Consider the following 72,089-nt stretch of genomic DNA (forward strand, 5'->3'; position numbering starts at 1 on the left):
CTGTGCCTCATGGGAACAGTCCAGCCCGAACTGCCAAGCCATGTCGTCCCTGGACCGGAATCAAGCATCCTAGGACCGGTTTCTGGCTATCAGCCCTCATCAGCCAGGATAGCTTGACTCCAGTGGTGTGGAGAGCACGGGACTCACGTCTGAGCATACCTGTCCCACTCTGCGTGACAAATGCAAAAACAACAGTTGATGGACAGAATGCAGAACAATGTCATGCATTCACCCCAGTACAGAGATCTGGGCCTAAATCCATCATTTCTTGCACTCCACACCACCCCAGTTCAGACATGGCCATATGCAAATCAGCTTTGACCCTGTGCCTCATGGGAACAGTCCAGCCCGAACTGCCAAGCCATGTCTTCCCTGGACCGGAATCAAGCATCCTAGGACCGGTTTCTGGCTATCAGCCGTCATCAGCCAGGATAGATTGACTCCAATGGTGTGGAGAGCACGGGACTCACGTCTGAGCATACCCGTCCCACTCGGGGTGACAAATGCAAAAACAACAGTTGATGAACAGAATGCAGAACAATGTCATACATTCACCCCATAACAGAGATCCAGGCCTAAATCCATCGTTTTTTTGCACTCCACACCACTCCAGTTCAGACATCGCCATCTGCAAATCAGCCTTGACCCTGTGCCTCATGGCAACAGTCCAGCCCGTACTGCCAAGCCATGTCTTCCCTGGACCGGAATCAAGCATTGTCTGAACTGGGGTGGTGTGCAGTGCAAAAAAACGATGGATTTAGGCCCAGATCTCTGTACTGGGGTGAATGTATGACATTGTTCTGCATTCTGTCCATCATCTGTTGCTTTTCATACAGTAAATATGACGCATCATTAGTGTTGCAAGGAGGGAGCAATGAAAAGTGACGCATCGCTCTTTTCTCGCAGCGATGTGTCACTTTTCATGAATGAGGCCCTGAACTTGCTCTATTTTTCCCCCAGCTTGATGGTATTTTATCATCTTCTTTTTAGCACCACCCTTCGCCATGATAAATATTTTAGCTTTATTTACATGTAAGTCCAATACGGTCATTGAGTCTCAATATTGTGCAATGCGGTTTTTGAGGGCAAGAGGAGTCCTTGCCAGCAAAACTGCATCATCTGCGTAAATAAGAGTAGGTTGTGAAGACGTCAGAACTTGGGGGGGGTATCTTACGAATTGTTAATCAGGACATCATTTAATTTATTTGTGTAAAGAACAAACAAAAACAGTGCCAAGACACACCCTTGTCCAACGCCCATTTCAATTTAAAATGGGTTTGTACATTCGCCTTGCCTCCCAAAGTGAACCGTAGCAGTAGTGCCCATATATAGCTCCCATATAAAATTAGTTCTTGCATCATCCATTCCCATTTACTTCAGAATGTGCCAGATTTTGCTGTGAACTGTCAAAGGCCTAAGACAGGTCCACAAAGGCAATATATATATGGGCCTTTTTTGGCCAAAGTATACTTTCCTATTATTAGTGTCAGGTTGAGGCAGTAATCAATGTTTCCCCTTCCCTGTCTAAACCCATACTGTAATCCGGCAAGGATCTTTTTCCCCCAACCAAAATTCCAATTTGTTCAACAATAACCTTCCCATAAGTTTGGCAGTACTATCAAGCAATGAAATTGGAAGTTAATTAGCAGGGGTTAGTAGCGTCCCCTGTTTTGTAGATCGGAAATGTCACAGATTCTTTCCAGGACGGCAGAGGTCTGGTCTTGGCTATTGAGTTGAAAACCACAGTTAATAAAGGGGACCAAAAAAGAATATGATACCATTACATATTTTCAAATTATGCCAGTGTAAGGCACAATAAAGCATAGCATGATGGCTAAATAATTTAAATTTGATCTTCATCTTAGTGATGCATGTTCTGCCGCTATCAGTAGAAATTATATAATCGATAGTGTACGACATTCAGCTCTCTGAAAGGTGGGAGGAAATTGCCTCGTAGGTAGGTCTATTTCATTACGGAGCTCAAATTGCCATTTCATCAGTATGCTGTTTATAGCGTTCCCCAGGAGGTCATGATTCGGTGAATTGGGGCTTCTCTGTTATCTACAATCCCACATCAATCCTTTCTTGGGCATGCCCTTAAGTTAAAGTCTCCCAACCAAATAAATTGTATCAGGTTTGGGTGAGACACCACTAGGTCATCTATGGAGTTGTCTATATGTTGAGCTATAACCTCAAGATTTGAGAAGTTATTGTTAAAACAATTCACTAGCACTAGGTTCCAGGTGTCATAACCTTTAATTACTAGAATATGGAAATAGGGTGAGTTATTTGTGAACCGTAGGATATTAAGTGCAACCGTATTGGATATCCGTGTGAGTAGGTCCCAATAGCTCTGCCACTTTTGAAGGTGATGCCAGTGTTTGAAAAGATCGGTATCCATTAATAAAGATTGGCGCTGTCTCCCAGGTTTCTTGCACAAAGATAACATGGAAATCAACCATGGAATTAAGCCACTCCTCATTATTCCACTTACTACTATAGCCTGCTGCATTCTAGGACAGGAGGGCATATGTTAGGTCATTTGCACCAAGGATTGGTTCCTTAACAACCTTATGGGATAAATCTAAGGGGTGGGAAGCATTGCAACTCCACTGTTCTATCTGCCCCTGGGATGTCCATAGTGCACTATTTGCCTCACCCTCATTACCCTCTATTTGGAGTGGTGTCTGGGATCTCTGGTTGTTAAGCATGAGTCAATCATAACAATCCAGGCCTGATATTGGGGCGAACATGTGAAATGTGTAGAAATTCATACAATTGTTCTCAGTGTTGTCCTATCATCTACAAGGCGGTCCAAGATGATGTTTAGTACGTTTTCACTTTGTAGACTCTGGTTTATAAAAAAATGCCAGGGGTACAGGGAACATCTTGGTTGATGCCTTAAGAGTTAATGGGTGTTTAAAAAGTAAAACTCCTAGGATCTGTGGACTATCAAAATTTAAAACAATACAATCGCACTCGTAGGCCTTTAGGGCTGGTCCTACCCACGGAATTGTCCTAGCCAATATAAGACTTTTCTGAACTGATGCCCTGATCTGGTGTAGATAGGGAGCCAATGTTGAGTTTTGCCCATGAGTTGAATGGTGGATTCTCTTTGTGTTGATCTAAGTGCTGGAGCGCTTACCAGGACTAAAACTTAAGGGCAAGCAGCGGTCGGGAGGTTGTTGGTTTGATGATTAGATTCCGTCTGGTACTGAGTAGGTTCACTGTGTGTTAAGTTAGTGAAAGTTTTGTTAGAGTTGACAAAACACTCCAGCGAGCTGCTTGAGACTGGCTTATCCTCACACATCATCAAAGGTGAAATGCCTGAAGATATTTCAGCAGTGGTGTTATATCCTTGTCATGAGTTTTACTGTTGTTTAATCTTTTACTCCTGCTCCTTTAAATGCATGTGACATGTTATGTTTCTCAATGCATTCTATGTTCTTAACAGAGCTTTGCTCATGTAGCATTCTGTATTGCCTGTCAGTTGTCATCCTCTTGTTGCTGTACAAGGACCTTATGCTGTGCTGATAATAAACCTTTTTGAAACTACCTTTTTCCTGGATAATTACAAGTCGGCCTTACTGATAAATTAGAATCTCACCCGCTTGATTGTGCTGTGCGGTTGTTTGATTGTGCCATGGCGGTGCAGGGTACCTTTTCCAGAGCAAGCCCTGTTTTGCTGGCATTTGTACCCATGCCAACCTGGGAGTGTGGAGTTATAGCAATTGGGGGGTTATTCAAATATGAGTAGGATAAATGTTAGAAGCTGTATTTTCTATTGGGGCTGTGCTAATTTTTAGTAACTCTTGGAGTTTCAGTTCAATAGAATCCAAACGAAAGAGGATTGGGTGTAACATGGAAGATAACTTAGCGCAAAAGTCCTCAGAATTGTCTTTTCCAGGCTCTGTGCTGATCTGCTATGGCGTCTACTTCCTTAGTTTCTTTGGTTTTGAGTGGGGTTTCTGTAGTGAAGTAAAATGATGATCAGGTCACGTAGGTTCTTGTAGAAGTAGGTATTTATTAAGTAAGATAGTATAAGGTGGTAATTCATATATATATTAAAATAATAGGAATATGATTAAGATCAAGAAAAACCCCACCAGGAGCTGTCACCAGTCAGCTCAGTCCCAAGCTCCCAACTGACTATAGCTGAGAACCCAACATTTTGATCTGTCATCATGAATGAAAACACTCCAAATGATGACAGCAGTGAATAAACTACACATCTTCCCCTTTTATACATTTTGCAATTGCAAACAAAAACTAAGATGTGACCAAAGCAATTACAAATAATAACCATGTACATAATTAAGAGGTGGTAATAATTTATACCTATTGCATATATCAATCATGTAATAAAGAAAAGCATGTAGGAACACACAACAGGTTTTGAATCATAAAATGGAATATAATAAAGCAAAAAACCATGAATAATTAACGTAATTAATAAATAGTAAATATACCTGCAGCAACCTAAAATCATTATGAATATAAAATTATAAAACACATAAAATATTATTTGACCATCATAAGACCATTAATGTTTTGGATAAGGATTTGGTCCACCCCAGAATTGCTAGATTACAGGAATGGCCTTCGAGAGTTATTGAATCTGGACTCTTTTAACTCTATCCTATGGTTTGGGCATATTAGAAAATGGCTCACAATGCTGGGCTTGTATCCGTTGTGGGAAAATCCAGAGAATTTACCACCTTACGCCAAGTCCATAGTAAAGAGAGCCTTTTGGTCTTATATGACTAATAGGCTTGCACATGAAAGTAAAACTGGGACCCTAATACAAGATTTCTTATCCTCTAAAGATGAACCTTGTTTCGAATCCTTTTTGGACGAAATAGAGCCCCCTGTTGCGAAGTCTCTTTTTCTGAAATTCAGGTATGGGAATCTTATGTTGAACTCTAACATAGAACGTTGGTCAAAGAAAAAATTGGAATGTCTGAACAGCAAAAGTGGGAGATGTCCAATGTGCTCAGTTTTTTGTATGGAGAACGAGGTCCACATGTTGTTTACATGTAAAGCGTATTCGAAAGCCCGAAAAAGATGGCTAAAACCCATGTGTGCGCTCCTAGGAACTAGATCTTGTCTCACAGCATATAGGATCTTAAAAACTAATACTGCCCAGTTTATTGTATTTAGTATCAGTAGGTTCCTCTACTCTGTCTATATTGTTCGCAGGAAATCTGGTCAGATGCTTTGAGTAGGACTCCTTTACAAGCTTATATTTCTGCTGCTAAATGAAACATGTTTTAAAGAGGCTGGAGAAAAATTAATTTTGTATTGTATTTTAAAAATTCAATTGTTTTTAAAAGTATTGATGTACGTATATTGCTATGATCCTCCGTTTTATGTATGTATATATGTGTGTCTTTTATGGCCAACTGGCCGAAATAAATAAATAAATAAATAAATAAATAAATAAAATGATGATCAGGTCACGTAGGTTCTTGTAGAAGTAGGTATTTATTAAGTAAGATAGTATAAGGTGGTAATTCATATATATATATTGAAATAATAGGAATATGATTAAGATCAAGAAAAACCCCACCAGGAGCTGTCACCAGTCAGCTCAGTCCCAAGCTCCCAACTGACTATAGCTGAGAACCCAACATTTTGATCTGTCATCATGAATGAAAACACTCCAAATGATGACAGCAGTGAATAAACTACACATCTTCCCCTTTTATACATTTTGCAATTGCAAACAAAAACTAAGATGTGACCAAAGCAATTACAAATAATAACCATGTACATAATTAAGAGGTGGTAATAATTTATACCTATTGCATATATCAATCATGTAATAAAGAAAAGCATGTAGGAACACACAACAGGTTTTGAATCATAAAATGGAATATAATAAAGCAAAAAACCATGAATAATTAACGTAATTAATAAATAGTAAATATACCTGCAGCAACCTAAAATCATTATGAATATAAAATTATAAAACACATAAAATATAATGCACACCATTAACATTAATTCATAATAGAGCGTACAAAACATCAAATATACTTATCATAAATTGGTAAGTGAATTTAGACCAAATATGTAATAATTGAATAGGAAAAACAAATAACTAAAATAAGTAAAGTTGTCACAGTTGTCAATTGTTAGGAGCAAATATTAAGCTAAAATAATTGAAGTTGTCATCGCTGACAATGTACTGAAAATAATAAACTAAAATAAATAAAGTTGTCACCGCTGTCAATATGCTTTGAGATTAATTAAAAAATGTAAAAGGCTGTGCGAATCAGCGCAGGGGATTCACACTCAAAACCACAGCACAATAACATTTGTCAATAAAATTGAAATGGAAACATTGTGCTGTAACTTAATAAAAATACAGAACTTGCTGTATTATAAATAAATAAATGGTGTGCATGTCACTGAATATATGAACATGGTTGGTGTAGTTGATCCCAATTTGATAAACTAAGAATAATTTGAAACAGTACCTGTGTACTCCGATTGTACACTCACTTTAGAATACATGGAATGTGATGAACACTGAAATAAGAGTCTCTTCAATAACTTGGAGATTCAGACATATTAAAACGTTCCCACAAGAAAATCGGAAGATCTGAAGAAAAACGGAGTAACTGCGTGATGAAGAAAACTTTACTGAAACAGCACACAAAAACGTGGCTGGCTTAAGGTGGTTGGCAGAAATGTGGAATTCATCAAAATGGCGACACATTTTATACGTTGTGCAGGCTGGTTAGCGGCAAGTAAATGCACCAAGAAACCAAAACAGAGGTTTACTGACGTTGAAGGAGCGTCATTGCAGAGGAACAAACAATAGAGAAACGTTGCGCCTATGTAAGGCTGGACGCGCTGGATTAACGCGCAGTGCATCAACACGAGCCAATTTTGAATCGACTGCTGGCAGTTTAACTGCCCTAAAGGTGAGGTGTGTGTGTTGTAGGTCTAGTTGTATACAGTTCGCTCTCGAGCCATTGGCCACATGGCTCGCGCAGCTGTTAGCTGACAGTGTGTATAAAAGTGACATCAGTGCCTCAGCCGGCACTGACAGCTTCGCCCTTCTTTCCTGTCGGTCACCTGTTCCTCCCCGCAAGTTCCTTTATTATAAGAAATTCTTTATTTAACGACAGTTCGTTTATTTGTGATTATTACACATTGTCACTACATAATAATAATAATAATAAAGAAATAAAAATAACATTGAAACATCGCCATAACTCCATTTGATATGAAAACTAAGTGATAATCCTAAACATTTGAATGAGGGGTCAATAATGCTGTTAAGGATTGAAGCACTCCAGAGCAACGCCGCATTGAATAAATCGTGAATCATAAGACTGAAGAACAGTTGAAAGGAAAGAAATGCTTGTTTCATGGTAGCAGAATGGAATACAGCAGGCATATGTGAAGTAAAACGCTGCAGGCAAGTAAATCAATTGTTGCTGTAGATTGAAGGACTTAGAAAGCAGGGACTGGCAGATCAGGATGAGGGCGACCAGAAGAGTGGATTGGTCACTGGTGAGGTTTTTTAGCGTGCCAGTATGCTTAAGCATATTAGAATAATCACAAAATGTTTTACCCTAAAGTTCAAAAGTCCATTTGAGTATAAATCTGGAGTGCCCTAAACGTCGCCCAACATGTAGTGAAGTAAAATGATGATCAAGTCACGTAGGTTCTTGTAGAAGTAGGTATTTATTAAGTAAGATGGTACAAGGTGGTAATTTTTATATATATATATATTAAAATAATAGGAATAAGATTAAGATCAAGAAAAACCCCACCAGGAGCTGTCACCAGTCAGCTCAGTCCCAAGCTCCCAACTGACTATAGCTGAGAATCAAACATTCTGATCTGTCATCATGAATGAAAACATTCCAAATGATGACAGCAGTGAATAAACTAGAAAGCCAACACTACAGTTTCCTTATAAGTGCCTTTTTTTTCCTGGTGCCACTTGAAGTCGTAGTAGGAACATTGGGAAATGAGAAGAAGTTGGAGTGTCCAAGGAAGTTGCCTGTACAGCTGTTGGAAACTGATAATCTCTAAAATCCCCTAAACTACAACATTAATATTTGGCCCAGTGGCAGAGAGCATCCCTTCGTTACAAACAAGAGTGCTTTATACCAGGAAGTGTCTTCTCTCTGCCATGATGATCTCCTTGGAAATTGCGTTAGTAGCTTTAGTTAGGAAAGATTCAAGATGTATATAGTTACCCCTGTGGTGGCCCTGGGGATTATCTTCTTCTTTCCCATCAAAATCCTGATTTCAGTTACAGCAAAGAACAAATGGCAGAATGCCGGGCGTTAGAGGGGTGGGACAGCCCAGCCTCCTCTGGGCTCCAATGGGCAGGGACGAGCCTGCCATTGGCTGCAGTGCACTAATAAGTGCGAGGCCAGGAAACTGCAGGGGGAGGTAATGGGAGTTGTAGTCCCTCCCCAGCGGTGCTGGTTTCATGATGCATGGCTCTCCTCCAAGAGAAGTATCACAGGCAAGTACTTCATTATTTTCCTGGTATACAAAGTAAAACCTGTCCTCAACAGGATATAGGGGCTACTCATTTGCCAATGTGTATTTAAAATACAGTGTTAAAATGCTGCATTCTGTGTCCACTTCACCTAAACATTTGTTTAAATGCTGTGGCCCAAATGTACAGACACTTTATAGCATCACGAAGTGATCCATACTCACACAAACCAATACATTACTATTGAAGTTCTGGCTCAAAAGGTAGTTTGTGCAGAAAAAGGTGCCCTTTTTCAATGCAAAGGGCCCTTTAGAATGCTTTGTATCACTTTGGATTGCTTTAATGCAAGGCGGCATTTCTAGGGCATTACATACAAACACACACAGTTTTTGAAGTAAAGCATGATCTACTAAGATAACAGGACCGGGCTTTGCATAAAAAACAAACGCATCCTTGACGCAAGCATTAACAAAGAACCCAGCCCTTGTATGTGTGCTGATGTTCAATGCACATATGCAGTACATGGTATCATTCCATGATTGTCTAGACATGGAAATGTATATTGGAAGTGTATGCTTTTCAATGGAAATCCTTAGCCAAACAGCACACACTCACAGTTGTGAGGTTGTTTGTTGTGTAAGGCAGCATTTGCGAGCACCAGTGCAGGCAAAGACAGCTGGAGCAGGTCAACCTGTACAGATATGGCTCTGCTCTGTTATTTTTCCCTTGAGCAATGCAGAATAGCAAATTTGGTTGCTGTTGAACTGAGTTGCATTAAACAATTAGGCAATCTACCCTATTATGCCTCAGTATCATTTGAAATAATTAGGGGTGCAATTTTCCAAGTGTATTAATCAATATTGCTCACTTCTACCTCAAGTGGGTCTTTTTCAATGCATTGGAATTCAGGTGTCAAATTATCATTCAAAAATGAACCTTAAATGTATTATGGAAATATAATAATTATTTTACCAAACACCAGCTTACCATATTTTAGCATACTCACATGCTGGTAACAAGTATTAGATTTTTATTCTCACTAGATAATCTAATTGTTTCTCAAAACGGTTTGATACTTCTGAAAATGCAATCCTATACCCAGACACCAATGATTCTTGGTACCTGTACATAACAGGTTCCCCATGCAGAAGATACCTATTACTTGTAAATAAACCTCAGACATAAACTACTATGCCATAGACACATTTGGTCTTTTAGGTGCTCATATGTGCTTAAAACCTACAGAGGAAAAGTCTATCTCACATACATGTTTAAGTCCATTATATTTTAGTATTGCTAACCAAGAAACAAGAAAAAATACCAGATATTAAGTATTTTCTGTTAAGCTTGGGTTGATGCTAATATGTCAAGGTTTGATACCATATGCTAGGGGTATTATCTCAGGCCTATTATTATGCGTATAAAGATTCCATGTTTTAGGTGTGACCTTCATTATGTCAGGACCATTACTGGACTTCCTATGGGAGACCTAGTTAGGGTGTTGTTTCCATACCTAACTATAACATCACTTTATACTTTTTTATTTTTAGTAAATCTTGGGGACTTTTTGATCATATTCAGCCAACTCTCCACTTTACACAGCCTACAGCCATGAGCAGTGGAGGGGGCCTGGCTGTAGGGCATAGCATCTAGCTAGGCCTTGCATACAGCCTACCCATGGGTGGCTAACACTCAGCTGTGCAAATGTTCAATGAAAGCAGTCTGTATCTATGGATAATCTGTGGTTGTGGGTGAACTGAGCAGGGACACAAAGCTAACCGCAGAGGGCAATTCAATATGGGCAGGAGCAGTACAAGGGACAATAGATTGCAGAAGGATGGAGGCAAGGGCAGAGGCACCACGTTGACCATACTGAGCAGGCCAATAGATGTAGGAGGAACATTTTGAGCAAAGAGGACTGGTGGGAGGGGCACACCATTGGAGAGTTACAACATGGGGAAAAGGGAAGGAGCATGGTCAGCAAACTGAGCTGAAAAAGAAAGCACCATGAACAGTAGGAGCACAAAGTATCACAGAGGACAGGAGGTAGGGGCAGGTGTATGCACACCCCCTCTTTATTTAGTCCCCCAGACCATTCACATTCCAAGAGAGGATTGTTTAACTATTGGAAACATGGGTAATACTCACAATATCTTGCATATATACTGTAGTAACATCTCGCCTGGGATATTAGAGGTCTTGGGAACAATTCTCGGCCTAGACACAACATATCTAAGAAAAACAGGGGAGCCCCCTATATATGTCCTCGGGTCCATCTGGGAGACGCTCTAACTTATGTTGTCCAATTTTTTGAAACACTTGTCATAAATCAGTAGCACTGTCATCAATGCACATTGCAAATAAAACAAGAAAATAAAACTTGAGTAACATTCCCTCACCTCACCCTCCCTGCCCCCTGCATCATGGACTCTAAACTGCCCACCCCTCCAACATTGCAGAGCTCCTGTATACCCCAACCCTCATAACTAAATGCAGGGGAGCATGTCACAGCCAAACCATCCAACCGGCACCCCCCCAAGTAAAGATTTTCCCATTCTGCATTTGTTTAATCGGGTCGCTACCAAGGCCCACGTTATATCAGCATCTTTTTGCAAAGTCAACAACCATGGGATGGGGGAATGAAGCCCTACTAGGCCTTTGAATTCCCAGTAGTTCCATTGTAGGGGAGCTAGGTAGACCTGCATAGGCCTAAAACTCAATCTCGGCCCGGTCACTGTAAGTTTAGCAAGGCGCATACAAGCCCTGGCACCTGCCAGAGCCCAGCAAGTCCAGACAGGAGTTCCCTACAGTGGTACATCATCAGAAGTTCCCTCCAAAGTACCCTCTGTCACCTGACCTTGTTGTAACTCCTGTTGTAATCTCTCCTTGCTGCTCTTCTGACTCTAGTTACTCGGTCGTTCGTTTATAGGGTGTCACCAGCTATTTACCCAGTTCCAGGCTTCCTCAGGTGAGTAAAAAAAACACATCTTTCCCTCTGCTTCTACCCTGAGTTTGGCCCGGAACAACTTGATTGTAAAGTCCGGGAAAACTTTAACAGTGGAATTTTCATATTTGAGTGGAGGGGCAGAGTGAGATGTCTGCAATACATCATATCTTTCTCTATAGTTGAAAATCATTGCCACTATATGACGCAGGGTCACGCCTGGTCATGTTAGGCCCCCCGGGGCTCGATGGGCTTGCATCATCGAGAAATAGTTCAAGAGACAATGCAGCTGCAGCTGTTTCACAATGAATTCCTCAATGAAGAGGTCCGCGGCTGGTCCCTGCACTATTTCTGGCACACCCAGGGTTCTAACATTATTCCTGTGAGAGCGCCCTTCAAAATCTTTAAGTTTCACCTCCCAAGATGCTGAAGAAGTGTGAAGCTACTTTACATGAACCTCAAGTGTTTTAGTGGTGATTTGGAGTTCAGCTATAGAGTCCTCAGTGATTCTGATGCAGGTGCCTAAATTCCAGAGATCTGCGTGCATCAGGGTAACTTCTGTAAAGACCGTCAAATGTATTCTCTAGGGCCGAGCATACCCCCCTGAATTGCTGCCAATTTATCTTGCAGAGTGAGGGCTTCTTCCTCCGCAACTGGCTGTTGCCATTGCTCATCCCCTCCCTCCAATTTGGGGTCAGCTCTTAGCTGTTCAAATTTATCTAACTTCCTTTGATGCGTCACACGTGACCCTTTGTGACCCACAGCACACCACTGGAGACCTAGACTAGTTCTCAGATCCACCCGGCGGCATCAATCGGCCCACTCTACCATTGCTCTATTACCTAGTCCCAGATAGTAGCTCAGAAGCATCACTTAGAGTGGCTGTCCCAGACTGGAGAATAGAGCACCAGTTCAGTGCCCCACCCAGGCGGTTCCTCGAATCCAGGCTGGGCCCCCACAGACAGTCTCAAGTAATTCGTAGGTAATATGCCTCCGATCCCCATCTCAAACCAGTCCAGTGGCCTTCATTGGCTTCACCTCTCCCCTTGTGACCGAGGCAGAAGCATCATTCATACGTTTGCCCCCTCTGTGGAAGGTGAGGAAGAAGTGTCTTCAGGACATTGAAGCCTACCTTTATTCCACAAGGTGGGGCCCTTGGCCTGGTCGCCCCCACACCCCCCGCCTGCTCCTCCTTAGCTGCTGCCTGAGCCTCGCACTGCACGACGCCCCAGCCACCGCAGGGCCGCCGCAGAGCCACCCCAACGTCGCCCCAGCCACCGCAGGGCCGCCGCCGAGCCCCCAGGCTTTTCCCGCCGGTTTCCCACGAGACCCCGCCCCCCCGCCCGCCTATTGGTTCCCGCGCTCCCTGCCTCCCCGCAGACCCTCCCTCCCGGCTCCCCTCTTATGACACCCCCAGAGCGACCGCGCAGCAGACGCGCGCAGCGGGAGCACCGATTGAGCGCCGAAGGTGCGCCAAAGGTAAGCCCGTCTACGCCCGTCCGCGCCAGGACCGCGCCCAGTGCCAGGACCCCTGGCCCCCGCAGACCCCAGCCCACCCGCCGGACGTACGACGCCGCCACCCTCAACGCACTCAACACCGGCCGAGCCCCGGGATGCTACCGAGCCACCCCGAGACGCACCCACGGACCCTTCACCTGCCAGTCCTGCAAGTCCACCTGCATCCGGACCTGCACTGCACCAGCACCCACCAAGCCGAACACCAGCAGCAACCACCTCAAGTGCATCCTGCTCAACACCCGCTCCGTCCACAGACACGCCGTCCAACTCTGGAACCTCCTCGACACCACAGCTCCTGACGTCGCCTTCCTCACGGAAACCTGGATGAACGAATCATCAGCGCCCAACATCGCCATCGCCATCCCAGAGGGCTACAAGATCATCCGGAGAGACCGCGACAAACAGACTGGAGGAGGTATCGCCATCATCCACAGGAACAGCATCCGCATCTCGACCAACACCGACGACACCCTGACAACCGCGGAACACCTGCACTTCCAGATCCACACCGACCCCAAGACCACCCTCAGGGGCACCCTGATCTACCGACCCCCGGGACCACGCACTCAATTCAGCGAAGACATCGCCGACTTCATCAGCCCGCACGCCCTCCCCTCCGCCGACTACATCCTCCTCGGGGACATCAACTTCCACCTGGAGAACAACAACGACCGCAACACCACCACCCTGCTTGACAACCTCGCCACCCTGGGACTCAAGCAGCTGGTGACCACCCCCACCCACCTCGCCGGACACACACTCGACGCCGTCTTCTCGTCCAGCAAACACATCACCTTCAGCCACGCCACTGGACTCCACTGGACGGACCACAGCTGCATCCACTTCACCTTCAGAAGAACCACGGTCCACCACCACCAGCAACAGGCTGCACGAAGAAGCTGGAACAAGATCACAGCCGACCAACTCGCCGCATCCCTGAGCCAGCACCCTCCCGCCAGCTCAGCGAACCCCAGCCAAGCCGCCGACAACCTCACGAAATGGATCTGCACCTGCGCAGACAAACTCGCCCCTCTGAGGACCCCGCCCAGCAGACCCGGAAGCAAGAAGGCCCCGTGGTTCACCGACGAACTCAAGAGCTCCAAGAAGAACTGCCGTGCCCTCGAGAAAGCCTGGAGAAGAGACCCAACACCGGACAACATGACCACCCTCAAGCTCGCCACCCGAAAGCACCATCAATTGATCCACGCCACCAAGCAAACAGCATTCAAGGACCGGCTGGACAACAACGCACACAACAGCAAGGAACTCTTCAACATCGTGAGAGAGCTCTCCAACCCCAACGCCGGAATCAACGACATCACCCCGTCGCAAGACCTCTGCAACTCCCTCGCCTCCTACTTCCACAACAAGATCGCTGACATACACAACAGCTTCAGCACACAAACAACGCTCCCCACGACCGCACCAACGCCCCCCACCACCACCCTCAACGCCTGGACACCGATCAACCTCGAAGACACCATCCGCACGATGAACTCCATCCACTCCGGATCTCCAACCGACCCCTGCCCTCACCACGTCTTCAACAAGGCCGACGCTGTCATCGCACCCCACCTGCGGGACATCATCAACACCTCCTTCGACACCGCCACCTTCCCTGAGAGCTGGAAGCACGCCGAACTCAGCGCTCTACTAAAGAAACCAACGGCGGACCCCACCGAACTCAAGAACTACCGCCCCATCTCGCTCCTCCCGTTTCCAGCCAAAGTCATCGAGAAGACCGTCAACAAGCAACTGGCAGCCTTCCTCGAGACGACTGGATCCCTCGACCCATCTCAGTCAGGCTTCCGGGCCAACCACAGCACCGAGACCGCCCTCATCGCTGCCACCGACGACATCCGAACCCTGCTGGACAACGGAGAAACAGCGGCCCTCATCCTCCTGGACCTCTCCGCGGCATTCGACACTGTCTGCCACCGCACCCTAGTGCAGCGCCTCAGCAACGTCGGAATCGAGGAGAAAGCACTGGAATGGATCACCTCCTTCCTCGCCGGAAGGACACAGAGAGTCCGCCTGCCCTCATTCAGATCAGAAGCCACGGAAGTCATCTGCGGCGTCCCCCAAGGCTCCTCGCTCAGCCCCACCCTCTTCAACGTCTACATGAGCCCCCTTGCAGCCATCGCACGCCAACACAACCTGAACATCATCTCCTACGCCGATGACACCCAGCTGATCCTCTCCCTGACCAACGACCCCGCCACCGCCAGAGCCAACCTACACGAAGGGATGAAAGACGTGGCCGAGTGGATGACGACCAGCCGCCTGAAACTGAACACAGACAAGACGGAAGTCCTCATCCTGGGCTCCTCACCCTCCGCCTGGGACGACTCCTGGTGGCCCCCCACCCTGGGCAACGCACCCAAACCGACAGACCACGCACGCAACCTGGGCTTCATCCTGGACTCCTCCCTCTCCATGACCAGACAAGTCAACGCCACCTCCTCGTCCTGTTTCAACATCCTGCGCATGCTACGTAAGATCTTCCGGTGGATCCCCACCGAGACCAGGAAGACGGTCACCCAGGCCCTCGTCACCAGCCGACTGGACTACGGCAACGCCCTCTACGCCGGAACCACCGCCAAGCTCCAGAAGAGACTCCAGCGGATCCAGAACGCCTCGGCGAGACTCATCCTCGACGTCCCCAGACGAAGCCACATCTCCAGACACCTGAGAGACCTGCCCTGGCTCCCGATCAACAAAAGAATCACCTTCCGGCTCCTCACCCACGCACACAAAGCCCTACACAACCAAGGGCCGCCCTACCTCAACAGCCGCCTCAACTTCTACGCTCCCAAACGCCATCTCCGCTCGACCAATCATGCCCTCGCAGCCGTCCCCCGCATCCGCAGAGAGACTACAGGAGGAAGGTCCTTCTCCCACCTGGCCGCCAAGACTTGGAACTCCCTCCCGACCGACCTACGCCTGACCCAAGACCACCTCTCCTTCAGGAAGAAGCTCAAGACTTGGCTGTTCGAGCAGTAGCGGACCCCCCCCCCCCAAAGCGCCTTGAGACCCTCCGGGTGAGTAGTGCGCGGTATAAATGCCTATGATTGATTGATTGATTGATTGACAGTGGGGTCAACTCCCATTTCAGCCTCTCCAGCACAATCTTTTATCGGGCCTCGGATCCACCAGAGCCCCATGCAACATAGGCTCCTCCGTGTGTTGGGTGCATCAAGTAGTAGCGGCCTCGCAGCAGCCCCAGACCACCGTTGCTCAGTCATTGTTTGATGAGAAATGTAGGGACCCACTTCTTGGATCGTGGTCCCAGGCGACAGATGCCTCCATCTGCAGGTGAGCCAGTACTCCACCGCCAACCAGGTTACAGTTTGCCTCACACACATACACACAGCGCCCCTCTCCACCTCGGAGGATAGAGCAGCACTGTTGCTCCTTCATCAGCTTTGGACGTATCCTCACTCTCAGGGCTACCTTCCTATCACCGCTATGGACGCTGACCACACAGCACATCAAAACCTTGCTGCGCACTGCTGCAAAACAATCCAATTCGGAGATCGCGTGGGACGTCAACCTCTCTGGGGCATCGACGGGGCTTCCTTATACCACCAGGCAGCATGGTAATCAGATATTTTAAGAGATATGTGGGGGATTTAGACAGCGGGCCAAAGGAGCTCGCTCAAGGTGCGGCCATCACACCAGACTGGTGGACCCTCCACTCCCCCATATTTTACATATTTAAAAATAAATTAAGTGATTAATTCACAATGAATAACAAATCGTAACTAATTATTACCTTATTATCTCCTAAACCCCTACACCTGTAAACCTAGCAGACAGCAACTAAAATATCTGTAAAATAAATAAGTACTTCATAAATTACACAAGTAAAAATAAATTAAATAATTAATTACTGGTAATTAATTATTACTTCATTAATTTCCCAGCCCTACAAACTAATATTTCGCAAATAATGTAACAAAAATAAGTATTTCTTACATAAATTACATAATTAATATCAACCATATAATTAAATAAAATGTATTAAATAATTCTTCATTAATTACTACCTAAGTGACTTCCTACCCCAACCACTACATACCCACCAACCCATTACTACACTGTTAATTATTAATAAAAATGATTAGAGAACTCCAAATCACTTAAAATTACAAGCTATATTTTAAAAACAATTAATAACATTTACATAAACAATAGTAATGTATAAAGTTAATATATATGAACTAAAACCCATTAAAATAATTTACAACCAATATTTTGAACCACTATATGACTGAAAACGATATTAAAACAGCAATACCACTTACAAAAGTATTATTTACCTAAAAAAAGATGTTCGCTCCAACGATATTTGTGCATCAAGATGTTGGTTAATTTCCAATATTCCTTCCTGCCGATATTTTTAAATCAATATTTTGCTCAAACACCTTTCAGCGCCAAATGTAGAAGTACTGGCCATGAGGCAGAGAATTGTGTAAAGCTGCAGTGATGGCAAAACCTTTCCCTCCTCAAAGTAGTGGGGGTCAAGGGAACTTGTTGACGCAGAAGAGGAGCTGTTAATCAGACTTGGTTTGTAGGTAAACTGGTTTATTTCTGTCTGATAAAATGATGAACATCACTCTAAAAACTAACCTCAGGTAAATAAACCCCTGTTGGGGAGGAAAGGCAAGCAGATGTTGTTAATGAGGATTCAGAGAGAGTTGAACGCAATGAGAGAGCTTAACAAGGTTCTTCTGATAAGGCAATCTTGTTTCCCAGATAGGATTGCCACCTTATTATTTGACCTCAATAGAAAAACAGAGCCCAAGCCTGTAAATACCTGCTTAGGTTGCAACCCTACTTCCACACTTGATATTGATTTGGCTGACCAATAACAGCAAACAGTTTCCAAGGCTACTAGGGGGGAGTATTTAAAAGCAAAAACTAGTTTGAGAGGAAGGGAATTAAATTATCACTGTCGAGGGATCTTCCCTAATTTCCAGCAGAGGTGCAGCCAATGAAACATCCAAGGTGCAACTTGACCCACATTATGAACTGCAGCTAAAAGATATTGATATGAATGGCAGGTTGTATGCTAATGCAAAGATATGTTCTACCTTAAGCCAACAAATATAAGACACAGCTTCATCTGATACTGTTAATGCCATTAATTACCAGGAAAATGTATATACAGTTTCCTCAAAATACTCTTGTGATGAGGCAGACTATGGGCCCCATTATGAGTTTGGCAGTCTTAAAGCGGACACCCACGCCAGTGTCCCGCTCCAAGATGGGTCATTTTGTGGTCTGGCGGGTGGGCGGGTGGGAGTCTGCAGTTCAAAGCCTCACATATGCGACTTTGAACTGCAGTGCCGAGTGAGCACCAAAGCAAGTTGCCGTCCCTGCTGTGCAGGAACTGGCATTTATGCAGTCAGAGCTCCCACCCTGCATGCACCATGTGCCTCGCATGCACCATGTGCCTCCCATGCACCAGGGATTCCTTTATAGTTATTTTTCACTCTGCCTATCTCACTATATAAAATGGTCTATACTCAGTAATCAGTGCAAGTCCATTGCACAGCACTTTTCAGTTGTTGGCTGTGGCTTCCTAGGGTTCTAAGACAGCCTACAGACCCTATATATTCCCTCAACCCAAATGATCTAGTGGATATATTGGTATATTGTTTATGTAAATTGGTCATCGTCACACAAAGTTGCAGATGAAAACGTCAGAAATGCATGTTTTGTCAAGCTCTTTTTTCCATATTTCTTTATTTCAGGAGCTAATTTCCTAGGGGAAAACATTGAGGGATCTAACCATATGATTCCTTGCTGAATTCAGAATGTTATCTACGTAGCTTTTCTGGATCATCCATGAGTTTCACACTAGTTTCCATCACAAACTAGAAGGAGGTTGAGAGGACACAAAGTAGGGAAAATTGCCTCTCTTAGAAAGGCCCAGCCGTTAAGGGGTGAATTCTTTATCTCGTTTTTCTTTTTTTGCTACCTTTCCATAAACCAGTAGAGCCGACTTAATTGTTACAAGATCTGTTTATACATGCAGTGTAGGCAAACAGCATTTTTGTATGAGTCTATATACTTGCATCAGCACATTAAAATCTTTACTATTGGCTTTGCTAATGGTTCAGGTACAGCATAGACCATGGGTACTCGCAAAAATTTTTCCAATGGCAATCAACTCTGGTCTGTTATGAGACTGAGGGCAGCATCAATGCCAGCAGGGTGGCGATCCAAGGTTGGGGGGGATCCATGTGCAGTTTTGGTACAAGATAGCTTTGAAAGTAAAGGTGTTACTAAAGTTAAGTGGTGCAGGACAACCTAGTCTCTTCCTTTCTTTAACCTCAATTAACCTTTAAATAAAAGCTTGACTGTATATTTGTCATCTTTTTCATGTTAGTGCTCAATTGAGTCAAGAGCAACCCAGTGCTGCTGTTGATCTGGGGGCCCCATGTAAAGATCAGGATCAGGGCAGGACTGGGAACCAAAACCAACCCTGCGAAACTGCTCAGCTGCCCCCCCCCCCCTGGGTTGAGGGGGGGTGCAGCCGAGCAGGATGTGATGGCTGGTTTCTGGCAATTTTGTTACATGGGGAAACAAAAACGGCCCACAGGGGTCCAAAACCGGCCCCCACCCTAGCGGCCCACCGGGGAAATGCCCGAGCCAGATCGGCCCTGGTCAGGAGGGCCATATGCAGCTCCAGGGCCATACATTATGAACCACTTTGCTGTTGGCTGAGTTATATTTGATGTTTCCTCCTGCTAACTGCAGACGGCATTCTCTTTTTTTTTCAAAGTCTCATGATTTGCGAGCTATCAATTTTTCTCTTTTAGAAATCTAACCAAGCATCATGGTTTAAAGTCACTTTTTCATTAGCAACATTTCCCCTGCATTATGAGGTAATTTTCATCATAAAGCAGGACCATTTCATTTTCATCAAACGCATTCAAGCTTCACAATATAGAGGGACGCTAGGTGGCGCACCAGTGGAATGGCTGCCATGGAGTGAGGCTCCCACGGACCGACTGTCAAAATCTGGGATTTATCCGCCTATCCACTCACACTTAGTACTTCAAAGTGTGGAATGTTATCCTGAACTCTGGGCACTGCTACGGGGCTTGAAAGTTGCCGAGAGCAGGAGCATAGCTGCCAAGCTTTCAGATTGCTATGTGTGACATTTTCTAAATTTCAGTGTAATTATGAGTGACATTTCAACGACTATGAGTGACATTTTCTCGCGAGCAAAATCTAGCAATGAAGACAAGAGAAATATATACATTTCAGAAATTAAACCCATTTGAGCAACAAGGACGAGTCACATCATAATCCACAAGTTGTATTATTAAGCAGTGCGCCATGGTCCTGCATGCCGCCCACTACCTGGCAAACCCTTTTGGTGGCACCATCACCCCACTCACAGTTTGTCACACAGAGATACCCTACAGGCTCTTCTGACTCCGTGATGCTTGGTTCACTGAGAAGTTACGTTGGCAAGCACCAGTGGCTCTCACAATCACCTGACTCAAGTGCGAGCAACTACTAGCACAGCTTACAGTCAGTGGGAAGACAGACTGCTATGTGATGTACAGTCAGTTCTCAGCTGTAACAGGGCAGACGGTGGCAGCTCAGAAGAAAATCATGGCTATGGTACAAGAAAATAAGCATTGGCATAACCAATAGGTCTCGTTTTTTGGACCCTAAAAGTATTTAGTTATGCAGCAGAATATCCTTGGTGAAACACTTATAAGGTCCCAAATGCGAGACCTATTGGCAATGCCAATGCTTGTTCCCTTTTGACATGCAGAAAACAGTGGTCACTTATCATGCATTATCAAATTTGGACTATTATAATTCCCTTTATGTTGGTGCTCAACAGGGCATCTTAAAAAACTTCAGAGACTGAAAAATGCCACAGTCAGAGCTGTTAAAAATATTAAGACATATGAACCAATCTCTAAAGCCATAGAAGAACTACACTGGCTCCCCATGAAAAAAAGAAAAGAGTAGCTTTCAAAGCGCTCTGCATGGCACACAAAACGCTTAATAACTCTGGCGCTGCTTTTCTTAAAAATAAAATATTCAGGTACACTCTAATAAATCGCTTCGATCAGCCAATCTAGGAACGTGTCCGTTCTGTTAATTCACAAAGCCTCCTGGGGTGGCACAAGTTTCACCATGCTACTTCCCGTCTCTGGAATCAAATGTTATGGAATCTGAGAAATCAGCCTAACTTTCTTATTTTCAGAAAACTCTTTAAAACCTGGCTGTTTACTCTACCCTTGTAGGTCAGACTATTGGCAGACTTTAGGCACCTCTCTTACCTTCAAGCAGATGGCAGCGCCAAGAAACCCACGGGCAGAAGCTGCGCTCTACAAAACCCAAATCAACTCTTTACCCACTTACCCACGTTTAAAGGAAACCCTCGCAGCTGGACCTCAGGGCGGCACCAGGCTATTACCTCACTGTATCTGAGAACTACCGGACGGACGCAGGGATCAAGAATGGCAGGAAAAGAATGAGGAAGGAAGAAAGTCATACAATTGCAAAGAAGCTGGCATGACAGGAGGAATGCTGTATCACTGAGAAGAGGGTGACACACCTGGAAACGAGTTAGCAAAGTTTGGAATTTGTTTATTTTTGCCGTTTTATCCAGCACAAGCAACGGAACGTGAATATTTGTGCAATGTCGAAGACACAGGAAGATCAACAGCTGCAATTAAGGCCTGGCTATACAATACTATGATGAGTTGTAGCTAAGCGATGACGTTTGCACCGCTAGGGCACTCCATGTCAATGACACCAAAATAATATTGATTATCACGCCAATTATTAAAAGTAAAAAACAATAACATTCTTTTAACTATTTTAGTGAACAGTGACATATTATGCAAATAAAAGCAAGGGACCGTCTTCTGCTCACTCTCCCCTTGGAGTGCCAATGAAGCTCGCACCAACGAATTACCCATTCATCAGTTTAATCCATGAACACCATAACTTCCATCTTGCCTATTGGGTTTGCAGTGTGAAGGGGTCACAAGACAACCTCCATCCCTCCACCAGATACCTACATCAATTAATAATAAAATAGGAGAAAGGATATCCAGCTCTGTTTCCCCAACCAACGTGCAAGCTTGCACTGAGGAAGAAACCTTAACAGAACTATTCACTTTGGTAGTAAAATACGGAGACAGCCAAAGCCTTTATCAGCATATTTACATTTCGTGCAGCAGTGCATTGCTTTTGTGTGTCGGAGACTTTAGATTTTGAATGGCGGCCAATGCATTTATTTATTGTCAACAGTTAAAAAATATCAGTGCAGGCCATGACTCGGAGCAAAACCTATGTTATACGTCCATTTCTTTGCACGGCGCATACATACATTTTATTTCAAGGGAGCATACACCACGGAGTAAGGGGCGATGCGGGGGTCCTGATAAACAGTGCAGTGGGCAGAGCATAACATTTCTGTACTGAAAGACGTTAAACAAATTACATAGTTTGATAGGCTTTTGAAGTTCAAGCATTACAAAGCAAGGGAAGCGGGAGCATAACATTCACTCATTACCCAAACGAGGCACTGCTTAGGAACTTTGCGACGCGATTATTCATACCTTGCCTAACGACTTCTAAAGAGATACGGCTATCACCGACCTGCGGCTGCATAACCCATCCAGCGCTGCAGTGCAGACCTCTCTCGCTCTCTCGCCCTGTGGGCAGCAGACCTTACTCACCCACCGGGGCAGCCGATCTCACCCGCGCAGCAAATCGAATCATGCTGCGGCCGGACCCCCTGCGGCCGCGGCGGGCGGCCTCCTGCCATTCTGGCATAAGAGAAGCTGTGAGCAACAGGCAGCCTGCACTCTGAGATTTACCCGCCGCTTTTACTAACTTCCTTTTCCGGGCGGACGTGAAGCACTCTTTTCGATACATTTGTAGCGCTCTCAGAGCTGAGAGCTGCAGCAGTAGTCTAGTACTGTGGGACACGACGGAAGCAGGCGCACCTCTCTCGGAGCAGCAGAGAGAGCCACGGGCACAGTGACAGGCGCCACTGGTGGCTCGCCTGGCAGCAGGTGGCAAAATGCGTGACCTTCCATTTCAGTCAGTGCGGTGATGCAGATCACCGCACTGAAATGCGTGAGCGTCACACCTGTTGCTTGACGCTTGACAGGACTGTGTATGTGCTACATGTGTATGCGAATGCATAATTTGTGCCGGTGCTTTCCGGTGCTTAGCACCGGCACTTAATTGCCAGGGCCGGGTCTACGCATTTGCTGCGCACGCCCACATTAATATTTTTTAAAATGTACCTTTTTGTACTCGGTGCAGCCACGCAGTGTATTTTACACGTATGTATCCCGCCGAGTGTGAGTCACGGTGGCGTTTAGTGTTTTTGCGACTCACTCCCAGCTCTTAATCACTTAGCCTGCAGCAGCCAGCAGGCAGCCTGCCTCGGAAGTTCGGAATCGGGACATTCTAAGTATTTGGGCGCCTTTGGCGGGAGCGCGCGCAGATTTCTTTCACTTTGCCTCCACCAGTTGCCACGCCCCAGCATAATCACTGCAGGCCAGCACCACAAGGCCGGCGCCGGCGCAGCCGCCAAATTAATTGTAGTAACGTTCGTACCTACTAAGCAAAGGCACAAGGCAGTTTGCAGTGGAGCCAGCAGTGTGTGTAGACTGTGTCCCCCGGCCCACCACGAGTAACGGTAAGATTAGAATCAAGTGAAGCACTTTTAAGTTAGGCGAAATCTCAAATCTATTGGTTTTAGCCAGTGCTTGTGTTTTTTTTGTTTCCGTTCCCTTTGGTTTCTCGCCCTCTGGCTGCCCTTTCGCAGCTCCTGACAGGGCGGCTGTGTGGGGGGAGGCACTGCAGCTTGGCGCAGACTGACGGACATCTTGCTGCACAACAACAGACCTGGAGATGAGGGTGTCCGGGGAGGGCTTGACGCTTGAGCGACTCTTTAGGGGTGAAAACACTTAAAAAGGAGATGTGAACATTGTCACTTACTTGGGTTGGGCCCTTAAAGACAAAATCTGCTGGTAGATTAGCAGTCACTGCTGCCAGGCGCCAGGAAGCCCTGGCTGTCTCCCTGATAAAATGGTGAAAGAGGACTTAACAGAAAGGTTTGAAATGTTACGATTACTCATTGACACACCCCAGACACATGTCCACCGTGAACAATTAAACGGCTGTGATGTCATGTTAAATTGCGACATCAAGCAATTGAAATGGATGTATGTTTGATAAATGCAACTTGTCTAGGGTTTCGGACTGACTATGTTGGCTGTGATATCGTACTTTTCTGTGTTGTAAACTGTGAGCAAATATCTCTGAACTGATCTAATGATTTGTTTTTACTTAACCATTGTGAAAGCCTAATAAACAGAAACCAGGGTATTTGCGACGTTCCTAGTATTTTCAATATAATTATTGCATCTCCTCGTATAATATATTTCCAATTAAAATGCTAACATTTTTGTAATGCAATAGCTATTGAATGTTACCTCTACAAGGTGTGTAATCTTCACTCCTTCTTTAATAACGTTGTATGTACAGAACGTCAAAACACACACACATCACCCCCCCCCCCTAACGAGGAGAGCGGAGGAGTGCGGCCCCTGACCCCCCTCCCACGTAACTCTGTTGAATTCAGCAAAGTAAAATCACTTGACTTTCCCCCACCCCTAATTTCTCACTCTAAGGAGAGTAAATGTCATGTCACCATAGATAGAATATCTATACAAGAGATGGGTGTTGCAGAAGAATGATAACAATGGCATAGGTGAGACGGACAAAGATGGAAATATTGTCACTTTGAACAAGTCAGACTTTATGGGTGAAATCCCAAGGCTGTTACAGGAGGGAAGCTGTTAAGAAAAACTGAACGGTAACACTATGCCATCTATTACCACATCCATTAATGCTAAACTCACTCAGTGGAAGGAATGTGGTTTAACATCAGATTATGAATACTCTTTTCTGAAGGTTCATTGTCGCCGTTATGTTACCTATGTATTTATATATTTCCCAAAATGCACATGATGGGTTCTTCCCCACCTGGTAGGCCCATTATTTAGGGTAATGCATCAGCCATAGAGGACTTGGCACAATATGTAAATATGTATTTGCAGACTTTGGTATGGAATCCCACCGGGCTGCATACATGTATAGCACTTGAGACTGGTATGGAAGCTCTAGAACAATTTTTGTACTAACAGAGTGATAGTTATTTGGAAATTCTCAGATTTGTTGGAAATGGCTAACATCATACTTCCAAACAATCTTTTTCTGCATGCTGGAATTTGGTATTTACAAAAGCAGGGGATTGTGATGAGTTCCAGGTTAGCGCCTTCAACCCGCCCCCCCCCCCGTGCATCACGCAGAGGGTCGGTGCACGGTGCGCTCAGCTAGCATCATGGTTCGCCACAGCTGGCGTCGAGGCGAGACTGGGCGTGAGCCGAGGGGGCCAGGGTGCTGTGTGTGTGCGTTCTGCCGGGCTCCGGATCCCTTTATATAGGGCACAGGGGGCATAAGGTGCGGAACCGGGAGTTGTCACTGGAGGGAAAGGGGAGCTACAGAGGGAGGGGAGGCTCATAGAGGAAGGAGATGAGTGCTGGCAGCGAGGAGGAGTACGGAAAGGGGGGACAGCGCCCATCCCGTGCAAAGAGGGGGGCATCCTGTATCTGCATGTAGCCCCGACTCGAGCACTGGGTACTTGCAAAACAACAACGCCATGTAATCTTCGTGCACTACAGCTGCACAATTTAAGTCGGGCAGATGCCAGATGACAATGTCCACATCGGTCAGATGACAGCCTCCACTTCCTGTGTTCTGTGGTACCAAGCCAAATAGACCACAGAGAATAGCACAGTCCAAGCCAATGCATACAGGGCCAAAGCCAGAATGCTGATTGCCAATTCTAGTCAGGAGGCTTGAAGAAAGGAAAACGATGATTGAATGTCACCAACAGTTCCTGTTGCTGTGAAGTAGTTACAAATCCAAAAAGGGAAACGCAGCTTCGAAGGTAATCAGTTACAAGAGATGATCTAGTTCATCTTCAGCGAAGAGGACTGCCATCCAATTCAGCAGTATGAACGAGGTTGCAAGGTGCATCCCATCGCAACCTGTGAGTGGTTCAATGTAGGCATTGCACAGGAGCCATTGCGCAAATGAACAGGTGCAGCTATTAGTCTGTCCGACACTTTGAATGGCATCCCATAAACGTGTCTCACCAAAGCAGTCTTGCACGTGGACAACCAAAGGAGTCACCCAAAGCTCATGATCCAGGTCAGCAAGGGCTGTGTTTGAAAGGTAGACATCCAAGGCCCACCCGAACAGACATCTTCTGCATGAGAAGATGGGTTGCACGCAGGTGAAATATGCATGGCGGAACATCAGCCCATAACTGATACCCAGCTCAGCTAGTGGGACACATCCATAGAGAAGCTGCATGCGTACACGGTACAGTTGCACCTGACCAGGCTCGGCCTAGCCCACTGGATGGTCAGACATGGTGTGAGAGCAATCATAGAAACAGCTCTGAGCTGTACAGCCAAACTTATGATCAGAAAGCGCAAAATGCAGTGTGATAATTGGAGGACGGACACCCGGTGGTACCCCTGGAAAAGCATGTAAAGAAGGGACAAGCCAGAGCCCACAAGTCTGATAAAAAGTGTGCAACACCCTTCAGTATCAGATGCTATCAAAACTCTGTGACTCCGTTCACCACGAAAATAGTGGGTGAGCCGTGTTCAACACTGGGTGAATTGCGCGGGCCGGTCAAGACACCTGGTATCTGAAGGTCTTCGGCTGGTGTGGGAGCAACTACTTGTCTAAACAGGGGCCCATTGTGCATGCATTCACTGTGGGAATGTGAGGCCACTATTGACTATCCACAATCACGTATGGGGGAGTTAGCAGAACATTGGTACAGAAAGGACATGCTATGCAACTGTTACCATATACGTAATACCTGGCCTGTGCATGCAGGAGGGGCCCTGTAGGCTCTCCTCACCTTAACAGACCAGGGAGTATGCATCAGAGGGTTCAGCTTCTGGGCGGGGGGCTGCTGGGTTCGTCCATGGCACGGTCACCTGCTGTTGCTATCGACTCACCTTTTGGAGTTAGGTCACTTTTGACAGCATGTTCTGCACACAGCACAACTCAGATATTCATGTTTGCCACATTTGAATTGAGGAGACATGACTTTTGCCTTGGCTTTACTAGACATTCATGAAAAGTACCTCATCAGTTGCACATGGTGTGTATCTACATACAGGTCTTCCAGTGGGCTTGTTCTCACCGGTGCTGTGCACGTCCCTTTTTCTGAGTGGGCCTCGGTACGGGTCTCTTTCATGCTCTGTTTTGTGCCCTGCCACAGGTATTCCAATCTTCCTGCTGTAATGCACAGCCAGCAGGCACATTGGTGTGCGCATGGTCACACTCCTCACTTCTCACTGGTAGAGTAGTTACGGCATGATTTCATGCCAGGTGAGCGTTGTGGGGAAGTGAAATTCTTTGTGGATTCATTTTTTCTCGGGAAATCACTCCTTTGGAGACTCATAAGCAGCAGCAATATTGTGGGGGTCATTTGGCTCCATGCTGTTTGTGAGGGGAAACAGAGGGCCATGTGGGAGTTGTGGTGTTGTAGTCAGGACTCAATATCCCCATCCCCAGTGAGATGGTTAGCTACCTGTTGGGAGGCACAGTCAACCGTGTTAGCTACCACTTGGCTGTGGGGTATGGAGGGTGAGCCATGCTGGTCGGAAGGGAGGCCAGGCTGCATGAGCTGATGACCTACCTGTGAGGTTGAACTGATTAAGGAAATGCTGTTCTTGTGACTCATTCATATTGTAAGCGTGCATTCCACAGCAGTTGTATGTGGTCGGGCGATGGGGGCTCACTGGTTGTGCACAATGATGTATTGTAGTGTGATGTGATCATTTTGTTGGGACTTACCAGCTTCCAGGCCCCCTGATTCATGTGAGACTCTCTGGATGCATTATGGCAGGCACCTTCTCATCCCAGTTGGTGAAGGTTGGAGGTGGAATGAGAGGTCCGCCACCAGTACTTTGGGCCGCCGCATGTTTCATCTGCGCTGGGTTCTTATCCCGGCCCTTGCGGTCACCCCCCTATTTCCTGATATTATGCACAGTGCATGATATCATGCAGGGTGGTCCCTATGGCATTGACTTTGCTGTGCATTCTTGCCCACATCTTATTCTTGTGAGCAAGTAGGGTGTGTTGGACCAGGTCCCCAAACAAATGTGGTTCTGCCCTGATTGTCTTGTCCGGCATCACTGTCAACTCTGAGCCAGTGATGTTGCGCATTTTCTAGGGGCATGGTACAAATGAATGAGGGGTGCAGGGTGCAATGCAATGGTGGAGGGATGTGATCTGTACGTTTGTAAGTGGTGTTGTGTGGAGATAGGTGGGTGTGATGTTGTGCAGTGTGAGTCAATGGTGTCCTGTCTCTGTCTCGGCTTGTGGTCTTCAAATGCTGCTACTCCTGGTACGGGCTGTTTTTCATCTGTGTTGAGTGGGTGTGTCCATATGGGTGATGACCTTCAGATGTCTCTTTCATGCTGTGCATGGCTTTCCCTACCAGGAGCAAGTTGGGGTGTGTCATTGTAGCGTGCGTGTTGTGATTGAGGGTGGCAGGGAGTACAGGCACACTTCAGCGTTATTGTGGGGTTGGTTCCACCCACCATTCATTTGGCCTGTGTGTATGTGCGAGGGGGCTGCATGGCAGTGCTCGGTCAGCCAGCTCAGCCTTCTTTTCGTAATTGGCCGTGCGGTCATGCCACGCCAGGAGTGGCCTTTTTGAGCCGTTGTCCACCGCAATCCGATTTTGCTTACATTACATCATAATTTGACTGACGGAAATGCCGAGGGTCATGCATGGGGATTTTTCCCGATTTCATGGCGCGAGGAGGGCTTTTCCGTCCGTCATCGTAATAGACCCCTTTGATTGGACCACCTCTTAGCCATGGTGCTTATTGGAGGTAACTGGTGGGCTAGTTGCCCCCCAGGGTACCTCAGGAGGCAAGGGGACTTCATCCCCCAACCAAGAGTGCACCAGGAGGCGAGTTTATAAATGGTGGGGAAAGGGGGTGTGGCCTGTGTCCACTCTCAGCAATCTGACTATCTGGGGCGTACTGGAGGTATCAGGTAGGCTAGTCAGCCCCTAATGACCCCCAGCAGTGAAGAGGAGTTCAATTCCCATCTAAGAGTGGAAGGGAGCGTGTTTGCAGACTGGTGGACAAAGGGGGCATGGCATGCTTTGAGAACTTGTCACAAAGTCAAACAGAACCTGTTTGAGGCTTTGAGAACTTACCATTGCTGCTAAATGGGACCCACTGGATGGATAGGAGGGTTAGTTGGCCCCTAAGGTTGTCCATGGGGGCCAACTACCCCTCCAATTACCTCCAGTAAGTCCCACACAGTGGTATTGCTAAGAGGTCTTCGGTGGCCATGCCCCCTTTCCCCAGTACTCTGCAAATGTGCCTCCTGATACACTACAGGTTGGGGTATGATGTCCACTTTACTCCTGAGGGACTTTAGGGTCTAAGACACCCTCCTGGTACCTCCCGTAAGTCCTTCGCAGTGAAATTTCTGAGACGTCGGAGGCTTACCCCCTTTCTCTACCGCTCAGCAAATCTGACTAGAAGTTAAAGAAGCATTTGTAATGTAATAGGTTTCACATTTGTGAGAGATAGAGCTATTGGAGTTATAAATGTAAAAGATTTTTACTAATGTTTTTTGGAGTGAAGTGAATTTTAGTTGTGTGTAGTGGAGTTATGTGGTATGTTGCGCAGTGAAATTATGTGGATAGAAAGTATGTGGTATGTAGTGTATAGGAATTATGTAGAGTGGTATTATGTGTTAAAGTGAGTAATTATGTGGTATGGTAGTCTGTGTTGGGGAGTGGTAAGCTCAGGTTTAGTCTTCCTCATTTCTATAGAAGTTAAACTATAAACTTAATGAGACAAAAAAAGAAGGAACCAGTGAGTAGCACTTCTGGACCTACTCAGAGGTATTAGCAAGGCCACTGGAATTATGTGACTGCTTGGCCGCACTAATTTCCGCATAATTATCCATTTTACACTTTTGCCGCATACTCCATCATCTGCTGTATAATCTGAAGACTCAAACAAAAAAATCTTGTTTCTAGCTCAAAGAGCTCAAATGTTACAAAATTGCAGCAATAAGTGTTACAGCATGGTGGAAGGTCCTTTGCAAAGCAGGAATGGTCAACTGTTACTTTTTGCTAAATGTGGGTGTTAAATTGGTACTAATGGTGTGCAAACCATTCTTGCTTCCTTCTGCACTTCTCTTGCCTCTTTCTGCACTTCTCTTGCCTCTGTCTGCACCTCACTTCCCTCTGTCTGTACCTCTCATACCTCTTTCTGCACCTTACGTGCCTCTTTCTGTACTTCTCTTGACTCTTTGTGCACCTCGCTTGCTTCTTTCTGCATCTCCTTTGCATCTTTTGTACCTCTCTTGCCTCTTTTTGCATGTTGCTTGCCTCTTTCTGTACATTTCTTACCTCTTTCCACACCCCACTTGCCTCTTTCTGTACTTCTCTTGCCTCCTTCTGTACTTCTCTTCCCTCTTTCTGCACTTAATTTACTTTTTCTGCACTTCTCTTGCTTCTTTCTGCACTTCTATTGCCTCTTCCTGCACTTTTCTTGTGTCTTTCTGCAGTTCTCTTTCTTCTGTCTGCACTTCTCTTGGCTCTTTCTATGCACTTCTATTTCCTCTTTCTACACTTCTGTTCCTTCTTTTGGCACTTCTCTTGCCTTTTTGTGCTCATCTCTTGCATGTTTATGCACATTCCTTACTCTTTCTGCGCTTCTCTTGATTTTTTCTGCACTCCTCTTGCCTCTTTCTGTACTTTTCTTGCCTCTTTGTGCACCTCACTTGCCTCTTTCTGCAGTTTTCTTGCCTCTATCTGCACCTCTCTTGCCTCTTTCTGCACTTCTCTTGCCACTTTCTTCACTCCTCTTCCATCTTACTGTGCTTCTTTTGCCTCTTTTTGCTCTTCTATTGCTTCCGTCTGCACCTCTCTTGCCTCTTTCTGCGCCTTATGTGTCTCTTTCTTTACCTCGCTTGCCTCTTTCTCTACCTCACTTGCCTCTCTCTGCACTTCTTTAGCCTCTTTTTGTACTTTTCTTGCTTCTTACTGCACTTCTCTTGCCTCTTCCTGTAACTCTTCTGCCTCTTTCTGCAACTCACTCTGCAGTTCTCTTGCTCCTCTCTGCACCTCACTCTCTTCTTTCTGCACTTTCTTGCCTTTTTCTGCACTTCTCTTTCTAATTTCTCTACCATACGCTCTTCTTTCTGCACCCCTCTTGCCTCTTTCTGTACTTCTCTTGCCTCTTTCTGCACTTCTCTTCCTTCTTTCTGCACCTATCTTGCCTCTTTCCTTACTTCTCTTGCCTCTTTCCACACTTCTCTACCTTCTTTCTCTGCGTCATTTGCTCTTTTTGAACTTCCCTTACTTCTGCTTGCACCTTTCTTGCTTCTTCCTGCACCATACTTGCCTCTTTCTCTACCTCTATTGCCTCATTCTGCACCTCACTTGCCTTGCTCTGCACTTCTTTTGCCTCTTTCTGTACTTCTCTTGCCTCTTTCTGCACTGCTCTTGCTTCTTTCTGCACCCCACTTTCCTCTTTCTGTATCTCATTGCATCTTTCTGCACCTCACTTGCCTCTTCATGCACTTCTCTTGCTTCTTTCTGTACTTCTCTTGCCTCTTTCTGCACCTCACTTGCCTGATTCTGCACTTCTCTTGCTTCTTTCTGCACTTCATTTGCCTCTTTCTACTGTACTCTTACCTCTTTCTGCACTTCTCTTGTTTCTTTCTGCATTTCTCTTGGCTCTTTCCGCACTTCTATAGACTCTTTCTGCACTTCCCTTCCATCTTTCTGCACTTCTCTTGCCTCTTTATATATGACTGTTGCCAATGTATGCAGTTCTCTTGCCTCTTTTTGCACTTCTATTCCCTCTTTCTGCACTTCTCTTGCTTCTTTCTGCAATTCTCTTGCCTCTTTCTATACTTCTCTTGCCTCTTTCTGTACTAATGTTGCCAATTTCTGCACTTTTCTTGCCTCTTTCGGTACTACTATTGCCAATTTCTGTACTTTTCTTGCCTCTTTTTATACCCCTCTTGCCTCTTTCTGTACTTCACTTGTCTCTTTCTTCATTTCTTTTGCCTCTTTCTGCACTTCTCTTTGCTCTTTCTGCACTTCTCTTGCTTCTTTATGCATCTCTCTTGCCTCTTTCTGCACTTCCCTCCCTTATTTCTGCACTTCTCTTGCCTCTTTCCATACGACTGTTGCCAATGTATGCAGTTCTCTTGCCTCTTTCTGTACTTCTATTCCCTCTTTCTGCACTTCTCTTGCTTCTTTCGGCAAATCTCTTGCCTCTTTCTGCACTTCTCTTGCCTCTCTCTGTACTACTGTTGCCAATTTATGCACTTTTCTTGCCTCTTTCTGTACTTCTCTTGCCTCTTTCAGCACTGTTCTTCCTTCTTTCATCAATTCACTTGCTTCATTCTGCACTTCTCCTGCTTCTTTCTGTGCTTCTCTTGCCTATTTGGCTCTTCTCTTGGTGTCTCTGCACTTCTTTTGCTTCTTTCTGCACTTCTCTTGGCTCTTTCTGCAGTTCTCTTGCCTCTTTCTACACATTTCTTACTCTTTCTGCACTTCCCATGTTTTTTTCTGCACTTCTCTTGCCTCTTTCTGTACCTCATTTGCCACTTTCTGTAGTTTTAATGACTCAATCTGCAACTCACTCTCTTCTTTCCGCACCTCTCTTGCCTCTTTCTGCATTCATATTTCTTTTTTCTGCGCTTTTCATTCTTCTTTCTGCACCTCTTTTGCCTCCTCGTTCTGCACTTCTCTCCCTTCTTTCTATGCTTATTTTGCTTCTTTTTGCACTTCTCTTGCGTCTATCTGCACATCTCTTGCCTCATTCTGTACCTTACTTGCCTCTTTCTCTATCTCTCTTGCCTCTTTCTGCACTTCACGTCCCTCTCTCTGTACTTATTTTGCCTCTTTCTGCACTTCTCTTGCCTCTTTCTGCACTTCTGTTGCCTCTTCCTATAACTCTTGTCCATTTTTTGCACCTCTCTTGCCTATTTCTGCGAGTCTCTTACCTCTATCTGTACCTCAATCTCTTCTTTCTGCATCTCTCTTGCCTCTTTCTGCACTTCTCATTCTCTTTCTTACACCTCACTCTCTTCTTTCTGTACCACTTCTCTTTCCTCTTTCTGCACTTCTCTTGCCTCTTTCTGCACTTCTCTTCCTTCTTTCTGCACATCTCTTGCCTCTTTTTGCACTTCTCTTGCTTTTTTCCACAACTCTCCTGCCTATTTCTGTACCTTATTTGCCTTTTTCTGTAACTTGTGCCTCTTTCTGCACCGTACTTGCCTCTTTCTGCACTTCTTTTGCCTCTTTCTGCTCTTCTTCTGCCTCTTTCTGCACTTCTCTCACTTCTTTCAGCACTTCCCTTGGCTTTTTGTGTACTTCTATTTCCTCTTTATGCACTTCACTTTCTTCTTTCTGCAATTCACTTGCCTCTTTCTGTACTTCTCTTCCCTCTTTTTGTGCTTCTCTTCCCTCTTGTTACACTTCTCTTTCCTCTTTCTACACTTCTAATACCTCTTTCTGCACTTATCTTCCTTCTTTCTACATTTCTCTTACCTCTTTCTGTACTACTGTTGCAAATGTATGTACCCCACTTGCCTCTTTCTGCACTTCTCTTGCCTCTTTCTGCACTTCACTTGCCTATTTGTGCACCTTAGTTGCCTCTTTCTGTACCTCTCTTGCCTCTTTTTGCACCTCACTTGCCTCTTTCTGTACTTCTTTTGCCTCTTTCTGAACTTCTCTTGGCTTTTTCTGTACTTCTCTTGCTTCTTTCTGTACCTCTCTTGCCTCTTTTTGTACCTCACCTGCCTCTTTCTGTACCTCTTGTGCCTCTTTATGTACTTCACTTGCCTCTTCCTGCGCTTTTTTGCTTCTTTCTGTACTTCTCTTGCCTCTTTCTGTACTTCTCTTGTCTCTTTCTGTAACTTTACTGCCCTTTTCTGTACCTCACTTGCCTCTTTTTGCACTTCTCTTGTTTCTTTCTGCACCTGTTTTTGCAAATGTCTGAATCTCTCATTCCTCTTTCTGCACCCCTCTTCCCTATTTCTCTACCTCTCTTCCTTCTTTCTGCACATTTCTTGCTTCCTTCTGCACTGCTCTTGCTTCTTTCTGCACCTCTTGGCTGTCGAAACTTGCGACCTCATTGGGAATGACTGGCACTCCTAGGGAAGGTGGCCTTCTGGGGTCAGCAGACAACCATGTCTGGGGCTGCTTTGTCACTAAAGCAGTTATTTTTGCAGCAGCCCATTTTTCTTAAAGGAAAACAGGATGCATAAAAAAATTAAACGTTTTTGTTTCATTTTCTAAGTTCAGAGAGTGGTCCCTGGGACACAGCCCGCTCTGAAGAAATGTTTGCGCATCCATTCACAAAGGGGAAGGGGTCCCTCGGGGACCCCTTCCCGTTTGCAAATGGTTTACCACCTTCTTGAAGAGGGTGGTAAATTGTGATCGTTTTTCGACCGCAAATGCGGTCCCAAAACATTCTTACATGGGGTTCAGAGTCAATATTAGGAAGGGATGTGCTTGAAACGCCCCTTCCTAATAGCGAGTCCCTAATCCTATTTAGCAAGTTGCAAATCAATTTGTGACTCACAAAATAGGATTAGTATATGGGCCAAAGGTTTTTTGCAGGCGCAAACGGGTCAAAAACCCATTTGCACGCACAAAAAATTGTTGTACATCTGGCCCATAATGCTTTCTTTCACAAAGGCCCTATAGTAAATGTATAAATATATAGCTGAATTGACATTTTCTGTACCAGCAGCATATTTTTCCAATTTCCTTTCATTCATTCATATTACTTCACAATTTTTTTTTATACCAGCCATTTCTAAGATGTTGACTCACTCTCCAGAGAAAGGGACTGATATAGACTTCGGCGGATTGGTACTCCATCGTAGATTATCCTGTCCAGCTTTCCTGTCCACCTTATTACCAGTGTATTAGGATATAATGCTGACTGGCTAACAGCTGCATTTGTGATGGAGTACCCACCTACCAAACTGTAAATCAGGCACTAAGCCTACAGTTTGTTTTGGCCAGTTTGTCTCTCCAAACTCCCCTTTCTGTTTACCTTTTCTGGTTCCCAAGGTCCAGCTATTAAATAAACTATTTTTTTATGATCAATGATATTGGTGGTCAGATGACAATTGTCTTCTAGTTGAATGTATGCCCTGTGCTTTCATTTAAATAATTATTTGCAGTCAAAAATGTTGTTGCATGGATATTACAGATCAAATTGAAAAACAAGTGCATTTTGATTTTATCTTCTTTCAGATAAGCACCTAAATAAACATTATAGTTAAACACTCACAATACAGAGCTTCTGTGTTATTTATGCATAACAATGATGAGACATGCATTGAGATGCTTGGCTACTTTATTAGAAAGTGACAGATAGGCCAATCATGATTATAAAAAAGCTTGTGAAGAATCTTGATTGAAGGCAATGTTTTGCATGAAAAGGCTGGACATAAGAAAATCCAATTAGCTGTCACCAGGCCTCTGTGCGATGAATGAAGTATTACAAAGGCTTGACAGCCACATCCTTTAAAAGACAAGAACATAAAATGTATTAAACCACTCATGGTTAGAAAGAGATCAGAAATCAAACACCAGCAAAAAGTTAATTTCCCCAAACGATCATCCTTCACAGAAGTAGACCAAAGGTATGTTTCCACTCAATAACACACAGAGCAATCATTCCACTCAACACTTTATCATGAAAATGTTTCCAGTCAGTAACCAATAAGGACTCCTTTCAATGCAAACACTGATTGGTGAAGTGGCTATTCTACTCAGGCAGTTACCATATACATTTATTCATCTTAAAACAACCTTATTCACCAAAATAAGCCATTCAATTAAGTACCAGCTTAACTGATCATTTCACATCCAGGCCACATAAAAAAAGTTTTCAAATCACAGCCACACAAATTATTCCACTCAAACATCAGTTAAATAGCTCAAGTACCAAACAGGAAATCATAGCAATTTGTATAGTGCCAGAAAGTGTCATTGTACTCACAATCCACTCAATCTGTCACTAAGTAGGAATTATTTCCATTGTGCTATTGGACCTGATTGTTCTGTTGCACTACCTAGACCAACACCATTGACAATAAGCGCCAATTGATCTGATTACATGATTCAAGCCAATGAGAGTGAGTAGTGCAGTCTCCTTTAACTACTGAAGTTGCAATTAAGAAGTATTTTGAGATTAAAATGTAAAATAAATTACTAGGCCAAGATTATGCAGCACATTCAGTCTAAACGCAAAGCACAAAACCTTTCAATGAAGAAAACTCAGGTACTGAACCCAGATCATGGGATTTATAAGAAAATAATAGCAAAGTAATTAATTTGTTTGCACAACAAAATGGCACAGAATACATGTTCTGAAACAATGTGCTGGCATAGAGTATTATATAAAAGAGACAGCTGTGCATTCTGAGGGTACTGGCTGATAATAACTAATCTGGCAGAGAGTATTACCAATCCAATAGTCTGCTGCTGATGGTAAAAAAGTATCAGAAACAGAAGTGACATCTACCCAAATTTAAAACAGTTTTGTCTAAAAAATATTCATAACTCATTGCAGGAGATAAATATTCTAGTTTAACATCTGTTAAATGTATGTCATACACTTGATACAGAATATGTCTGTAATTATCTAAAAAAAAATCTTGGATCAGGAATGAAATTGCCAAGCCTTCCCAAAATAGAAACTATTACCTAAATTAACGACCCAGAAGACCACTAACAAGTCCACCATTTTCTCCTCCAAAAAGACAATTAACAAGTCCACCATGTTCTCCTCCGCCAAGCAGGCCTTCAAGAAGGCCCCCTTTTCCTCCAAGAAGACCCCCAAGAAGCCCATTCGGCCCCAAAATTGTGTCCTGGTCTTCAGAAAAAGTTATTATAAAGATCCAATATGATATTGCCATGACATCATACAGAATTACAATGTAAAGTTACCATATAAATAAAAAAAAAACATCCTAATAAGTTGTTGAAAGTGCAGCACGAAAAAGATTGCGAGTCAAAGGCATGTGCTGATGACAAGGAATGTGTGCAGCGAGTGAACATTTTCTTCATTGATGCGTTTTTAAGGTTATCAGACGGACATGGGCAATTGATAATTGGCCTCTTTCAGCATTCTTTTTTCATAGCTCAGCCTAGCGCGCACACACTATAAAAGTGTACAAGTGCTAAATATATGAGGCATATTCGCACTACATTGCTCTGCCCTTTCATGGCTGGCTTGTGAAAATTTAAAATTACATATCTGAGTTAAATGTTGCTGAAAGTTCTATTACCTTTTCTGCTAGCTTCTCACTATGAACGTGGGGCCCAATTTACAAAGGTAATGTTTCGGTCTTAAGTTTTACTGAAATTGGACTTTTGGTCTCAGTTAAACTTAAGACCAAAACTTAAGTGAAACTGAGTGAAAAGTCTAACTTTTCTACTCGTGAATGCCCTTTGTGAATACCGAAAGTCGTAAAGTTGGACCTTTTTGGTCTAAGTTTACCTTTGTGGATTGTGCTCCTGGATTTTATTATTTCCTTCCTCACTATGTGTTTGCTTTGCAAATTATAACAATCTCACTGGTCTGAACGGCTCTGCACACAAATATGATGCCATGCTCAATTTTAATCGCCCATTTTGGTCCATAATGCCGGATCAAGCAATAAAAAACAACAGTTGTACATTTCTTATGAATTGCATGCAGATACAAAAAATTGTAAAGACATTTTGACAAAAATCAGTATCCCAATAGTTCTCGTTTCACTGTACATATGAAGGAATAAGAAGAGTAAAACGTGCGTGGGATGACAAAGGTTACCAACATTTTTATGTGCTGTCAGAAGCTTCAAACAGTTTTAAATATGTTTAAAACAAGTAGAATAATATTGAAATCTTGTTAGGAATTTGTAATTAGTGAGACTGATTTAACCCACTTGCTATACATGTAGTCAATGTTTGAATTCTTGGTGCCAAGGCTTTAAATTATAGAATATTCCATACATTTGAGATTATATTGAGAATCATTGTTATATTTTCTATGCTTTTCAGATTTAGCTCTCCCCATTTCATACTATAAAACATTACAAAAAGCGGAATTAGGTAAAACATGTTCTTTATTAAACATTGCATTTGAAAGGTGAAACGTTCTGAAACATTTTTGTTTGTTTATAAATGGGAGATTGCGTTTTCCAAATAAAAACAAATAGCTCCAATGTGCAGGGGGATTTGTCCCTGGCCATTAAGGCTATTTTATATTTTTGCTGCACCAGTACACTATGCTTTGAATGGCAGATATGAGTGGATATTAATACCAATCCCCCTACTAATAGGTGAAGAGACAGCCACTATGACCTGGCAGACCTTCGGGGTATGGGTCACTGTAGCAGGAGTTACTGTCAGTGTAACCAGCTGAGGCTCTGCCAAAGTTAACCCAGTGGTGCTCCGACTTCTAAATGAGATGGAAGAACCATAGGTTTGGTGGAAAGGGAAGATAGCCACTTTTTTCTCCCGCTTTGTTAGAACATAAATGAGGCCCTAGGTATTTGTCAAGTACTAAAATGTTGTATTTACTTTTAATTACTTAAACTACTTTAAAGGTGATTAGGGAAGTTGATTTTGTATTTAAAGAATGAATAAACACATAGGTGCCTATTTATGAGGCCCTTTGCAACGCTCTTACACCATGCAATGAGATGCAAGAGCAACACAAACCTTAAGACAGATTTTTGAAGCTACGCTGAGCCACTTTGCATAGCTCTGAGGGGCTCCAAAAACCTAGAGTAACGCAACACAGGGCAAATCTCTGCATTGAGTTACTCTGCCCTGGGTAGGCATTTCAGGGGTGTTGCGTTGGTGATCCCATGCAACTCCCATGGATTTTGATGCATCCTCAGATTTACCAGAATTTGGAAAACTGGTGATTCATCGACATCTTATACCTTCCAAGGGGAGGCATAACGAGGAGAAATAGCTCTATTTCTCCTCCTTTCTTCATCTTTCTACATGTGCTGCATTCTACAGCACAACAAGCAAGAGAAATATGACTCCCAGGATAGCTTTTGTGCAGGAAGGTGCTCCTTTCGACACAAAATGAATCCTGCATGCAACAAAGGCACAGTTGTTCCACGGTGCAAGGGTGCCTGCATTGGTCCTTGGCTGCCAAAATTGTGCCAGCTCAAGGAAAAGTATAGGACAGTGCTGTAGTGCCTTAAATACAATGTATTCCTGAGAGGTAACAGCAGTGGAGAAGCGGGGTGGGGCACTGCATTACTTCCCCATAAATAAGGCCCCTGATGAGCAATTTAATTTGGAGTACTTTTTCAATAACATTTCTAACATTTATTCAAACTTTCATGATTTAGTATGTGTTTAAAGTTACAAACATACTTTCTTCTTTTTACATTTAACAACTTTTAAGTTTCACCTTCTTAAGTTAAAAAGGACTAACTGCTCTTTCTTGATAAATTGTCTTTTTGAGTAATCATATTTCCTGAATCAAGGTGTGATTAACCATATCTGGACCATCACAACGTTTGTCAGATAAGATTGTTTCCAGGGAGTATTTCAGTTGTTTACATGTGTTTGTTCCTGGTCATGCCATGGCTTTAGAGTAATTTAGAAACAGAGAAATAAAGACAGTAGATTTACCAGTACTCCTGATAAAGTACCAAGCAGAGGTCCTAGAAGATTTTTATGCAAATAAACAAAAGCAATAAACACATTAATAATAATGAGATATCAGTTCATACCATAATTCTCATCTCTATTAACAGTAACTGTTATGTAGAAGTTACAAGGGAGCAGTGGTCCCCACACACACACACACACACACCCACACTCCCTTAAACCCATGCATTCACATGCAGATATGCACACACACACCCATTCACAACAAGCACTCACAAATAGACATGCATTTATACGTACAAGCATACAACAAACAGTCAATAAAATCAACACTTACCTGCTGCAGCTCTCGGGTGGGAAGCCTTGTATGTGCCAGGAGGGTTGGGACTGCTGCTTCCCATGTCAGCCAATGAGGGCAGGCAGCAGTCCCTACATCATCACAGGAGTAGGATGGGGTCAGAGAGACTGCTTACCCCACCCACTCTGTGACAAGGTGTCATTGATAGGCACTCGGCCCTGGGCACTTCAAAGTCCACATTTGTAAAGCGCACAATCACCCGTAAGGGTCTCTAGGCGCTGGGGGGCCGTCGGGGAGATTAAGCGAGCTATTGCCCAGAGTCACATGGTGCTGGGCTAACCTGCCGCCGGAGCCGGGGATCGAACCGTGGTCCCCAGATTCCAGCGTCAGTCGCCCTGGCCGCGGCGCCACACCTCTCCCTTCAGGACTTAAAGCTGAAGCGCCCAGGCAAGGTGCTATCTCTGACGCTCCCTCTATTATCAGGAGGGAGAGGCCCTCAAAGACCTTTGCGAAGCTAAAGAGGTTATGCCTACAGGAGTTGTGACATTTCTGCCTAGCAAAGTTCAGCTCAGGCAGGCCGGAGCCTGCAGCCTTAGCGCATGTCTAGCTCGTGGCTGCCCAACCTGACAAAAAAGAGTGTTTGTCAAACTGACCTTTGCTCAGCCTGACAAACACTGTTTATGTCTAAAGGATGCAGAGACATGGCCACTACTGTTTATTAATAATGACAACATGTGGACAGAGCAGTTTATTCATCACAAAAAATTCACAGCCATGCAATAATGAAAAAGTACGCACTGATAGACAGTATTACATGTTACCACAACAAAATGTAAATTAGAACAGCACACCAAATACCCGGAAGAATGATCCAAGCTATGACCGGTCACATTGCAACACAGTAGGGGTAAAGATGGTATAATTTCTGATCAAAATGATATGCTCCTAGAAAGTTGTATGCATGTGAAATGCTGCGTAAAAACACAAGAGAAAGTAAAACTGGAGTGATATTGCATCATTACATGGCAAGATGTTGTATAGTGCATACTGATGACATGTTGGAGTTAAAGGAATGCTTTAATGACATTTAATTGCAAAAATGTAATTTATTTAAAATACAATTAGTCCCTTCATTGCTGAGAATATAACTGATAGATTACCTTCATGAATTTGCATGTAATTGTTTTGCTTTACCTAAATTATTGCCCCCATTTCTTGAATCTGCATCTAGGAAAAACGCTGGAAAGGAGTTTAAAAAGTGAGGAAGAGGTACTCCTTTTTTGTAATGAAAACACAGACAGACAAGGAATGCTAGTGTATTGTAGCCTTTGCATGGAACATTGCTTTCCTGAAGAGTTAGATTCCTTCTAATACAATTGTCAGTCCAACATTCATGTAAAAGGGCACCGGTCTCTCTAACGATCTTGATAGTTATCACTTGAGTTGACAGTGACTCTAAATCTATCAAAGACATTTTGATTTCTTAAAATCGTTTTATAGTTCTATTATTTATGTTTATTGTAATTATGCTATTAAGGGCCATTTTAATCTTTGCCATATTTGCCATATTTGTCATTTTATAAAAATGTTATTGTTATTTGGTCACAGTAGACCTCACATTTTGAACATAAAAACAAAGGGGCAGATCTACAAGGAAGTGCCGCAGCATGGCACAGCAGGCCCTTTGGCTGTGCCACGCTGTGTCACTTCCAAAGGACAGGGATCGGACATATTTACAAGAGTATGTTGCATCTCTGTGCTTCCCCCTGCACTGGTGCAGGAACCCTCACACCATGGTGCAAGGGTGCCTGCGTCATGGGGAGATTGTTTTTGTGCAGGAAGGGACACCTTCCTGCACAAAAACAAACACTACAGGCATTTGCCTCTATCAATGCATGGTTTAGGAAAAAACAAGGAGAAATTTAGAAAAAATTCCTCGTTGTGGCTCACTGTGCCACCTCTAGGGTGGTGTAGCATTCAGATGCATCTCCAGATTTACGATTTCTCATAAATCTGGAGATGTGTCTTGTTCCATGGGTGTTGCGTGGGAACACCCACAGCAACACCCATGGAACGCCACTTCAACGCGAAGTGCTGCGTGTGAAGGGGCCGTATTTACAAGGAGAGGAAAAGTCACACAGGGTGGCTTTTCCTGTCCTTGTAAATATGGAGGAGCCCCCTGAGCCACCAGTACGTCAGGAACATTGATGTACTGGTGAAGCAGGGGGCATGTAAATCTGCCCCATAGTAAAGAACATGCATGGTGGTGATATGTACAGCAATACAAAACAAAGACCTATGTTTTGTTGCCTTAAGCAAAAAAGTTACTTTGAATAACATAGCAGTAGAGATGCAAAATAAGAGTTTATTTGGAATATAGAAATATGTAAAGTTATAGGAAGTATCAAAATAAGCAGGTGTGAGTAGCAGAGAGTAGCGATAAAAGGCTGATCAGATTATATCATTGCAAAATACTTTCAGTCACTATTTGAAGACAGAGAGGCACAACCTACAGTTCTAAAGTCCTTTTTTGTGAAATGGTTCCCAACACACTCTGAATGACTCATTTGTCAGTCCGCTACCATACGTAGGTCATAACAAAGAGTAAATCACAAGACCCACATTATTATTAAAAGAGAACGTATCACACTCTGGAGATATGCCACTACGACAGTGTCTTTAAGTTAGAGATATTTGTGGATGGCATTAGTACAACAGGGCTGTTTTGTGATTTATGTTTGGAGTCCATGAGTCTTTCAATATCATTTTGAATGGAGCTTGAATTATTGCACATTTGGCCACATCATTATACCTATAGTTGCTTGACTCATTATAGGGGGTAAGAATGAAAGTAACAATGTCTGTAAACAGTACTGTAATATGCTATCATTTTATGGAGCAGGATGGGAAAGAATTTGTAAGCACCAAAAACATTAGGATAAATTGACTGTATTACAAGATGCCATTAGTAAGAATGTGGGTCAAGGGGAAGTAATGCATTTCTTCATTATCAAGGTAGACTGATTACAGGAGGGAATGTTTAGGAAAAGGATAAGCATGTTTTATGATGTGTAAAGGTTTTGCTTTGCTATCAGTTTTACTTGTTGTCCATTTATATCTTTACTGACATTCAATATTGTTGTATCTTCTTTGTCTAATAAGTGATGGCAAATTCACCACAGAATACAACTTCACCAATTTTTACGATTTTAGCAGAATTTGGAGAGATTTGACAACAGCAATGACTGCAGGATAATGGAGGTATTATGCAACTCTTTGGGAACAAATGAAGAATTTGTTAAAACACATACATTGAAAGAAGGAAAACACGAAAAAGCTTCTTAGTTAGATGCTTCATATACAAATAAAAATACCATATTTCACAGGCCGTAAAATGTTAAATGATTTAAGGAAGCACCAACTAATCTGATAAAGAGGTTTCCGGGTATCAAGAACCCTCCAAAAAATTGAATACCTTGAAAAACCCCTACAGTCATCAATGCCTCATGGGTAACATATCAGGTGGAATCAGGAAGAAAAGTATCTCTACTCTGTTTATTGCTTATGCAACAGGCCGCCATGTGATAATTTCAAGAGAAGTGAGTACTAGAGCACCAAAGCTGGGTGAAAAATATCCACGGATGAAGCCCTGGAATCATGGATTAAATGCACTCTCACACTACATTATGTTGGGACAATTGAGCAGATAATTCAACAAACAGGTGTATAGTACAATGACTACCAATAAGTTGTGAATATCCCAAGGTAACAGGAGACAAATGACTTCTTTTGCCTCTTTCTCCTCTTCCTCTGCCTCTTTCTGCACTTCTCTCACTTCTTTCAGCACTTCCCTTGGCTTTTTGTGTACTTCTATTTCCTCTTTATGCACTTCACTTTCTTCTTTCTGCAATTCACTTGCCTCTTTCTGTACTTCTCTTCCCTCTTTTTGTGCTTCTCTTCCCTCTTGTTGCACTTATCTTTCCTCTTTCTACACTTCTAATACCTCTTTCTGCACTTATCTTCCTTCTTTCTACATTTCTCTTACCTCTTTCTGTACTACTGGTGCAAAGGTATGTACCCCACTTGCCTCTTTCTGCACTTCTCTTGCCTCTTTCTGCACTTCACTTGCCTATTTGTGCACCTTAGTTGCCTCTTTCTGTACCTCTCTTGCCTCTTTTTGCACCTCACTTGCCTCTTTCTGTACTTCTTTTGCCTCTTTCTGCACTTCTCTTGGCTTTTTCTGTACTTCTCTTGCTTCTTTCTGTACCTCTCTTGCCTCTTTTTGTACCTCACCTGCCTCTTTCTGTACCTCTTGTGCCTCTTTATGTACTTCACTTGCCTCTTCCTGCACTTTTTTGCTTCTTTCTGTACTTCTCTTGCCTCTTTCTGTACTTCTCTTGTCTCTTTCTGTAACTTTACTGCCCTTTTCTGTACCTCACTTGCCTCTTTTTGCACTTCTCTTGTTTCTTTCTGCACCTGTTTTTGCAAATGTCTGAATCTTTCATTCCTCTTTCTGCACCCCTCTTCCCTATTTCTCTACCTCTCTTCCTTCTTTCTGCACTTTTCTTGCTTCCTTCTGCACTGCTCTTGCTTCTTTCTGCACCTCTTGGCTGTCAAAACTTGCGACCTCATTGGGAATGACTGGCACTCCTAGGGAAGGTGGCCTTCTGGGGTCAGCAGACAACCATGTCTGGGGCTGCTTTGTCACTAAAGCAATTATTTTTGCAGCAGCCCATTTTTCTTAAAGGAAAACAGGATGCATAAAAAAATTAAACGTTTTTGTTTCATTTTCTAAGTTCAGAGAGTGGTCCCTGGGACACAGCCCGCTCTGAAGAAATGTTTGCGCATCCATTCACAAAGGGGAAGGGGTCCCTCGGGGACCCCTTCCCGTTTGCAAATGGTTTACCACCTTCTTGAAGAGGGTGGTAAATTGTGATAGTTTTTCGACCGTAAATGCGGTCCCAAAACATTCTTACATGGGGTTCAGAGTCAATATTAGGAAGGGATGTGCTTGAAACGCCCCTTCCTAATAGCGAGTCCCTAATCCTATTTAGCAAGTTGCAAATCAATTTGTGACTCACAAAATAGGATTAGTATATGGGCCAAAGGTTTTTTGCAGGCGCAAACGGGTTAAAAACCCATTTGCACGCACAAAAAATTGTTGTACATCTGGCCCATAATGCTTTCTTTCACAAAGGCCCTATAGTAAATGTATAAATATATAGCTGAATTGACATTTTCTGTACCAGCAGCATATTTTTCCAATTTCCTTTCATTCATTCATATTACTTCACAATTTTTTTTTATACCAGCCATTTCTAAGATGTTGACTCACTCTCCAGAGAAAGGGACTGATATAGACTTCGGCGGATTGGTACTCCATCGTAGATTATCCTGTCCAGCTTTCCTGTCCACCTTATTAAAAGTGTATTAGGATATAATGCTGACTGGCTAACAGCTGCATTTGTGATGGAGTACCCACCTACCAAACTGTAAATCAGGCACTAAGCCTACAGTTTGTTTTGGCCAGTTTGTCTCTCCAAACTCCCCTTTCTGTTTACCTTTTCTGGTTCCCAAGGTCCAGCTATTAAATAAACTATTTTTTTATGATCAATGATATTGGTGGTCAGATGACAATTGTCTTCTAGTTGAATTTATGGCCTGTGCTTTCATTTAAATAATTATTTGCAGTCAAAAATGTTGTTGCATGGATATTACAGATCAAATTGAAAAACAAGTGCATTTTGATTTTATCTTCTTTCAGATAAGGACCTAAATAAACATTATAGTTAAACACTCACAATACAGAGCTTCTGTGTTATTTATGCATAACAATGATGAGACATGCATTGAGATGCTTGGCTACTTTATTAGAAAGTGACAGATAGGCCAATCATGATTATAAAAAAGCTTGTGAAGAATCTTGATTGAAGGCAATGTTTTGCATGAAAAGGCTGGACATAAGAAAATCCAATTAGCTGTCACCAGGCCTCTGTGCGATGAATGAAGTATTACAAAGGCTTGACAGCCACATCCTTTAAAAGACAAGAACATAAAATGTATTAAACCACTCATGGTTAGAAAGAGATCAGAAATCAAACACCAGCAAAAAGTTAATTTCCCCAAACGATCATCCTTCACAGAAGTAGACCAAAGGCATGTTTCCACTCAATAACACGCAGAGCAATCATTCCACTCAACACTTTATCATGAAAATGATTCCAGTCAGTAACCAATAAGGACTCCTTTCAATGCAAACACTGATTGGTGAAGTGGCTATTCTACTCAGGCAGTTACCATATACATTTATTCATCTTAAAACAACCTTATTCACCAAAATAAGCCATTCAATTAAGTACCAGCTTAACTGATCATTTCACATCCAGGCCACATAAAAAAATGTTTTCAAATCACAGCCACACAAATTATTCCACTCAAACATCAGTTAAATAGCTCAAGTACCAAACAGGAAATCATAGCAATTTGTATAGTGCCAGAAAGTGTCATTGTACTCACAATCCACTCAATCTGTCACTAAGTAGGAATTATTTCCATTGTGCTATTGGACCTGATTGTTCTGTTGCACTACCTAGACCAACACCATTGACAATAAGCGCCAATTGATCTGATTACATGATTCAAGCCAATGAGAGTGAGTAGTGCAGTCTCCTTTAACTACTGAAGTTGCAATTAAGAAGTATTTTGAGATAAAAATGTAAAATAAATTACTAGGCCAAGATTATGCAGCACATTCAGTCTAAGCGCAAAGCACAAAACCTTTCAATGAAGAAAACTCAGGTACTGAACCCAGATCATGGGATTTATAAGAAAATAATAGCAAAGTAATTAATTTGTTTGCACAACAAAATGGCACAGAATACATGTTCTGAAACAATGTGCTGGCATAGAGTATTATATAAAAGAGACAGCTGTGCATTCTGAGGGTACTGGCTGATAATAACTAATCTGGCAGAGAGTATTACCAATCCAATAGTCTGCTGCTGATGGTAAAAAAGTATCAGAAACAGAAGTGACATCTACCCAAATTTAAAACAGTTTTGTCTAAAAAATATTCATAACTCATTGCAGGAGATAAATATTCTAGTTTAACATCTGTTAAATGTATGTCATACACTTGATACAGAATATGTCTGTAATTATCTAAAAAAAATTCTTGGATCAGGAATGAAATTGCCAAGCCTTCCCAAAATAGAAACTATTACCTAAATTAACGACCCAGAAGACCACCAACAAGTCCACCATTTTCTCCTCCAAAAAGACAATTAACAAGTCCACCATGTTCTCCTCCGCCAAGCAGGCCTTCAAGAAGGCCCCCTTTTCCTCCAAGAAGACCCCCAAGAAGCCCATTCGGCCCCAAAATTGTGTCCTGGTCTTCAGAAAAAGTTATTATAAAGATCCAATATTTTTTCACTTCTAAAATTGTGTATTTAAAAATGTGTCTCTTTGATATTGCCATGACATCATACAGAATTACAATGTAAAGTTACCATATAAATAAAAAAAGACCATCCTGATAAGTTGTTGAAAGTGCAGCACGAAAAAGATTGGAGTCAAAGGCATGTGCTGATGACAAGGAATGTGTGCAGCGAGTGAACATTTTCTTCATTGATGCGTTTTTAAGGTTATCAGACGGACATGGGCAATTGATAATTGGCCTCTTTCAGCATTCTTTTTTCATAGCTCAGCCTAGCGCACACACACTATAAAACTGTATAAGTGCTAAATATATGAGGCATATTCGCACTACATTGCTCTGCCCTTTCATGGCTGGCTTGTGAAAATTTAAAATTACATATCTGAGTTAAATGTTGCTGAAAGTTCTATTACCTTTTCTGCTAGCTTCTCACTATGAACGTGGGGCCCAATTTACAAAGGTAATGTTTCGGTCTTAAGTTTTACTGAAATTGGACTTTTGGTCTCAGTTAAACTTAAGACCAAAACTTAAGTGAAACTGAGTGAAAAGTCTAACTTTTCTACTCGTGAATGCCCTTTGTGAATACCGAAAGTCGTAAAGTTGGACCTTTTTGGTCTAAGTTTACCTTTGTGGATTGTGCTCCTGGATTTTATTATTTCCTTCCTCACTATGTGCTGCTTTGCAAATTATAACAATCTCACTGGTCTGAACGGCTCTGCACACAAATATGATGCCATGCTCAATTTTAATCGCCCATTTTGGTCCATAATGCCGGATCAAGCAATAAAAAACAACAGTTGTACATTTCTTATGAATTGCATGCAGATACAAAAAATTGTAAAGACATTTTGACAAAAATCAGTATCCCAATAGTTCTCGTTTCACTGTACATATGAAGGATTAAGAAGAGTAAAACGTGCGTGGGATGACAAAGGTTACCAACATTTTTATGTGCTGTCAGAAGCTTCAAACAGTTTTAAATATGTTTAAAACAAGTAGAATAATATTGAAATCTTTTTAGGAATTTGTAATTAGTGAGACTGATTTAACCCACTTGCTATACATGTAGTCAATGTTTGAATTCTTGGTGCCAAGGCTTTAAATTATAGAATATTCCATACATTTGAGATTATATTGAGAATCATTGTTATATTTTCTATGCTTTTCAGATTTAGCTCTCCCCATTTCATACTATAAAACATTACAAAAAGCGGAATTAGTTAAAACATGTTCTTTATTAAACATTGCATTTGAAAGGTGAAACGTTCTGAAACATTTTTGTTTGTTTATAAATGGGAGATTGCGTTTTCCAAATAAAAACAAATAGCTCCAATGTGCAGGGGGATTTGTCCCTGGCCATTAAGGCTATTTTATATTTTTGCTGCACCAGTACACTATGCTTTGAATGGCAGATATGAGTGGATATTAATACCAATCCCCCTACTAATAGGTGAAGAGACAGCCACTATGACCTGGCAGACCTTCGGGGTATGGGTCACTGTAGCAGGAGTTACTGTCAGTGTAACCAGCTGAGGCTCTGCCAAAGTTAACCCAGTGGTGCTCCGACTTCTAAATGAGATGGAAGAACCGTAGGTTTGGTGGAAAGGGAAGATAGCCACTTTAACTTTTTTCTTCCGCTTTGTTAGAACATAAATGAGGCCCTAGGTATTTGTCAAGTACTAAAATGTTGTATTTACTTTTAATTACTTAAACTACTTTAAAGGTGATTAGGGAAGTTGATTTTGTATTTAAAGAATGAATAAACACATAGGTGCCTATTTATGAGGCCCTTTGCATCGCTCTTACACCATGCAATGAGATGCAAGAGCAACACAAACCTTAAGACAGATTTTTGAAGCTACGCTGAGCCACTTTGCATAGCTCTGAGGGGCTTCAAAAACCTAGAGTAACGCAACACAGGGCAAATCTCTGCATTGAGTTACTCTGCCCTGGGTAGGCATTTCAGGGGTGTTGCGTTGGTGATCCCATGCAACTCCCATGGATTTTGATGCATCCTCAGATTTACCAGAATTTGGAAAACTGGTGATTCATCGACATCTTACACCTTCCAAGGGGAGGCATAACGAGGAGAAATAGCTCTATTTCTCCTCCTTTCTTCATCTTTCTACATGTGCTGCATTCTACAGCACAACAAGCAAGAGAAATATGACTCCCAGGATAGCTTTTGTGCAGGAAGGTGCTCCTTTCGACACAAAATGAATCCTGCATGCAACAAAGGCACAGTTGTTCCACGGTGCAAGGGTGCCTGCATTGGTCCTTGGCTGCCAAAATTGTGCCAGCTCAAGGAAAAGGATAGGACAGTGCTGTAGTGCCTTAAATACAATGTATTCCTGAGAGGTAACAGCAGTGGAGAAGCGGGGTGGGGCACTGCATTACTTCCCCATAAATAAGGCCCCTGATGAGCAATTTAATTTGGAGTACTTTTTCAATAACATTTCTAACATTTATTCAAACTTTCATGATTTAGTATGTGTTTAAAGTTACAAACATACTTTCTTCTTTTTACATTTAACAACTTTTAAGTTTCACCTTCTTAAGTTAAAAAGGACTAGGGGCCCGATGTAGGTAAAATAGATTTACCGATTTTTAATTACCGAATCATACCGATTCGGTAATTAAAAATCGGTAAATCTAAGGGGTTGAGATGTAGGAACATCCAGATGTTCCTGCTACCGATTCGGTAAAAATCTGTATTTACCGATTCGGTAAATACCGACCGATAATGGCCCATTCATTCCTATGGGCTTTGAAGCCCATAGGAATGAATGGGGCATTACCGGTCGGTATTTACTGAATCGGTAAATACAGATTTTGACAAGGGTGCAGGGGGTGTCACTTTGACACCCTCTAGCACCCCCAAAAAAGATTCGGGGGCCATGTAGCAGGCATACCTGCCCTAAGGGCAGGTCTGCCTGTCATATGGCACAGGTGTGCATGCACACATGTGCATGCACACCTGACTCGGTATTTTACCATCAAATATATTTGATGGTAAAATACAGAATCGGTAAGGGTTGTGGGACTCAGAAGAGTCCCACCTACATATCAAAAATACCGAATAGGTATAAATACCGATTCGGTATTTTACAGATTCGGTAAATTTACCGATCGGTAAATTTACCGAATCTGTAAAATTCTGGGCCCTACATACCATTTACTAAATACCGGTCGGTAACGGCCGAAAATACCGATTTTCGGCCGTTACCGACCGACCTACATCGGGCCCCTACTGCTCTTTCTTGATAAATTGTCTTTTTGAGTAATCATATTTCCTGAATCAAGGTGTGATTAACCATATCTGGACCATCACAACGTTTGTCAGATAAGATTGTTTCCAGGGAGTTTTTCAGTTGTTTACATGTGTTTGTTCCTGGTCATGCCATGGCTTTAGAGTAATTTAGAAACAGAGAAATAAAGACAGTAGATTTACCAGTACTCCTGATAAAGTACCAAGCAGAGGTCCTAGAAGATTTTTATGCAAATAAACAAAAGCAATAAACACATTAATAATAATGAGATATCAGTTCATACCATAATTCTCATCTCTATTAACAGTAACTGTTATGTAGAAGTTACAAGGGAGCAGTGGTCCCCACACACACACACCCCCACACTCCCTTAAACCCATGCATTCACATGCAGATATGCACACACACACCCATTCACAACAAGCACTCACAAATAGACATGCATTTATACGTACAAGCATACAACAAACAGTCAATAAAATCAACACTTACCTGCTGCAGCTCTCGGGTGGGAAGCCTTGTATGTGCCAGGAGGGTTGGGACTGCTGCTTCCCATGTCAGCCAATGAGGGCAGGCAGCAGTCCCTACATCATCACAGGAGTAGGATGGGGTCAGAGAGACTGCTTACCCCACCCACTCTGTGACAAGGTGTCATTGATAGGCACTCGGCCCTGGGCACTTCAAAGTCCACATTTGTAAAGCGCACAATCACCCGTAAGGGTCTCTAGGCGCTGGGGGGCTGTCGGGGAGATTAAGCGAGCTATTGCCCAGAGTCACATGGTGCTGGGCTAACCTGCCGCCGGAGCCGGGGATCGAACCGTGGTCCCCAGATTCCAGCGTCAGTCGCCCTGGCCGCGGCGCCACACCTCTCCCTTCAGGACTTAAAGCTGAAGCGCCCAGGCAAGATGCTATCTCTGACGCTCCCTCTATTATCAGGAGGGAGAGGCCCTCAAAGACCTTTGCGAAGCTAAAGAGGTTATGCCTACAGGAGCTGTGACATTTCTGCCTAGCAAAGTTCAGCTCAGGCAGGCCGGAGCCTGCAGCCTTAGCGCATGTCTAGCTCGTGGCTGCCCAACCTGACAAAAAAGAGTGTTTGTCAAACTGACCTTTGCTCAGCCTGACAAACACTGTTTATGTCTAAAGGATGCAGAGACATGGCCACTACTGTTTATTAATAATGACAACATGTGGACAGAGCAGTTTATTCATCACAAAAAATTCACAGCCATGCAATAATGCAAAAGTACGCACTGATAGACAGTATTACATGTTACCACAACAAAATGTAAATTAGAACAGCACACCAAATACCCGGAAGAATGATCCAAGCTATGACCGGTCACATTGCAACACAGTAGGGGTAAAGATGGTATAATTTCTGATCAAAATGATATGCTCCTAGAAAGTTGTATGCATGTGAAATGCTGCGTAAAAACACAAGAGAAAGTAAAACTGGAGTGATATTGCATCATTACATGGCAAGATGTTGTATAGTGCATACTGATGACATGTTGGAGTTAAAGGAATGCCTTAATGACATTTAATTGCAAAAATGTAATTTATTTAAAATACAATTAGTCCCTTCATTGCTGAGAATATAACTGATAGATTACCTTCATGAATTTGCATGTAATTGTTTTGCTTTACCTGAATTATTGCCCCCATTTCTTGAATCTGCATCTAGGAAAAACGCTGGAAAGGAGTTTAAAAAGTGAGGAAGAGGTTCTCCTTTTTTGTAATGAAAACACAGACAGACAAGGAATGCTAGTGTATTGTAGCCTTTGCATGGAACATTGCTTTCCTGAAGAGTTAGATTCCTTCTAATACAATTGTCAGTCCAACATTCATGTAAAAGGGCACCGGTCTCTCTAACGATCTTGATAGTTATCACTTGAGTTGACAGTGACTCTAAATCTATCAAAGACATTTTGATTTCTTAAAATCTTTTTATAGTTCTATTATTTATGTTTATTGTAATTATGCTATTAAGGGCCATTTTAATCTTTGCCATATTTGCCATATTTGTCATTTTATAAAAATGTTATTGTTATTTGGTCACAGTAGACCTCACATTTTGAACATAAAAACAAAGGGGCAGATCTACAAGGAAGTGCCGCAGCATGGCACAGCAGGCCCTTTGGCTGTGCCACGCTGTGTCACTTCCAAAGGACAGGGATCGGACATATTTACAAGAGTATGTTGCATCTCTGTGCTTCCCCCTGCACTGGTGCAGGAACCCTCACACCATGGTGCAAGGGTGCCTGCGTCATGGGGAGATTGTTTTTGTGCAGGAAGGGACACCTTCCTGCACAAAAACAAACACTACAGGCATTTGCCTCTATCAATGCATGGTTTAGGAAAAAACAAGGAGAAATTTAGAAAAAATTCCTCGTTGTGGCTCACTGTGCCACCTCTAGGGTGGTGTAGCATTCAGATGCATCTCCAGATTTACGATTTCTCATAAATCTGGAGATGTGTCTTGTTCCATGGGTGTTGCGTGGGAACACCCACAGCAACACCCATGGAACGCCACTTCAACGCGAAGTGCTGCGTGTGAAGGGGCCGTATTTACAAGGAGAGGAAAAGTCACACAGGGTGGCTTTTCCTGTCCTTGTAAATATGGAGGAGCCCCCTGAGCCACCAGTACGTCAGGAACATTGATGTACTGGTGAAGCAGGGGGCATGTAAATCTGCCCCATAGTAAAGAACATGCATGGTGGTGATATGTACAGCAATACAAAACAAAGACCTATGTTTTGTTGCCTTAAGCAAAAAAGTTACTTTGAATAACATAGCAGTAGAGATGCAAAATAAGAGTTTATTTGGAATATAGAAATATGTAAAGTTATAGGAAGTATCAAAATAAGCAGGTGTGAGTAGCAGAGAGTAGCGATAAAAGGCTGATCAGATTATATCATTGCAAAATACTTTCAGTCACTATTTGAAGACAGAGAGGCACAACCTACAGTTCTAAAGTCCTTTTTTGTGAAATGGTTCCCAACACACTCTGAATGACTCATTTGTCAGTCCGCTACCATACGTAGGTCATAACAAAGAGTAAATCACAAGACCCACATTATTATTAAAAGAGAACGTATCACACTCTGGAGATATGCCACTACGACAGTGTCTTTAAGTTAGAGATATTTGTGGATGGCATTAGTACAACAGGGCTGTTTTGTGATTTATGTTTGGAGTCCATGAGTCTTTCAATATCATTTTGAATGGAGCTTGAATTATTGCACATTTGGCCACATCATTATACCTATAGTTGCTTGACTCATTATAGGGGGTAAGAATGAAAGTAACAATGTCTGTAAACAGTACTGTAATATGCTATCATTTTATGGAGCAGGATGGGAAAGAATTTGTAAGCACCAAAAACATTAGGATAAATTGACTGTATTACAAGATGCCATTAGTAAGAATGTGGGTCAAGGGGAAGTAATGCATTTCTTCATTATCAAGGTAGACCGATTACAGGAGGGAATGTTTAGGAAAAGGATAAGCATGTTTTATGATGTGTAAAGGTTTTGCTTTGCTATCAGTTTTACTTGTTGTCCATTTATATCTTTACTGACATTCAATATTGTTGTATCTTCTTTGTCTAATAAGTGATGGCAAATTCACCACAGAATACAACTTCACCAATTTTTACGATTTTAGCAGAATTTGGAGAGATTTGACAACAGCAATGACTGCAGGATAATGGAGGTATTATGCAACTCTTTGGGAACAAATGAAGAATTTGTTAAAACACATACATTGAAAGAAGGAAAACACGAAAAAGCTTCTTAGTTAGATGCTTCATATACAAATAAAAATACCATATTTCACAGGCCGTAAAATGTTAAATGATTTAAGGAAGCACCATCTAATCTGATAAAGAGGTTTCCGGGTATCAAGAACCCTCCAAAAAATTGAATACCTTGAAAAACCCCTACAGTCATCAATGCCTCATGGGTAACATATCAGGTGGAATCAGGAAGAAAAGTATCTCTACTCTGTTTATTGCTTATGCAACAGGCCGCCATGTGATAATTTCAAGAGAAGTGAGTACTAGAGCACCAAAGCTGGGTGAAAAATATCCACGGATGAAGCCCTGGAATCATGGATTAAATGCACTCTCACACTACATTATGTTGGGACAATTGAGCAGATAATTCAACAAACAGGTGTATAGTACAATGACTACCAATAAGTTGTGAATATCCCAAGGTAACAGGAAACAAATGACTTCTTTTGCCTCTTTCTCCTCTTCTTCTGCCTCTTTCTGCACTTCTCTCACTTCTTTCAGCCCTTCCCTTGGCTTTTTGTGTACTTCTATTTCCTCTTTATGCACTTCACTTTCTTCTTTCTGCAATTCACTTGCCTCTTTCTGTACTTCTCTTCCCTCTTTTTGTGCTTCTCTTCCCTCTTGTTGCACTTCTCTTTCCTCTTTCTACACTTCTAATACCTCTTTCTGCACTTATCTTCCTTCTTTCTACATTTCTCTTACCTCTTTCTGTACTACTGTTGCAAATGTATGTACCCCACTTGCCTCTTTCTGCACTTCTCTTGCCTCTTTCTGCACTTCACTTGCCTATTTGTGCACCTTAGTTGCCTCTTTCTGTACCTCTCTTGCCTCTTTTTGCACCTCACTTGCCTCTTTCTGTACTTCTTTTGCCTCTTTCTGCACTTCTCTTGGCTTTTTCTGTACTTCTCTTGCTTCTTTCTGTACCTCTCTTGCCTCTTTTTGTACCTCACCTGCCTCTTTCTGTACCTCTTGTGCCTCTTTATGTACTTCACTTGCCTCTTCCTGCACTTTTTTGCCTCTTTCTGTACTTCTCTTGCCTCTTTCTGTACTTCTCTTGTCTCTTTCTGTAACTTTACTGCCCTTTTCTGTACCTCACTTGCCTCTTTTTGCACTTCTCTTGTTTCTTTCTGCACCTGTTTTTGCAAATGTCTGAATCTCTCATTCCTCTTTCTGCACCCCTCTTCCCTATTTCTCTACCTCTCTTCCTTCTTTCTGCACTTTTCTTGCTTCCTTCTGCACTGCTCTTGCTTCTTTCTGCACCTCTTGGCTGTCGAAACTTGCGACCTCATTGGGAATGACTGGCACTCCTAGGGAAGGTGGCCTTCTGGGGTCAGCAGACAACCATGTCTGGGGCTGCTTTGTCACTAAAGCAATTATTTTTGCAGCAGCCCATTTTTCTTAAAGGAAAACAGGATGCATAAAAAAATTAAACGTTTTTGTTTCATTTTCTAAGTTCAGAGAGTGGTCCCTGGGACACAGCCCGCTCTGAAGAAATGTTTGCGCATCCATTCACAAAGGGGAAGGGGTCCCTCGGGGACCCCTTCCCGTTTGCAAATGGTTTACCACCTTCTTCGAGAGGGTGGTAAATTGTGATAGTTTTTCCACCGCAAATGCGGTCCCAAAACATTCTTACATGGGGTTCAGAGTCAATATTAGGAAGGGATGTGCTTGAAACGCCCCTTCCTAATAGCGAGTCCCTAATCCTCTTTAGCAAGTTGCAAATCAATTTGTGACTCACAAAATAGGATTAGTATATGGGCCAAAGGTTTTTTGCAGGCGCAAACGGGTCAAAAACCCATTTGCACGCACAAAAAATTGTTGTACATCTGGCCCATAATGCTTTCTTTCACAAAGGCCCTATAGTAAATGTATAAATATATAGCTGAATTGACATTTTCTGTACCAGCAGCATATTTTTCCAATTTCCTTTCATTCATTCATATTACTTCACAATTTTTTTTTATACCAGCCATTTCTAAGATGTTGACTCACTCTCCAGAGAAAGGGACTGATATAGACTTCGGCGGATTGGTACTCCATCGTAGATTATCCTGTCCAGCTTTCCTGTCCACCTTATTAAAAGTGTATTAGGATATAATGCTGACTGGCTAACAGCTGCATTTGTGATGGAGTACCCACCTACCAAACTGTAAATCAGGCACTAAGCCTACAGTTTGTTTTGGCCAGTTTGTCTCTCCAAACTCCCCTTTCTGTTTACCTTTTCTGGTTCCCAAGGTCCAGCTATTAAATAAACTATTTTTTTATGATCAATGATATTGGTGGTCAGATGACAATTGTCTTCTAGTTGAATTTATGCCCTGTGCTTTCATTTAAATAATTATTTGCAGTCAAAAATGTTGTTGCATGGATATTACAGATCAAATTGAAAAACAAGTGCATTTTGATTTTATCTTCTTTCAGATAAGGACCTAAATAAACATTATAGTTAAACACTCACAATACAGAGCTTCTGTGTTATTTATGCATAACAATGATGAGACATGCATTGAGATGCTTGGCTACTTTATTAGAAAGTGACAGATAGGCCAATCATGATTATAAAAAAGCTTGTGAAGAATCTTGATTGAAGGCAATGTTTTGCATGAAAAGGCTGGACATAAGAAAATCCAATTAGCTGTCACCAGGCCTCTGTGCGATGAATGAAGTATTACAAAGGCTTGACAGCCACATCCTTTAAAAGACAAGAACATAAAATGTATTAAACCACTCATGGTTAGAAAGAGATCAGAAATCAAACACCAGCAAAAAGTTAATTTCCCCAAACGATCATCCTTCACAGAAGTAGACCAAAGGCATGTTTCCACTCAATAACACGCAGAGCAATCATTCCACTCAACACTTTATCATGAAAATGATTCCAGTCAGTAACCAATAAGGACTCCTTTCAATGCAAACACTGATTGGTGAAGTGGCTATTCTACTCAGGCAGTTACCATATACATTTATTCATCTTAAAACAACCTTATTCACCAAAATAAGCCATTCAATTAAGTACCAGCTTAACTGATCATTTCACATCCAGGCCACATAAAAAAATGTTTTCAAATCACAGCCACACAAATTATTCCACTCAAACATCAGTTAAATAGCTCAAGTACCAAACAGGAAATCATAGCAATTTGTATAGTGCCAGAAAGTGTCATTGTACTCACAATCCACTCAATCTGTCACTAAGTAGGAATTATTTCCATTGTGCTATTGGACCTGATTGTTCTGTTGCACTACCTAGACCAACACCATTGACAATAAGCGCCAATTGATCTGATTACATGATTCAAGCCAATGAGAGTGAGTAGTGCAGTCTCCTTTAACTACTGAAGTTGCAATTAAGAAGTATTTTGAGATAAAAATGTAAAATAAATTACTAGGCCAAGATTATGCAGCACATTCAGTCTAAACGCAAAGCACAAAACCTTTCAATGAAGAAAACTCAGGTACTGAACCCAGATCATGGGATTTATAAGAAAATAATAGCAAAGTAATTAATTTGTTTGCACAACAAAATGGCACAGAATACATGTTCTGAAACAATGTGCTGGCATAGAGTATTATATAAAAGAGACAGCTGTGCATTCTGAGGGTACTGGCTGATAATAACTAATCTGGCAGAGAGTATTACCAATCCAATAGTCTGCTGCTGATGGTAAAAAAGTATCAGAAACAGAAGTGACATCTACCCAAATTTAAAACAGTTTTGTCTAAAAAATATTCATAACTCATTGCAGGAGATAAATATTCTAGTTTAACATCTGTTAAATGTATGTCATACACTTGATACAGAATATGTCTGTAATTATCTAAAAAAAATTCTTGGATCAGGAATGAAATTGCCAAGCCTTCCCAAAATAGAAACTATTACCTAAATTAACGACCCAGAAGACCACCAACAAGTCCACCATTTTCTCCTCCAAAAAGACAATTAACAAGTCCACCATGTTCTCCTCTGCCAAGCAGGCCTTCAAGAAGGCCCCCTTTTCCTCCAAGAAGACCCCCAAGAAGCCCATTCGGCCCCAAAATTGTGTCCTGGTCTTCAGAAAAAGTTATTATAAAGATCCAATATTTTTTCACTTCTAAAATTGTGTATTTAAAAATGTGTCTCTTTGATATTGCCATGACATCATACAGAATTACAATGTAAAGTTACCATATAAATAAAAAAAGACCATCCTGATAAGTTGTTGAAAGTGCAGCACGAAAAAGATTGGAGTCAAAGGCATGTGCTGATGACAAGGAATGTGTGCAGCGAGTGAACATTTTCTTCATTGATGCGTTTTTAAGGTTATCAGACGGACATGGGCAATTGATAATTGGCCTCTTTCAGCATTCTTTTTTCATAGCTCAGCCTAGCGCACACACACTATAAAACTGTATAAGTGCTAAATATATGAGGCATATTCGCACTACATTGCTCTGCCCTTTCATGGCTGGCTTGTGAAAATTTAAAATTACATATCTGAGTTAAATGTTGCTGAAAGTTCTATTACCTTTTCTGCTAGCTTCTCACTATGAACGTGGGGCCCAATTTACAAAGGTAATGTTTCGGTCTTAAGTTTTACTGAAATTGGACTTTTGGTCTCAGTTAAACTTAAGACCAAAACTTAAGTGAAACTGAGTGAAAAGTCTAACTTTTCTACTCGTGAATGCCCTTTGTGAATACCGAAAGTCGTAAAGTTGGACCTTTTTGGTCTAAGTTTACCTTTGTGGATTGTGCTCCTGGATTTTATTATTTCCTTCCTCACTATGTGTTTGCTTTGCAAATTATAACAATCTCACTGGTCTGAACGGCTCTGCACACAAATATGATGCCATGCTCAATTTTAATCGCCCATTTTGGTCCATAATGCCGGATCAAGCAATAAAAAACAACAGTTGTACATTTCTTATGAATTGCATGCAGATACAAAAAATTGTAAAGACATTTTGACAAAAATCAGTATCCCAATAGTTCTCGTTTCACTGTACATATGAAGGATTAAGAAGAGTAAAACGTGCGTGGGATGACAAAGGTTACCAACATTTTTATGTGCTGTCAGAAGCTTCAAACAGTTTTAAATATGTTTAAAACAAGTAGAATAATATTGAAATCTTTTTAGGAATTTGTAATTAGTGAGACTGATTTAACCCACTTGCTATACATGTAGTCAATGTTTGAATTCTTGGTGCCAAGGCTTTAAATTATAGAATATTCCATACATTTGAGATTATATTGAGAATCATTGTTATATTTTCTATGCTTTTCAGATTTAGCTCTCCCCATTTCATACTATAAAACATTACAAAAAGCGGAATTAGTTAAAACATGTTCTTTATTAAACATTGCATTTGAAAGGTGAAACGTTCTGAAACATTTTTGTTTGTTTATAAATGGGAGATTGCGTTTTCCAAATAAAAACAAATAGCTCCAATGTGCAGGGGGATTTGTCCCTGGCCATTAAGGCTATTTTATATTTTTGCTGCACCAGTACACTATGCTTTGAATGGCAGATATGAGTGGATATTAATACCAATCCCCCTACTAATAGGTGAAGAGACAGCCACTATGACCTGGCAGACCTTCGGGGTATGGGTCACTGTAGCAGGAGTTACTGTCAGTGTAACCAGCTGAGGCTCTGCCAAAGTTAACCCAGTGGTGCTCCGACTTCTAAATGAGATGGAAGAACCGTAGGTTTGGTGGAAAGGGAAGATAGCCACTTTAACTTTTTTCTTCCGCTTTGTTAGAACATAAATGAGGCCCTAGGTATTTGTCAAGTACTAAAATGTTGTATTTACTTTTAATTACTTAAACTACTTTAAAGGTGATTAGGGAAGTTGATTTTGTATTTAAAGAATGAATAAACACATAGGTGCCTATTTATGAGGCCCTTTGCATCGCTCTTACACCATGCAATGAGATGCAAGAGCAACACAAACCTTAAGACAGATTTTTGAAGCTACGCTGAGCCACTTTGCATAGCTCTGAGGGGCTTCAAAAACCTAGAGTAACGCAACACAGGGCAAATCTCTGCATTGAGTTACTCTGCCCTGGGTAGGCATTTCAGGGGTGTTGCGTTGGTGATCCCATGCAACTCCCATGGATTTTGATGCATCCTCAGATTTACCAGAATTTGGAAAACTGGTGATTCATCGACATCTTACACCTTCCAAGGGGAGGCATAACGAGGAGAAATAGCTCTATTTCTCCTCCTTTCTTCATCTTTCTACATGTGCTGCATTCTACAGCACAACAAGCAAGAGAAATATGACTCCCAGGATAGCTTTTGTGCAGGAAGGTGCTCCTTTCGACACAAAATGAATCCTGCATGCAACAAAGGCACAGTTGTTCCACGGTGCAAGGGTGCCTGCATTGGTCCTTGGCTGCCAAAATTGTGCCAGCTCAAGGAAAAGGATAGGACAGTGCTGTAGTGCCTTAAATACAATGTATTCCTGAGAGGTAACAGCAGTGGAGAAGCGGGGTGGGGCACTGCATTACTTCCCCATAAATAAGGCCCCTGATGAGCAATTTAATTTGGAGTACTTTTTCAATAACATTTCTAACATTTATTCAAACTTTCATGATTTAGTATGTGTTTAAAGTTACAAACATACTTTCTTCTTTTTACATTTAACAACTTTTAAGTTTCACCTTCTTAAGTTAAAAAGGACTAGGGGCCCGATGTAGGTAAAATAGATTTACCGATTTTTAATTACCGAATCATACCGATTCGGTAATTAGAAATCGGTAAATCTAAGGGGTTGAGATGTAGGAACATCCAGATGTTCCTGCTACCGATTCGGTAAAAATCTGTATTTACCGATTCGGTAAATACCGACCGATAATGGCCCATTCATTCCTATGGGCTTTGAAGCCCATAGGAATGAATGGGGCATTACCGGTCGGTATTTACTGAATCGGTAAATACAGATTTTGACAAGGGTGCAGGGGGTGTCACTTTGACACCCTCTAGCACCCCAAAAAAGATTCGGGGGCCATGTAGCAGGCATACCTGCCCTAAGGGCAGGTCTGCCTGTCATATGGCACAGGTGTGCATGCACACATGTGCATGCACAGCTGACTCGGCATTTTACCATCAAATATATTTGATGGTAAAATACAGAATCGGTAAGGGTTGTGGGACTCAGAACACCTACATATCAAAAATACCGAATAGGTATAAATACCGATTCGGTATTTTACAGATTCTGTAAATTTACCGATCGGTAAATTTACCGAATCTGTAAAATTCTGGGCCCTACATACCATTTACTAAATACCGGTCGGTAACGGCCGAAAATACCGATTTTCGGCCGTTACCGACCGACCTACATCGGGCCCCTACTGCTCTTTCTTGATAAATTGTCTTTTTGAGTAATCATATTTCCTGAATCAAGGTGTGATTAACCATATCTGGACCATCACAACGTTTGTCAGATAAGATTGTTTCCAGGGAGTATTTCAGTTGTTTACATGTGTTTGTTCCTGGTCATGCCATGGCTTTAGAGTAATTTAGAAACAGAGAAATAAAGACAGTAGATTTACCAGTACTCCTGATAAAGTACCAAGCAGAGGTCCTAGAAGATTTTTATGCAAATAAACAAAAGCAATAAACACATTAATAATAATGAGATATCAGTTCATACCATAATTCTCATCTCTATTAACAGTAACTGTTATTTAGAAGTTACAAGGGAGCAGTGGTCCCCACACACACACACCCCCACACTCCCTTAAACCCATGCATTCACATGCAGATATGCACACACACACCCATTCACAACAAGCACTCACAAATAGACATGCATTTATACGTACAAGCATACAACAAACAGTCAATAAAATCAACACTTACCTGCTGCAGCTCTCGGGTGGGAAGCCTTGTATGTGCCAGGAGGGTTGGGACTGCTGCTTCCCATGTCAGCCAATGAGGGCAGGCAGCAGTCCCTACATCATCACAGGAGTAGGATGGGGTCAGAGAGACTGCTTACCCCACCCACTCTGTGACAAGGTGTCATTGATAGGCACTCGGCCCTGGGCACTTCAAAGTCCACATTTGTAAAGCGCACAATCACCCGTAAGGGTCTCTAGGCGCTGGGGGGCCGTCGGGGAGATTAAGCGAGCTATTGCCCAGAGTCACATGGTGCTGGGCTAACCTGCCGCCGGAGCCGGGGATCGAACCGTGGTCCCCAGATTCCAGCGTCAGTCGCCCTGGCCGCGGCGCCACACCTCTCCCTTCAGGACTTAAAGCTGAAGCGCCCAGGCAAGATGCTATCTCTGACGCTCCCTCTATTATCAGGAGGGAGAGGCCCTCAAAGACCTTTGCGAAGCTAAAGAGGTTATGCCTACAGGAGCTGTGACATTTCTGCCTAGCAAAGTTCATCTCAGGCAGGCCGGAGCCTGCAGCCTTAGCGCATGTCTAGCTCGTGGCTGCCCAACCTGACAAAAAAGAGTGTTTGTCAAACTGACCTTTGCTCAGCCTGACAAACACTGTTTATGTCTAAAGGATGCAGAGACATGGCCACTACTGTTTATTAATAATGACAACATGTGGACAGAGCAGTTTATTCATCACAAAAATTTCACAGCCATGCAATAATGCAAAAGTACGCACTGATAGACAGTATTACATGTTACCACAACAAAATGTAAATTAGAATAGCACACCAAATACCCGGAAGAATGATCCAAGCTATGACCGGTCACATTGCAACACAGTAGGGGTAAAGATGGTATAATTTCTGATCAAAATGATATGCTCCGAGAAAGTTGTATGCATGTGAAATGCTGCGTAAAAACACAAGAGAAAGTAAAACTGGAGTGATATTGCATCATTACACGGCAAGATGTTGTATAGTTGCATACTGATGACATGTTGGAGTTAAAGGAATGCCTTAATGACATTTAATTGCAAAAATGTAATTTATTTAAAATACAATTAGTCCCTTCATTGCTGAGAATATAACTGATAGATTACCTTCATGAATTTGCATGTAATTGTTTTGCTTTACCTGAATTATTGCCCCCATTTCTTGAATCTGCATCTAGGAAAAACGCTGGAAAGGAGTTTAAAAAGTGAGGAAGAGGTACTCCTTTTTTGTAATGAAAACACAGACAGACAAGGAATGCTAGTGTATTGTAGCCTTTGCATGGAACATTGCTTTCCTGAAGAGTTAGATTCCTTCTAATACAATTGTCAGTCCAACATTCATGTAAAAGGGCACCGGTCTCTCTAACGATCTTGATAGTTATCACTTGAGTTGACAGTGACTCTAAATCTATCAAAGACATTTTGATTTCTTAAAATCTTTTTATAGTTCTATTATTTATGTTTATTGTAATTATGCTATTAAGGGCCATTTTAATCTTTGCCATATTTGCCATATTTGTCATTTTATAAAAATGTTATTGTTATTTGGTCACAGTAGACCTCACATTTTGAACATAAAAACAAAGGGGCAGATCTACAAGGAAGTGCCGCAGCATGGCACAGCAGGCCCTTTGGCTGTGCCACGCTGTGTCACTTCCAAAGGACAGGGATCGGACATATTTACAAGAGTATGTTGCATCTCTGTGCTTCCCCCTGCACTGGTGCAGGAACCCTCACACCATGGTGCAAGGGTGCCTGCGTCATGGGGAGATTGTTTTTGTGCAGGAAGGGACACCTTCCTGCACAAAAACAAACACTACAGGCATTTGCCTCTATCAATGCATGGTTTAGGAAAAAACAAGGAGAAATTTAGAAAAAATTCCTCGTTGTGGCTCACTGTGCCACCTATAGGGTGGTGTAGCATTCAGATGCATCTCCAGATTTACGATTTCTCATAAATCTGGAGATGTGTCTTGTTCCATGGGTGTTGCGTGGGAACACCCACAGCAACACCCATGGAACGCCACTTCAACGCGAAGTGCTGCGTGTGAAGGGGCCGTATTTACAAGGAGAGGAAAAGTCACACAGGGTGGCTTTTCCTGTCCTTGTAAATATGGAGGAGCCCCCTGAGCCACCAGTACGTCAGGAACATTGATGTACTGGTGAAGCAGGGGGGCATGTAAATCTGCCCCATAGTAAAGAACATGCATGGTGGTGATATGTACAGCAATACAAAACAAAGACCTATGTTTTGTTGCCTTAAGCAAAAAAGTTACTTTGAATAACATAGCAGTAGAGATGCAAAATAAGAGTTTATTTGGAATATAGAAATATGTAAAGTTATAGGAAGTATCAAAATAAGCAGGTGTGAGTAGCAGAGAGTAGCGATAAAAGGCTGATCAGATTATATCATTGCAAAATACTTTCAGTCACTATTTGAAGACAGAGAGGCACAACCTACAGTTCTAAAGTCCTTTTTTGTGAAATGGTTCCCAACATACTCTGAATGACTCATTTGTCAGTCCGCTACCATACGTAGGTCATAACAAAGAGTAAATCACAAGACCCACATTATTATTAAAAGAGAACGTATCACACTCTGGAGATATGCCACTACGACAGTGTCTTTAAGTTAGAGATATTTGTGGATGGCATTAGTACAACAGGGCTGTTTGTGATTTATGTTTGGAGTCCATGAGTCTTTCAATATCATTTTGAATGGAGCTTGAATTATTGCACATTTGGCCACATCATTATACCTATAGTTGCTTGACTCATTATAGGGGGTAAGAATGAAAGTAACAATGTCTGTAAACAGTACTGTAATATGCTATAATTTTATGGAGCAGGATGGGAAAGAATTTGTAAGCACCAAAAACATTAGGATAAATTGACTGTATTACAAGATGCCATTAGTAAGAATGTGGGTCAAGGGGAAGTAATGCATTTCTTCATTATCAAGGTAGACCGATTACAGGAGGGAATGTTTAGGAAAAGGATAAGCATGTTTTATGATGTGTAAAGGTTTTGCTTTGCTATCAGTTTTACTTGTTGTCCATTTATATCTTTACTGACATTCAATATTGTTGTATCTTCTTTGTCTAATAAGTGATGGCAAATTCACCACAGAATACAACTTCACCAATTTTTACGATTTTAGCAGAATTTGGAGAGATTTGACAACAGCAATGACTGCAGGATAATGGAGGTATTATGCAACTCTTTGGGAACAAATGAAGAATTTGTTAAAACACATACATTGAAAGAAGGAAAACACGAAAAAGCTTCTTAGTTAGATGCTTCATATACAAATAAAAATACCATATTTCACAGGCCGTAAAATGTTAAATGATTTAAGGAAGCACCAACTAATCTGATAAAGAGGTTTCCGGGTATCAAGAACCCTCCAAAAAATTGAATACCTTGAAAAACCCCTACAGTCATCAATGCCTCATGGGTAACATATCAGGTGGAATCAGGAAGAAAAGTATCTCTACTCTGTTTATTGCTTATGCAACAGGCTGCCATGTGATAATTTCAAGAGAAGTGAGTACTAGAGCACCAAAGCTGGGTGAAAAATATCCACGGATGAAGCCCTGGAATCATGGATTAAATGCACTCTCACACTACATTATGTTGGGACAATTGAGCAGATAATTCAACAAACAGGTGTATAGTACAATGACTACCAATAAGTTGTGAATATCCCAAGTTAACAGGAGACAAATGACTCACTGATCTAACGGGAAGTAGGTATAGTGTATAGCACACTCTGCAACTGACACTTATATTACTTACTGATTAGTAAATACATTTGAAAGGTTATCTTACCATCTGCCGCATCACATCTTCAACAGAGCATCCCAAGTCATCAGCCAATTCTTCCTAAGGAACAATAAAGAAACACAAAATCTAATCTATACATGTTTTACTGAGAAAACTGAGCAGTGCAAAACTTGCAAATAAGTATCTACTCCTAATTGTTTGATTTTTTTAAAGATTGAGTCATATCTAATTGGGTGAATTCCACTCAATCATCTTTCAGTAAATTACCTAAATGCATCTCGTACAAGAATTGATTTTTAGAAGTCTTCAATGCTGTTAATCACCGCAAATTATATATTTCCTCCTCTGCCTTGCCAGACTTGTAGCAGGGCTATATCTAACGTTTACATCAATAATGGAAGGGATGAATGTATAATTACTCCCAAAAATGTCAACCTTGCACTATTTTTTGTAACTACATTTAATTATTTACTGTAACAAATATAGAATGACATACTCATGAGGTTTATATATTAAATATTAAACCGAACGCATACATTTGTAGAGACAGCAAGATGCATTTAATAATTGATAGGCAGATCACATACAGAACTAGTGTACTGTTTTAAACGAATAATTTGTGATATTAACACCATTGGTGCGGCGCATTTTCCCGCTGTGCGCTGACCTTTTTAAATAATAATTGAGGGAAACATTCAATCTATAATAAACATTTGAACATAAACATTGCCAGTAAAGCAATTTGAACAATTGGTTATAAAATAGGCCTCAGGCCATTCTTTGCTGCTGGAAGTCCATCCTAAGGTAGCTAGATTGAAATTTTCACACAAAGTAACTGAAGAGTGGCGGAACAACTTTCATTCTCAGTGATAGACTTTGAAGACAGAACGTATCACTGTACTACTTGTTTCACTGTAATGAGTTAGGAACACATCATTGCTCTTCAGTGACTTGCCCCTTGCACTGGTAGAAATGCCGGTTACACTGTTCAGTTGTAGACATGTGATTTCAATTCTGACTGACTATACTCTAGGTTTGGAAGTGAAGTCATTTTAGAAATCAGGCTAAATTTTACAGTACTGCACACCAATAAATTACATTCACTCATGATCAATTCTATTGCAAAAGGAGATGTACATACTGATAAGCAGCCTGTAAACAGACATTACCTGCAGATGCTACTCAGTTTATGCGTTAGTTTTATATGTATGCATGTGTGTATATGTATTTAGATGGTATTTTGTGGAGAGATGTATATGGTCAAAGGCAAGCTTAACATCTGCATGCAATAGGATACGAAGCTCAGTTGTAGATTGTTAACGGTGTGTCTTCAGTTAATTCTTAAAATGGAGCAGTGTTGGGTTGATCTGCTGTCTTGTTTTTTCTTTTTTACATTTCTTTGTCTGCAGTCTGATACTGTCCTGGCTTTGAGTGTGCTCAGGACCAACAGAGAGGGCGAGTTTGTCTGCTAGACAAGTGGGGTGCTGGTTGTGATGTTCTTGTAAATGATCCAGCTGGTTTTAAAGGTGGTGTAGGCTGGGAATAGGAGCCAATGGTGTTCTTTAAAGATGGGGGTGAAGTGATCATATTTCTTCAGGCCCTGGATGAGATGTGCTGGTACATGTAAGATGCTCCTTGTGACTTGCTTGCAGAGTTCTCACCTTCAGGCATGTGCTCCCTTTGGGAATGCTACCTTCACCACCTGGCAAGTTCAGAAATGTTCATCCCCTGTCCTGTCCACTGATTCACTACTGAGCTTGGCTGATGGTGTGCAGCCCCTTTCATGATTTGTAGAGTGCAATTGAGCACGTTTCATTCTTGGTGCGCATGCAGAGCATAGTGGCGAGGTGGAGACCATATATGATTGTATTTGTATGTACAAAATAGAGTACTTATAAACAGAAGCCATGCTTCCTAAAGAAATGAAAGGCTTAAAACACTTGGTAGAACTTCAGTTGATGCATTTCAGTGGATAACATAAAAGAAGTGTATCACAGGGCTTTCTAGTCTGGGATCTGAATTGTTTATCTCTGTCTCCTAATCTAGCCAAGCTGAAGTGTGGATGTGTAATTTTAACATCCACATATGTGCTATGATTGCATCCCTGGTGGCAACAGCAAAATATAAAAGTCAGGAATACAGTGCTATATTGTTAACAGATTTAACGAATGATGCTTATATTCTTAGAACTGATGACCTTCAGCCTAGTTGCACAGATTATTCAACTTCAAAAAAAGCTAATCAAATTCTTCAGGAAATTCTTTATGAAGATGACAGATAACGGGGAATATGAAAAACATTTCAACAAAAATAGAAATTGCGAAAAGAGTGGCAATTCTAGATAAAGGTAGTATAGAAAAAGTAGAATAAAAAGATAAAGAACATTGAAGGAAAACATCGGGAATTTAAATTGAAGCCATGAATTTAGTGATGTAGTATAAATGAATATATTACAAAGAATAGAATACCCCATCTGCAAATTAAAAGGATATTGTACATTTCTTTGGAATTTTGTGGTTTTATAAAATAACTGGGTTTGTGGAAATGGTTCCTCTGCATGATCCTGAAATGTATCTGTGAAGTAATCTCTCAATACTATATCTTGGTTATGGCAATTTACCTTTCTCGACATACACCGTCAGCTTTGGTCAGAGGTGAATTGGCAATCTTTAATGTGCAGAACAGTATAACAAACATGCTAATGCACCTTTACACAATGTAGCCCATTGCAGGAAAATAACCCCGTGTTAACATGAAATTCACAACACCGTGGTACCATGCGATAGTTTGCCGAAAACAAGGCCAATTTCTATGATACAACCACCACGACTAAGATAAAAATACAAGCCTCAACGTGAAAAAAAGTGCGATGATCTCATCAGCGGTGAGGAAACAGGGATAAGCATCACCAGGCCCACAACACACACAGATCTAAAAACCACACTGCCCGAAAGGGAGAAGGGCAAGCCAAATCAAAGCCGAAGGGACATCCCACACACAATACAGCACAAACACTTAGGAAGCAGAGCACCCTGACATCAAACATAATGTGGTACAAACACCAGAATTTGCACAAACGAACACAAGTGCACCCGCCTGTGGCCTGAAACGGCCATACACACCTGGCAAACCACAAAACAGGGACACAAGAATGCAAAAGTACAAACCCACAGTCCTGATGAGGTAACAATGCACGTATGGCAGGGAGCCAGAGAGACCATGACACACACTTGGCCGTACAAATGAAGACCCAACACAGTTGGAGACAAGTGAAAGTGCCCAAACTTTATCAACAAGTGTGTGTCAATGCGGCCAAGAGAATTGCCACGATAGGCAGACCAATGCAGCAGCATGCCTTAATGGGGAACCTAGGAAAGCGCCCATGTCCACCTCGGGGGAGTCCACCACCAACACAGGTCAGTCCCAACCCGCGTTGGTTCACCGCGGCAAGACCATCTGTCCAGGACAACGCAGCCATGTCAACTGTCGTCTTGGGACATGTAACAAGATCCACCACCTGCAAACAGGCGGCGGAACACGTGCAATGGGTCACATCAAGTTGTGGCAGCCGGTGCCTTGTCACTCGTTCATGAACGCGAGTGTAGCAGCGTAGGCCAACACCTACAATGAGCAAACGTCATCCAACACATCCGACATGTTGTCGACGTAATCCCTCAGCTGACCCAGACAGATGTTTTGACACCAACCTCTCGAGCCAATGTTCACCAAAGCCCAATCGGATAGTGTCTCGATGTGCTCACTGCACATGATGACTCATGCAATCTCCCAGGCCCAGTTCCCAGCCTGCGTGCCAAACAGCCATGCATGCCACAAACGGGCATCACAGTGACACTCCTGGTCATGGGCCAACAGGGGGTGCACACACACACGTCAAAATCGAGGTCATCTACTGTTACGTTGGAGAGGCAGACATCCATGAACCACTCGAATATGCATGAGCAACAATGCAACACAGGCTGAATGCAGGTGACGTCCGCAAGGTGGAAGCTCAGCTGGTAACGTACCCGCAGCACTGCCAAGGTCACTACCCCGAGACATGCAGCAGATTTGCATGGTACAGCTCCACGTGACTGGAGGCGAGCATGTGTATGGGATAGCCTGCCATTGCATCAGCGGCTCTGCTTGTAGCGGCACTTGCTTGCCCTGTGCCAGACCTGTGGATGAAATGGCACAGCTTGGTGCAATGAGCAGTGTCTGCGCGCAACTGGTGAAGACCTGGGGTGGGGTGGGAGTACATGTGAAGGCCATTTCACGCATGCTGGCTATGACCAAGGACTCCTGCATGTGGAATGTGTACACATTGGCCCCACGTCGGTCAGTGAGTAGTGTGGGAGTCACAAGCCAATGCTCTCCTATCTGCCAGGGGGTGCTGGCCACATGCAAGTTCTTGCTTAGAGCTGAGATGTGCTACCGCCTGATAGTGCAGACAAAGGACCTTTCATTCCTACAGTAACTTCACCATCTGCATGCATACAGGAGATGTACAGAGACATGTTGTGGGTTTGGTGGGATGTCTGTGACCCTGGGATTCTTGATGCCCAGCACGTGGCACATGAGTGGCCCTACTGTTTGTTACATTGCCACATAGCTGCACCTCCCTCCCACGAGCCCCCTCACTTGTGTGCACTGGGCTCCTACATGTCCCCGTCTGTGCGGGCCCGCCCTCATGGTGCATGCTACATTGCAACATCAACTACTGTGGCCCTGGTGGCAACTACACCCCAACACAGAGAAACACTGACCGCACTTCCTGCACTATGCCCAGTCCGTGCCACACCCTGCTGCCCCTGCCAAATCAGCACACCCCTGTGGTGACCTAACGTATGCCAGACCAGCACATGCCGCATGTGCAAGCGGGGGTGTGCGTGCGCACCAACAGGTCCAGGGTCAGTGCCACAGCTGAAGTGACATGGTAAGGTCCACTGACAACAGCACACTGTAACATTGCAGAACCAGTACCCATCATGCTGACACAATGACTACAAGGACACACTTGCTCAGATGGTGTGAATGGCTACTTGCACGTGCGCATGGCCACATTTATTAGCCACTGGCAGTAAACACTGGCAGGTTCTAAACAGTAAAGGGCGGAACTGGCAAAAACCCCTATTCGCATACAAAAAGGAAAGAAGTTTACAGGACGCATTGGTACACACCCGTCCGAGAACTAATGACATAATGCAGGACCTGAGTGTGTTGACTGCCTGGGGAATGCCTCCTGTTGTAGGTCATTATCCCTGTGGTGGATGCAGTGTCTCACACCTCACTACTGCGACTAAGACACTGAATTTGGAAGTGGGCAAATTATGGCACCTTCGTAGTCATACGAATTGTAATTCAACTAATGTCATTTACTTGATCACGTGTCCCTGTCACCTAAAATATGTGGGCATGACCACACAAAAAATTAAATTGCGTATGTGCGAGCATCGCAGCAATGTGAGATGCCGCAAAGGGACAACTAAACTAACTAAACATTTTCTAGATCGAGGACATTGCCCTAATGATATTCGATGGACGGTAATAGAGCAATTAAATCTGAGTACTGACAAATCCATCTTTGAAAAAGAACAAAGATGGATTTACCGTCTTTCCACACATACAGAAGGATTAAATGATGACATACCCTGGGGGTCGGTGTTGCGGAGATAAACCCACTGATATTATCTGTTATGCCCCTTTGTCCAGATAATTGTATTGTATTGACTTTACTCACTTATCCGTTTGACGGATGGGTTTTTGCTTCCTCATAACTAGTATACACTAGCTCAATTTGGAGCATTATGAGCGTGAGGGAGTAAGTCATTAATAAGGCAGTATCTGTCCTGTAAAAGTACTTCAGCTTTTGAGAGACTAATAAAGTTTTGAAAAAACTACGTGTGTTTAG

This window comes from Lissotriton helveticus, chromosome 7 (assembly GCF_964261635.1).
Source record: "Lissotriton helveticus chromosome 7, aLisHel1.1, whole genome shotgun sequence".
NCBI lineage: Eukaryota > Metazoa > Chordata > Amphibia > Caudata > Salamandridae > Lissotriton > Lissotriton helveticus.